Source organism: Phocoena sinus, chromosome 1, assembly GCF_008692025.1.
Source record: "Phocoena sinus isolate mPhoSin1 chromosome 1, mPhoSin1.pri, whole genome shotgun sequence".
NCBI classification, from domain to species: domain Eukaryota; kingdom Metazoa; phylum Chordata; class Mammalia; order Artiodactyla; family Phocoenidae; genus Phocoena; species Phocoena sinus.
The window spans coordinates 61,659,359-61,731,447 of record NC_045763.1 but is presented as its reverse complement, the minus strand read 5'-3'; the positions used below and the strand labels follow the sequence as shown (position 1 = coordinate 61,731,447).

Sequence of the window (72,089 nt, the reverse complement as noted above, 5' to 3'; positions counted from 1 at the left end):
CACAAACAAGCATGCCTTTCCAGTAAAGAACACTTAAAAAGAATCTAAACAACCTCTGTTCTCTTTCATTACTTCAACAAAAGAGCTCCAAGTTCCTTAAATCTTGGTTTATTTACGCTGCCATCCAAAGAACCTACGAATGCTCTTCCATTTTGCAGGCTATTAAAATTAAATATTCCTCTGTCAGATCCTCAATCTGATTTTACCTTCACAGTCAATTTTCTTCCAGACTTTAGATGTCTTGAATTCTGGTATTATATTACAAAATAAAATTCCTAGTGTAGGAGTACCATCTAACTTTGGTATGCTATATTTGTTAAATTTTCTGATTAAATAATGAATCAATAAATGAAACCATTACTGAATGAAACATTGCTGTGCCTGTTCTCTAGATTCCACTGTTCTCACTTCAACCTCTACACCTTTGCTTGTGCTAATCTTGCACCTAGCATGCACACTTTCTTCTTCTACATCAGTGGTTGTTGTGTGCACTAGAATCACCTGAGAGCTTGTCAAAACAAAGATTTCTTGTCTTCACCCTAGAGTTCCAAGGTGGGACCCAAGAACCTGCATGTCGAACAAGTTCTCCAGAGATATGAATGACACTGGTCTGGGGACCACACTTTGAGAACACTTACCTAGAGCTCAGGTAACTTCTGAGACATACCTTGTATCTCACATTTTTGGGGGTGCGGGGGTGATGTTCTCTCCTATGATTTGAATCTGTATTGTTCTCTACCACTTATAAGTCCTTTTCTTCAGTTTTTTATACTTTTAGAAACTTATCACACATGAGTCTGTTATCCAATAACTTGATGCTTTCACATCCTAACCCCAACCATGGTGAACTTCTCACTTCTCCTTGAAAAGACCATGAATCATTGTGACTTCATGTTATTTCCTTTCCCTAGCTTACCTTCAATCCTTTTCAACTTGGTAAACTCTGAGACCTAGTTCTAGTGTCCCCTCTTTTGTAAAGTCTTCTTTGAATTTCTTGGTAATTACCACTTGTACCCCAATTCTTTGCTCTCATGGATCACTGAACTTAATCAATACCATTGAAAGTATCTGTATATGTTTGTTCTGAACTCCTAAGAGACTGGAAGCAGATCATATTTATAGTGTAATCCCTAGTACCAAGCACAATACCTCACTAAAGGCATTTTTTTGAAAGAATACCAATTTTTGGTAAAAATACTGTGTGATATAAAAGCAAACACAATCAATAAAATAACAACAAAACAACCAAACAACAACAGCAAAAAGGAATGTGCTATAGATATAACTTCCCCATTGAATTGCCATGTCCAATATTGAAAAATCAGTAATTTAGGTGGACCCTCTTATTAAGGCAAAATTCCAGATTCTATTAATAATGTAGGCTGAAGACATGGGAACATCCTGAGTGCTCATCAACAGATGATTGGTTTAAGATGTGGTATATATATATATATATATATATATAATGGAATGTTACTCAGCCATAAAAATGAATGAAATATTGCCATTTGCAGCAACATGGATGGACATAGAGATTATCATACTAAGTGAAGTAAGTCAGACAGAGAAAGCAAATGTTATATGATATCACTTGTATGTGGAATCTAAAAAAATAAAACAAATGAATCTGTATACAAAACAGAAACAGACTCACAGACAGAAAACAACCTTATGGTTACCAGTGGAGAAAGAGAGGGAGAAAGGGATAAATTAGGAGCATGGGATTAACAGATACAAAGTACTATACATAAAACAGAAAAGCAACAAGGACTTACTATATAACACAGGAAGCTATATTCAATATCCTGTAATAGCCTATAATGGAAAATAATCTGAAAAAAATGTATATATATATATATATATAAAACTGGGTCACTTTGCTGTACACCTGAAACTAACACAATATTGTAAATCAGCTATATGGTCAGTAAAAAGAAAACAGTTTAGACTAAAAGCATGCCAAATAACAGAATGATATATTTATTTTTGTTTCTAAGTACTGAGCAGAAAGACTAGGTAAGAAGAAATGAGAAATATCTCCACTTAGTCTAAATTAAACTACCTAGATGAAAATTAGAGGAGGAAGTGAGGAAATATTTAGATTTGCTGGTATATTATAACTGTGTGAAAAAAAAAAAAAACCATCTCTAACATCATCCAAACTGAGAAATTTCTGAAAATTCGTTACCATGACCTCTTATTAACCATTTCCGCCTTTAATGTGCTCCCTCCCAAAGATTTGATTCTTTTCCTCAAATCTCTTGGATGCTTTATTACACATGACTTCAGGATCAAGCCATCTTGGTGGGCTCACTTTGGACATGAACTTCTCCCTTTATTTTTGGTTTAAAATATAAACCACCTGTAACCTCAATGATATTTTGTACAGGATGGTTACGTTTAGATCTGGTGATCAAAATGTACCTTAAAGAGTCAAGAAGAGAAAGTTTAGAGCTGCTAGGTTAGAGGAGGTCCATTTGAGGAAGAATCATTTTGACAGCTGACATTACAGCTTCTAATAAAATTGACCAACTGTTTCTTGTGGAAGTTTTGTTTCTGCTGTTATAGCTGCTTCTGTCAGGAAAAGAGATCTGGAGAGTGTTTTGGAAAGCATGCTTGTGATAATTCAAATGATAAAGTATCTTATATAACTATGACATTTATATCTTCACATTGATGTAGGCAAATTCTCTGGAATTTGTAATATTGCGTGTATTGCCTTTACTAACATATCAGTGGAGACCTCTAATTTTCCTTACCGTCGATTCATGAGCTTTTTTGAAGTTCAGTATCCCTAAAGCTATGCTGGTGTGGCAGGCCACTTTTGCTGATATGAAAACCAAACAGGGAGAGACTGACTTTCCCAAACATAAATACAGTTAATGTGAAGCTACAGAGTTAAAGGATGTAGAAGGTTAAAAGAAGTTCAGCTTGGCAAATTAAATTTACTCAGCAGAGGTAGCTGAATTCCTGAAGTGGAACCATTCACTTTGAGATAAGTGTTATATTTATGGTACAACATCTTCACAGTGATGTATATTACTCTTGTGTATGCTCAAAGACACATGACTGTGAAATAAAAGGAATAGAATTTAATAGGTCAATTTATTGGTTACTTCCATAAAAGTCTCAGCTGAAGTTGTTGGTTGAGATGATTTTGTCTTGTGGATAGGTTTGTGTGTGGTTTAATGTGTCCCCCTTTCCAGATAATTAAGAATTAAAGTTTCTAATTTTTATCTGTCCTTCTGATGAACTAGTGTAATAAAATTCTGTTCTTAAGTCACAGAGACAAGTATGGGTCACTTGCTAAACATAATAAGACCCTGAAAGAGAGCCAATAAAGATTTTTTTCCACCCTAATTTTCAGTCTGAAGTGAATTATATCCTGTGATAAAGTAGTATAGCTACATAATGTTGAGTAAATTTATAAATATTTATGAGCCTCAGTTTCTCCTCGGTAGTAAGTTGGTAATGCTACTTGGTCTGTAGGATGTCAGAGAATTACATGAGAATATAGGTGAAGAGATTAAAAACAAGATGGCATGCCAAAGTTTTCAATAAATTGAGCTATTATTATCATTGTAAGAACAATGGGATCTTTGAAGATTTTATTCTCAGTAACTAGATCCATTCTCTTCTTCCATGTGGTTATTGATTTCAGTGCTTAGAGCATCCTTTAACTTCTCAGTCAACTACCATGAAAGAGACTATCTCAAGACTGCTTGCAGTGTGGTCACCATCTGTGGGGATATGGCAGTAAATCAAAAAGTTAATGCTTCCCTAACTTCTGAGTTAAAAAACTACCATTACCCCTTCCAAAGTCATTATTTCCAGTGATACCTAAGCACTGAAAGTAAAAGAGTACAGTGAATTTAGCTATTAAAACTGTATGATTGTAACTGTTCTCACTCCCATTGTTTGCTCAAAGGACCAGATCATTGCCCACAGATGAACCAAGTAAAGGGTCTTGCTTCTCCAGTTATCATTCTCTTCTTTCCCAGCACCTGTTTATTTGGCACCTGCTATGTGCTGGGTCCTGGCAAATAAAAAATGAGTCTGAGATCATCTTTGCCCTGCAAAAAAAACCAAAACACATTGCATTGTTTGATAATGTATATTTGGGGAAAAACTGCAAATATGTAAATTTATATTGGCAAACATCAAGGAGAAACTGTTTTCCAAAACACAGTACTATGTGGGGAAAAAGATAATTGAAGAAGGCATGATTTTTTTCTGACAGGCTAGATGACAGGGTAGATGCAATTAAAATCCAGGAAAGTTAGTGATAACAGCCACAAGCAAAGAATTAATAAAGTGTGATGTGAACTCAGAGAAGACTGAATTTATTCCTATCTTAGATGAATCTGCACGGCTTCACAGTTTCTTCCAAACTGATGTGGGTCTTGAGAGATGAGAATAAATTTATTCACTCATCTATCAAGCATTTGTCAAACCATTCAGTTTATTTATCAAACCATTTCTAAGCATCAGGCACTATGGCAAGTATCTGAGATACAGAGAAGCTATAGCTTTGCCCTTCAGGAGCTAACAGTCTAGTCATGGAAGAGACAGATATGTAAAAAGTGATTAGACTATAACAGATTTATAATATTAAAATACAATTAATATATTATGTCATACTGATATAATATAATATAAAATAATGTAATGTAATTTCTGAAGGAATTCCTGATTCTAACTTGGGTCTTCAATCATGTGTATGTGTGTGTGTGTCTGTGTGTTTTTGTGTATGGAAGGGGAATCAGGAAAATCTTCCTAGAGAAGACATTTGAGCTAAGTCTTGAAGAAGAGAACTTCAGAAAGCTGCCCAGTGGGTTGGAGACACAGGAGCATTCCAAGTGAAGAAGGAAGGAAACTGAATATTCTCAGGAAACTGCCAAAAAGGGAGTGTCAGGAGTATAGTGTAAGGAAATGGGGAATGAGATCTGGGAGTAGGAATGAGCGTGTGAATTATGATGTAGACATGACGGAGAAGAAGCTAAAGATCGGGTAAGGGCCAGATCATAGAAACCTTTGTTCTAAGCACAGGGAGTCACTGAGATGGCTGCTGGGAGTCTGAGCCTGCCATGGAGGAGTCTGGGTCAACCCGATGCATCTAGTTCACCTCTGCCACCCCTCACCCACTCCCAGTCAGCTACGTTGAAATATATACCCTCAAATTCAGGAGCCAGGAAATCAGAACCTATTGGTATTATTTGAAAAACTTGGGAACGTGAAATAACACTTTACTTAGTTTGGAATTCTTAGCTTCATCTTTGGATACAGATGTTGCAATTTAGGTCTGAAAATCAAGAGACATAAAACAGTCTTGTATAGGTGCATACATTTTTTTAAACTGATAAGAGATTTTTTATTTTTCGAGTAATAGTTCAGGAGTGGTTTCTTCCACCTTGAATCGCTTAGAATCTTTACTTCCTTTGTTCTTGGAACATTAACATCTCCATATTTCATTTACTCATTCAGTTCACTAATCTCCCCTACTGGTAGAAGTATTGCAAGCACTTTTTTTTTTTTTCGGTACGTGGGCCTTTCACTGTTGTGGCCTCTCCCATTGCGGAGCACAGGCTCCGGACGCGCAGGCTCAGCGGCCATGGCTCACGGGCCCCGCCGCTCCGCGGCATGTGGGATCTTCCCGGACCGGGGCACGAACCCGTGTCCCCTGAATCGGCAGGCGGACGCTCAACCACTGCGCCACCAGGGAAGCCCTATTGCAAGCACTTTTAATTCTTTTTCTACTGGAGTTTTTGAAGATCAAATAAAGCCTTGGAGGCAACTGCAAGTTGAAAGTATTATTTATTTCTCCATCTAGTTAACAGTAACTTGAGCAGCAGAGATAAGAGCCTTTCCTTGTGAACTTCTGGGAATTTAGTAAAGGATTATCTTTCCACTTATTTCCCAGTCCACCACTCTGATATAAACACCACTCAGAGAAACTTGGTTTAGGGTGAAAGCAATGTCATTTTGTACAGAGTGATGTGTGTCACAAAGTAGTTGATTAACTAGGGTAGCCAAAGACAAAGTTAATTATTTGGTCAATATTTTACTAGGTTTTTCAGTTATTACCCATTTTAATTACTTTTCCCACTATTCTCCATCTGATGTTATGTAAAACATCTATATATCTACACATAATATCATATTTTATCAGAAACCTACAGCTGACCTCATTTTATAAAATCATGTTGTTTGCCATAAGAAAGAAAATCTTCAGAAAAAGCACCATGCTTTTTAAAAAACCCACATCAGGATGTGACAGCAGGATGATAGACAAGAACTACACAGCTTTTACAGTTTGGAGATAAATGGGAAAAATGCCTCTGAGAGTGGATTTCATGAAAAGTATGGGATCAAAGCACTACTGTGTCTGTTAGCCTTTACTGCTACTTTATTTCACTTTATTTCATAAATTCGGGTTAGTCATTAAAAATGTCAAAGGAGTCATATGTTTTCTACAACAGAACAGAACATTATACACAAGGCCAATTTACAAAGCTCCAGTCTGCAGCTTTACTGAGGAATGGAGTTTTAAAAAATCTGTGTTCTGGGAACTTTCTCAGTTCAAAGCAACTAGCAGGAATTTTGCTTAAATCAAATCTTAGAATTGAACTCCCCAGTTTCTAGGTTGTCACTGTGTGTGTTAAAAAAAAATACAGTATCTGTAAATTCCTAAGATAAAACAACAGGCCAATGAAGTAATATGAATTTCTGAACTTTTCTACTGAGTAGCTGTTTTTTCATGATAATTAATACAAGTTCATTCTAATATTAGCAAGCCAAGCAATACAGAAGCATATGAAGATAAATATTATAGTTTCTCCTGCTTCCCTTCCTTCCTTCCTTAAAACCACAAGTGTCTTGTATATGTTCCTCCATATCTTTTAAGACACATCTTATACATTAGGAATCAAAGTTAGGTACTTTTAACATGGCCAACATGATCTACAATTTGGAATTTCTATATAATGCAGTGGTTTTCAATCATTTTTACAGCAAACAGTTCTTTTTTTCCAAATTAAATCTTTCGTGAAAATTAGGGTACTTCCATGCTTAAAGGTTGATCTCAGCTTAAATGTCACTTCCCCTGGGAAGTCATTTTTATCCCATAAACTAGTTTCATAACAAATTCTTGAGGGATTTTTTGGGGGGTTTAATGCTGTAGGTTCCTTGAGGCAGAGTGAGTTAACTATCATTCTATTATTAGCAGTCTTGTGACATAATAGGGACTATTTGTAGTCCGTATTATGTAATATATATACAGATAAAGGTACAGATATAGATGAATGAGTTTCTTTACTATCAACAGAAAATATTCTTAAGCACTGTAACAGCAGAACCTTATATAGTGCCTGGGAGATATAAAGTTGCCCAGTATTTGTGGAATGAAGAATAATATTTCTCTAAACATTTCAAGTGGCTATAGCATTCTCTGGTACACAATTTGAAAATAATTAGCTTAGTGGATAGGGCTCCCACAAAGTAGTAAGATATCTGCTTTACAAGTTTGAGTTTTGCATAGCCTCTCTGTGTTTCAGCAGCAATTTCTATTTCACTTGACTTATCTGGAGGCACTTGGCATCATCGGCCACTTGGCTTTCCCATTCTTTCCTGGTTCTCCTCTACACCCTAGAAAATTTCTCCTCAGTGTCCTTTGTGGGGGACGATCTCTAGGAATCCAGTATAGCTCTCTTCACCTTTTTATTTGACATGCTCTTTTTTATATGATCTTACCTACTTTTGTGGTCTTAGTTGCTGGTGTGTTGGTAGCTTCTGGATCCTTATTTCCAAAGCTCACCATCCACCTGAGTTCCAGAAAGGATTTCTAACTGTTGCCAGAGAACCCCATTTTTATGTTATTTAGATGTTTCAAACTCTCAGGTATATAATGTTATATTTTCTGTCATAATCATGTGGGGTTTTTTTTCTCTTTTCTCTATCTTGGTTTATGACATTGGTTGTTGAATCTAGGAAAATGACTCATTTTAAATGATTGTCATATCCTTTACGTATCACCAATTCTTGTTAGTTCTACCTGTTAAATAGCTCTCAAATCAGCCTCATAAAATTTGTTTCCAAAGCCACTGTGTTGAGTCAGAACCTCAAGATCTCTCACATGAATTGTCCATCCTCTGCAATGCTGATAAAATATCTTTTTTAAAACAATCAGGGGTCTTCCCTGGAGGTCCAGTGGTTGGGACTCTGTGCTTCCAATGCAGGGAGTGAGGGTTTGATCCCTGTGGGGGGAACTATGATCCCACATGCTGCATGGCATGGCCAAAAAATTATTAAATAAATACACATTAAAAATAAATAAATAAATACAATCCACCCATTAAAAAGAAGCTTTAAAAAAATCAGGAATATGAACATTTAACTCCTCTACTTGAAAAATATCAGTGACTTCCATTGCCTAATTTTGTAGTCTCTGTGTAACCCCAGGGGGTACAGTTAGGTTCAGGAAGAAAATATTGGGACTTCTCTTTATATTCATTCATTCATATATATATTGATGGATATTTGGATTCTTTCCAAGTTTAGCTAATATGGACAAGCCCACTATGGATAATATTGTATATTCTCTGGGTGCACATGTAAAACTTTCAGGGATATACTTGGCAGTGGAATTGTTGTATTATAGAATAGGCAAATGTCTAAAACCTAATATATTAGCAGTTATACAGGCATATACTTTATTTTTAAATGTATTAAAGATATATTAAGAGTGAGTGTCCAAAACATTTTTTTTTTCTGAATAAGAGTATGTGATCAAAAAATGCACTGGTTTATAGAATAAAAACTCTCGCACCTAGCTCCAAATTCCCTCTTTCATTTCCATTTTTCCAAAATAAGCCTGTTAAGCTCTTGCTGCTACAAGCTTCCATTGCACGTATCACTATAATAGTATTTATCAGGTTGAGTAGTTGTTGTTTATTTCTTGTCCATCTCCTCACCTAGACTTAGTGGTCAAGGGCAGACTTCTAGTCAGAATTCTAGTCTCACTCATTTTTGTATCTCTGGTACCTGGCAGTGGTAGCATATGGTAAGCACAAATTTAAATATTTATTGAATGAATGAACTAAGGCAAATGGTAGGAATACCATTTTATATAGCTGAGAAATGAAGTATCACAGGAAAATCCTGTATACTCTGGGAAAAAAGCATTATATAAATTTAAGCACTAGTGCTTTATGATAGAATTTGATCTATGGTGTTCTGTAGCCTGAATATCAAAATGTGTGTTTTAGTTTAGAATTAACCAAGAAAGCCAACACTCTATTTGCTCTTTATCTTATGTTCTCTATATCAATATTCCTAGAAGAAGAAGGTTATGTTAGAACAGAAAGATAACTGGGCTAGGAATCAGACCAATATTTGTCTCGGTTCTGTTATTTGTGATTTTACACAAATCGCTCAATTTCTTTGACAATCCGTATAATAATTTAAAAGAGCTATTGCTTATTAGCATGTGTCAGGCAGAGTTATATGCACTTTCCATGAATCATCTCAATAATAAGCATAAATGTTACCCCATTTTACAGAAGGAGTAAATGAGGATCAGAGAGCTTATACAACTTCCTCCAGGTCCTAAGACACAAGTTACAAGTCACTTATCTAGTTTCTTTCCCAGGGTTTTAAAAGAATCAAATGAGGTAATCTATGTGAGAACATTTTATAGTTTTTAACACTTTTTCCATTCAACATATATTTATTTACTACTTAGCATGTACATTGTTCTGTACACACACACACACACACACACGCACACACACAAAGAATATGAATTATATAGTCAGCAGTTGGAGGGTCTTGAAATCTTGTACAGGAGATACAAAAATCTATAAATGACAGTAACACAGTAGTGACTACTTTTTCCCTGGGATGAAGATCAGAGAAAACCTCACAAAAGAGATACCATTGAAGTCTAATATGTTAAAAGATGATTGAGATTTCTAGGTAGATGCTGTGTTAAAGGACATACAAAGAAGGAAAGAGCAAGACCAAAGACAAAGTAGGTAAAACACATGCTATCTGGCAAATAATAAGTTAGTCATCGTGGAAGAAATACAGAATGTGGGGCAGCACGTAGCAGGAGATAAAGCCAGAAAGAAGGGTAAGTTAGAGCCGGAATATAAAGGACTTGGGGTTTGACTTATTATATTGAGCTAATGGGTATCACAGAAACATTTAACTAGGCAAGTACTATGATGTTGACAATAAGAATATCAATAATAACTTTTATAACAATAATAATAGATAATATTGGGCTTCCCTGGTGGCGCAGTGGTTGAGAGTCCGCCTGCCGATGCAGGGGACACGGGTTCGTGCCCCGGTCCGGGAAGATCCCACATGCCGCGGAGCGGCTGGGCACGTGAGCCATGGCCGCTGAGCCTGCGCATCCGGAGCCTGTGCTCCGCAACGGGAGAGGCCACAACAGTGTGAGGCCCGCGTACCGGAAAAAAAAAAAAAAAAAAAAAAATAGATAATATTTACTGAACACTTAATATGTGCCAATAACTACATTAATACATGACTGATTAACTTAATCTTCACAGTTACCCCATGAGATATGCATTGTTTTTCACTCCATACACTATGCTCTTAGCCTCATTCCCATACTGCCAAATAGTGGTGACTCCAGAATGCCAGCACAGTAAGAAATGAGGTGAGACAATCCTACCCATAGGGATGAGAGGCTAGGAGATCAGCTGGGTTTTTTTTTTTTTTTTTCTTTGTTTTGTTTTCTGAATTTGTATTTACATAGCAAACACATTATTACTTCTTAATTTATTTGGGATGGCTTGAGAGGACTCTGGTAGAGATAAGGAGGTTACAGCCTTCCTTTCCAAAGCTTTCTCAAGGTGTCAGCACTGGAGAGCAATTTGGAAGAAGAGGGTAGATTTACAGGGCATCGTTACCAATTGTTAGTACCTGCAGCAGCTCAACAAAGCTGATGGAGGACACCAAAGACAATGAAGTAGTAACAATAACATGGTTGGCCCTAACACAGCAAACTTTTAAGCATGGACAAGCTTATTTATCTGTGTGCCCTCATGTCGTGAAATCACTGCTGACTACAGCTTTGCAGGAGAACAGAAACAGGATGAAATTAGTCATGCCTTTCTCACATGCACAAGGAGTCAGCAGGTAGTTTTAACTCCTGATATTTTACTGCTATGCCAAAGCAAACTACACGTTATGGGCAAATCAGCCCTTGTTTTAGGTAGAAAAATATTCTGCCAGTGAGAAACTATGCATTACATATGCACTACAGGGATGCTGGGTGTGAGTTTGTTCCGTTGGAATTTCTAGCCTTACAGCCCCCCTTCTTTCTTCACATTGGGGTACAAGCTGTACTGGGCCCTCTAGTTAATGAATGTGCTTTTTGAAAGGCATGGGTTGTTCATCAGAGACCCAGAAACTACCTCAAGGAAAACCCTTCTATGTCCAAAGATTTACTTGGCTGGGGAAGAACCTAGACATTTGGACAATAACTTGAACTTCAAAACTAGGCTGATTCTATTACTTGGTCTGCACAGATACTGGTTGTTAGTAAGATACTAGTTGGAATAAATGATGACCCAGATTTGTTAGCAAGGAAATGATGCTCTGTGGGTGGGCAGCACACTGAGTGCCTGTGTAGACACATACTCATGACACCTCCTCCTTTGTACATTCAGAGATGCTTCCATGTTTTTCTGGGTATATTCCTATCTGCTACAAGACCTGAAGCTCCCTGAGGGCAAAGACTTTCTATTTTGTTAATTGCTGGTACTTAGAATAGTACTTAGGACATAATATGTTCCTAGTAAGTCTCTTTCGCTCATTATTCAAAGAAATATTGAGCATTTATCATGTTTATTTACAATTTAAATGAAAAAGTGAATGAGTGTATGAATAAAAAAATAAATGGAGGACTTTAATAATCATAGCAATGTATGTAACTAAATTTTACCAGCTTCGTGAAGAGTCTTATCTATAGCCAGTTTATTCATAAGAGTCAGCTTATACAGAATATGTGTAGCATCAACAATATACAAAAGTTGTCAGGATTCTTGATTTTTCCTTTAGTGCTTCTTGTCCTTCGACATCTGGCCACATTTGACGGTCAGTAATAAAATACGACCAAGAGCTGCCAAAGTCAGTATTCCCGCTTCAAAAGGGAGAACAGAAGCTAACATTTACTTTGTTACTAGGATGTGCTACATTCTTTCACAAGTTATTTCATTTAATTCTTTTTTTTTTTTTTTTTTTTTTGCCATATGCGGGCCTCTCACTGTTGTGGCCTCTCCCATTGTGGAGCACAGGCTCCGGACGCACAGGCTCAGCGGCCATGGCTCACGGGCCCAGCCGCTCCGTGGCATGTGGGATCTTCTCAGACCGGGGCACGAACCAGTGTCCCCTGCATCGGCAGGCGGACTCTCAACCACTGCGCCACCAGCGAAGCCCTATTTCATTTAATTCTTAAAATAACTACCTGAAATGGTGCTATTATCCCTATTTCATATCTATGAAGAAACTAAATTCATGCTTCTATTTAGACACAGAAGCAGCATTTTTTCTCTTTTCCTATATAATTATTATTTCATATATGTGTCTTCCCCTCTCGACTAGGGTTGTTGAAAAATGTTTTTTTTAACCAAGAACAATCCTTGGCTTTGTATCTATATCTAAAATTCCCATATTACTTATACTTTGGGCTATGGACATCGATATTATATGTCCACGTGCAAACATAATCTGGGGGAGAAACAAAGTAAACCATAATTAATCATTAACACCTTGGTTCAATTTTGTTTCTATGAGATTTCTTTTAGCATGTAGACCCTAAGAAAGTGAAAGCCTGGTCAAAATTATTTTGAAGCCCTGCCCAGTCACAGCGAGACTTTGAAATGCAGTCTGAGCAGCTAAATTACAGAAAGGGTAGGAATCTGCCAGTCCCCCATTTTCTTAAGCCCACTGAGAAGACTGTCACTCAAAACATGAAATTAACCAAAAGGCTGGAAAGACATGGATGATGAGCTTGGTGTGGAGTAGAAAAATGGATCCTCAACCTCTAAAATTTCTCCAGAGACTCTTAATCTGTTTCCTGAACATTCACTTTGTATTGTCACTCATATTCTTTTGAAAAACTCACAGTAGTTTCTACAGACAACAAAGAAATTGAAACAGTTGTCAAGATTAATCAGGCTCCCAACTCTTAGCCCCAGAATTTGCCACAATCGATAGAGCCTCTGTAGAGGGCAAGGAAGTCGCTGTGAGCCAGTCCTGCCCCAGTAAGACCTATGGCTCCTTCCTCTTTCGTGAAGACACTTATCACCTTAGGCTGGTGGGACATAAAACTTGGTAAGATGTTTAATGATGGCTCTGTGCCTGTGATCAATGGGAGTTCACCCTAATCCTCTATGACTCTTTTTCTTGGACACTATAGATGGAACTTTCCCTGGCTTCTAATTATTTTCCTCTCTACTGTACAGAGTATAAAATAGTATTTCCAATAAAAGCAGGTTCAGTAGGCAATAGCCATAGTCAATGTTCGTCTTCTTTTGTACCCCAGATATAGTAAAACTCGAAATGAAAAATAAATAAATAAAGGCATTTTTCAATAGAAGCAGAAATTTAAAATGCCTATTTAACAGCCTGAATTTTAGTCCCCGTGAATGATATGCTGGCCGAATGGTTTGCTGCCTTAATTAAAATGATATCTAGCCATTTAAATACGTACAATCAGACATACCAGAGAGGTGTTTGAAATCTAAATGCATTCTACCTGGGTAAATATGCTCTGGAAGATATGTTTTCCACTCTCTTTGTTTACTGACCAGCTGTGTTCCCAGATTTCTCAGCTCCTCTCAGGTTACTGGAAACAAAAGGTATTTCGTGATGGGTTCTGAGAATTAGAAAAAAAATCAAGGAATGGACTCTTGATCACACCAGCCAAAAGGTACTGTACACACCATCACCTAAATGTACTGACTAGTAAAATTTCCTTTAAGTAAAGGGAAGAATCATGTGGCAAAATTACTTCTTTGTCGCCATTTCAGAATTCAGGACCTCTTTGGTTTGGGTTAGTTCCCTGCAGACAAACTGCAGGGCAGAGTTGAGTCTCTGGGTCAGACTATCAGAGGAATAAATTTCTATGACTCTAGCAGGAGTCGGGGAATGGGAAGAAGGATGTAGAACCCAGGCTTTACAGATGGCCTGCTTGAACAGAATGCAGTGTCATTCCAAATGAGCCCAGGGCACTGTCTCTGGCTCTGTGCTGTTTGTGATTCTACTTCTTACTGAAAACCAGAGCTTCAGTTTGTACCTCTGAATAAGTGTCTAAGAAAATATGCCTATTTCACCAATATGGATATTTTAGGCTTAAATGTAATTGCAAATTGTTTTAATTCTTTGCTTCATTTTGCTTGGGCATTTGTATCTCATGTATGTGGTATATAGGGAGTTCTACCTACATATTAGCTATCATCATTTGCTGTGGGAACTTCAACATGAAGTATAACACAAATTGGAAGCCTATCTGTTCATGTTCAAAACCCAACCATAGAATCAGCATGCTAGTGCTGTCAGAAGCCACGGGATAGTTTATTCTAATGGTTTCCTGTTCTTGATGAGAAGAGAGAGGCCCAGGGTTTTGAAGGGACTTGCCCAAAACTATACCTAGACTTTAAGTACAACCAGCTCTGGGGTTGAGACTTCTGATGCCTAGTTCCTATGGCTCAGATACAGAGTGATCATTGCTTAATCAAAGTACTCGAGATGCTCTAGAGAAAAGGTAAATTTTTGTTTGGGAACAAAGTGAACAGCTTCCAAATTTGAATTCTGACAGAAATTGGTGAGATGAACAATTATATTAGAGGCTCTTAATAATTGCTAACACATTTGAGGACTCAACAACTGTTAAGTTTGTTCTGACTTTCAGAGATTGTTAACAAGTTGGCAGAAGATAATCAGGCTCTCCAAACTATCTAAATGGATACAATTTGACCTCATATTCTCTGTTTTTAACCAGTATACTAGATTTGTATCCTCATCACTTCCTTCTTGGTTATTTTATAGGAATAATCATCTCTTTTAAGGTTTTTGTAATTCTTAACCAGTATACTTCCTTTCCAAACTCTCCATTCATCCATTTGCTCATTAAATCATTTATTCAACATGCACATAGACATTATCACATGCCAGGACACAAAGATGTATAAGACAGTTTCTCTTCTCAGAGTTCGTAGCCCGGGAAGGGGAACATAGATTGTAACAGAAAATGGCAATTCAAAGATCTGAGATTGAAGTTGATATACACATGAAAATCACCTGCACAGTTCTGTGATTTTCTCTAGTAAGGTAGATTACAATGTGCTTTTATGTAAATGCTTCTTACACTAAGCTTGTGAGGTAGGCAGAATAAACAGAGGTCCCAAAGACGTTAAAATGTTATCAGTAAATCTCAGAGACCATATCTGTCCTGTTCTCCCTGTGACTTGTGCACAAGCTCCTGGCATACACAGGGAGCTCAATAAATACTTTTTGACTGAAAGACTGAACATAGCCAGTTAATATGAAACTGAGCTTTAAACTCAAGTGTCCAAATCTTGAGACCAGCGTTTATTCTGTTGGATCCACATTCAGTGTCAGCTGTGACCATTCCCTCTCTTTGCTCTTCAGAACAATGGTTCTCATCTACCTTGAGTCCCATCTACTTGAGATAAAGCATTCCAATTAATTAATGCTTCTGAAGCTGCTGCCCATATATTAACAAACTTAACAATGGTATCAGATGAGGCAGAAGATGACTGTTTCTCTAGGCATTGCACCTCAGTTGAGTAGCTAATTTTTATCAGAGGGTCCATCAGATCACATCAGAGAGGTGTTCATACTGCTCCCTTGCAGAATGCCAGCCTTGGGAATTATGTGGCAAGTTTATGAGAATAGTGCAGAGCCAGAGATGTGACATTTTCTAATGACAAATGACTATATTTGTTTCTGAAATGCCCATATTTTTCATCATTAAATGATGGACATTATAAAACTAGGGCTATGATGATGTCAATTATGACAATAATGAAGTGAATAATAAAAAGAAAAATGGGTACCACTTATTTAGACCCAATTACGTTCCAGCAATGTGCCAAATGATTTGTACATGTTATCTTAAACAAATCCTAACAATTCCATGACATTGATAATATCAATTCCAGTTTGCAGGTAATGGAGGTACATTGTCTTTAATTAAATCCAAATATTCAATAAGTACAATTTATTCTTAAAAGATTGTGTTTTTCTCTCTTTTACTTACAGCCACATTCATCTATTTCTCTTTCCACACACACATAATATTAGATAAAGTACATGTGTATCACCTGTAACAAAGGGCAAACCAGCAGCTGGTTAAGCAAAATATTGAACACCATGGAATACTTCCCAATTCATTCTATGAAGCTGGCATTATTCTGACACTAAAACCAGAAAAAGACATTACAAGAAAATAAACTGTAGTCCAATATCTTTAAGGAACACAGACACAAAAATTATTTTACAAGTGTTAATCAAATCCAATGACATAAAAAATCATAACACATCATGACTAAGTACAGTTGTCCTAGAAAAACCAGGTGGCTTAACATTCAAAGATCAATATAGTTCATATCAAAGGACTAAAGAAGAATAACCATATGATTATCTCAATTCATGCAGAAAAAGCATTTGAAAAAAATCTAACATTCAATCCTGATTAAATCTCTCAGCAAACCTGAGGTTAAATGTAACTTTCTTAATCTGATAAATGGCATCAATGAAATTCTGTAGCTTAATATCATACTTAGTATTTAAAAACTGAACGCTTTCCTCCCAAGATAGAGAATGAGACAAAGACGTCTGCTCTGTATTTCACATTGTACTGGAGACCCAGCCAGGGAAATAAGGCAAGAACAAGAAATAAAAGAAATATGGATCAGAAATAAAGAAATAAAACTTTCGAGTTGAATAAATCAAATTCTCTTCCCCCCCAAAAAACTTTTTTTTAAAAAATTAAAAAAAAAAGAAATAAAACTTTCTTTATTCATAGATGACTTCATTGTCTATGTAGAAAATCCTAAAGAATTTTTAATAAGCTATTGAAACTAACCAGTGAGTTTAGCAAGATTGTGGGATACAATGTTAAATTTTGAAAATAAATAACATTTCTGTACACTAGCGATGAACAATCAAAAATGGAAATTAGGGCTTCCCTGGTGGCGCAGTGGTTGAGAGTCCGCCTGCTGATGTAGGGGACACGAATTCGTGCCTTGGTCCAGGAGGATCCCACATGCTGTGGAGCGGCCAAGTCCGTGAGCCATGGCCGCTGAGCCTGCGCGTCCGGAGCCTGTGCTCCGCAACAGGAGAGGCCGCAACAGTGAGAGGCCCGCGTACCGCAAAAAAAAAAAAAAAAAAAAAAGGAAATTAAAAGACAATACAACTTACAATATCATCAAAAATATGAAATAGGGATAAAGTTGATAAAATATGCACAAATTTGTACGCTGAAAACTCTAAAACATTGTTGAGAGAAATTTTAAAAGACCTAAACAAATGGAGAGATATATTGTGTTCACAGAAGACTCAATATTGTTTAGATGGCAATCCTTTCCAAATTTACCTATATATTCAAGGCAATTCCAATCAAAATTTCAGCAGGTAGTTTCTATAAAATGATAAACTGATCATAAAATTTGTAAGAAAATGCCAAGAATAGCCAGAAAAACTTTGAAAAAGAAGCAAAATTGGAGAATTTAAACTACCTAATTTCAAAACTTATTATAAAGCTAAAGTAATCAGAGTATGATATTGACATAAGGAAAAACATAGATCAGTGGAACAGAATAAGAATTCAGAAATGGTCCTACACATATATAATCAGTTGATTGATTTTTACAAAGGTGCCAAAGTAATTCAATGGTGAAAATAATCTTTTCAACAATGATGCTGGAACAATTAAATACCCATATGCAAAACAAAATAAAACAAAAATAAATGAAAACTCTCCACTCTTACCTCATACCGTTTATAAAAATTAACTCAAAATGGGTCATAGACTTAAATATTTAAGAGTTAAAACTATAAAACTCTAGGAGAAAACATAGCATAACATCTTGGTCACTCTGGGTTTGGCAAAGGTTTTTTAAAAATAGCACCCAAAAAGTTCATGCTATTAAATTTTAAAAATTGCACCTTACCAAAATTAATATCTTTCACTTTTCCAAAGACTCTGATAAATAAAAAGGTAAGTCACAGCATGTGAGAAAAGATATGTGAACATATAACTGACAAAGTGTTTGGGTCTATAATATACAAAAAACTCTTACAACTCAGTAAGAAGACTAACATTCTAATAAACAATGGCAAAAATTTTGAAAAAACACTTCACCTAAGAAGTTCTATGAATGGAAAATAAGCACCTGAAAAGATGTACAACCTTATTAGTCATTAGGGAAATGAAAATTAACTACACACCCACTAGAACAGCTGAAATGAAGACTGATCATACTATCTGTTGCTGAGGATGTGAAGCAACTAGAACTCTCTCTTTCACTATTGATGGAAATGGAAATTAGGACAACCACTTTGGAAAACAGTTTGGCAGTGTCTTAAAATGTTAAACATAACACATACCATATGACCAGCTATTCTATTTCTAGTTATTTACCCAAGAGAAATAAAAGCATGTCTTGACCCAAGACTTGTACACAAATATTCATAGCAGCTTTGTTTGTAATAGCTCAAAGCTAAACTGGAAACAATTCACAAGTCCATAATGGATAAGCAAAGCAAATTGTGGCATATACATCCAATAGAATACTACTAGTAAAAAGAAACAAACTATTGATATATGGAAAAGCATAAATAAGTCTCAAAATAATTACAAATGAAACAGCCAGGCAAAAAATGCATACTTCATAATAATATTTGTACAAAATTCTAGAAAATGCAATCTACAGTGACAAAAAGAAGATTGCTGGTTGATTGGGCTTGGTGGTAGTCATGGAGGGATATGTTACAAAGGGGCACAAAAAAACTTTTGTGATGGAAGTGTGTGTTCTGTTTTCTGATTGTATGGTTTCATGTGTGTATACATATGCCCCTAGTTATCAAATTGTATACATAAATATGTGCAATTTGTTTTATGTTGATTATACCTCAATGTAACTATAAACATAAAGACAAAAAGAAGATAAAATAGAAGGCTTCTTCTCTCTCATGTTTCAGAGTGAGTGTAACTATGACACGGCTGATATGGTAGTTTTGTGGTATCTGGTACTCAGCCTCCTACAGTCTTTGTGCTCTGAAATTCTCTACATGCAACTTTCATCTTGTGGTTTAAAATAGCTGTTCCAGGGCTTCCCTGGTGGCACAGTGGTTGAGAGTATGCCTGCCAATGCAGTGGACACAGGTTCATACACCGGTCTGGGAAGATCCCACGTGCCGCGGAGCGGCTAAGCCCGTGAGCCATGGCCGCTGAGCCTGCGCGTCTGGAGCCTGTGCTCCAAAACGGAAGAGGCCACAACAGTGAGAGGCCCGTGTACCGCAAAAAAAAAAAAAAAAAAAAAAAAAAAGCCGTTCCAGCTCATTCCATTATATTCATATGATAGCCAGTGGAAAAGAGTGGAAAGTAGTGGAAGACAAATCCTTTCTTTTAAGGGCATAAACTGGACTTTGAACACATCACTTATGCCAACATCCCATTGAACTGTGCTACATGACCACAACTTACCAAGGGAGGCCAGGAGATCTAGTCTTTAAACTGAGCTATCATGTACCTAGCTAAAACTCAGTTACCATTACTAAGAGGTAAGAGAAATCTCTACTCACCCACCCCTGCAAATATAAACATCTTATATGAAATTTCACTTGAACCAAAGCAATAAATAGGCTATTGATTATGTTACAGTTTTTAAAGTTCACAGATCAGAAATATTCTCTTTTTCTAAGGTGGAAAGAGCTAGGTACTACATTGAGGAAGAAAAGAATGGTCTCCTGGATTCTATAATCAGAGTTCAAAGCTGTGTTGGATGTTGAGAAGATGTGACAATTGCCTATGATTTTGCAGCATCTTGTAATTATGTTATCTTCTCAAAAACACCCAAAGTCATTAAAACTTTGAATTCTTTGATCTATGGCCAGCCAGGTCCACCAATATTTCTTTGAGTCTGCATAATGTGTTTAGATCTCAATGAAACATTAGAGAAATATTTGATGTTATTATCATCTATTTTTTAAGAAATGATTTTTTCCCAACATGATTGTGAATATTTAAGATTATGAAAGTACTAAGAAATGTTATAGCTCTGCTACAAAAAGCAGGGGTCTCTTTTTCTTCCTGAAGATTCATTAGTAGAAGATGAAGGCTATCTGCTGAAAGTGAGTAATAATAGCTATAAACGTTATTCATCTGGAGCCCTTTTATTCATTGTGGAATCAAAAACAAACAAATTTTTATTTCCACTTAAGCTACAATACTATTTACCCTCTGAATTTCAGAGAATTTTATTTAATCTAACCTCATTTTAAACTTTGGATAAAATGGTCTTAAAAACTCCATGATAACGGGATTCTATCTCCCTCTTTTCCCTCTTATTTACAGTGCAGTCTGTTTCTGCCATTCTATATTTTTTGTCTTCCCCCAGTTTATTTTTTCTTCTCCTTTCATAGAACTCACACTTTCAAAGTATTTTGAATTCAAAGCTTAATACTAACCATTTTAAAGGAAAGAAGATTAGAATGAAGAGAAGAAAGATGTATCTATAAGTGTCACATGGGTACTACCAGATTTCCAGAACTTAGGGAAAAAACATTCTTTGAAGATAACCCTCTCCCTTGGTCCTGTGAGAGTATTTGATGTTATCAAAACATGTGCTCTAATTTTTAATTTGGAAAACAAGAATCATCACTGTAATTATGGGGAGGGAAATTTATAGATGAATATGACTGAGCATAAATGCCAGAAAACAGATGTTAAAAAGGGAGTATATTGAGTTAGGAAAAGTTAGATACAAGTGTCTCTAATCTAGCTTGTTTGATTGTCTCGCTATAGTTCTACCAGTCTGATATTTTGTTCAGGTTAAGCACGTTTGAGTTTCAATCTAGAATGATAAAGTTTACACCTTTGACATCCTTGTTTTCGTGGCTTTTGTGATAGCGAATTAGGATCCTACTGCCAGTACACTGTTCATGACATTTTTTAAAACCAGTGCTTGTTTGATTTGTTTCTTCTATTTTGTAAATGTCACCCCTTTGTGGGCATTCTCAGCAGAAAGGAAGATTGAAATATTTTTTTAAACAAAAAATTAGGTCTCCTGGTTTTTAGATCATTGTTTTTCCCTGGACAAAACAAACATTCTGAGTTTTTAAGGTATTTGTTTAAAGTCAGTAAGCCTCTTGGGTATAACTGGTTAGACAGGAGGACATGTATTGGGGATGAGCTGACAGATCCCACAGCTGTGACCCTGTCAACCAGCATGTGGCTTTATGTAGAACACAAGTGTCATTTAGGGTTTGGCAGCAGAAAAGGCAAATGAGTTCATTTTGAGCATGGGGATATTCTTTTGGACTAAAACTGCAGACCAGCAGTTTTCTAGAGAAGTGCTTTCCTTTCACTGTTTTCAGTTCCTTGCAATTTCAATAAAGTTGTGATCATGTTGAAATTGTTATTTATTAACACTTATTGATAACAATAATAGGTAACAATTATTGAGTGCCTGCTAAAGTGCCAGGCAATATACTAATTTCTTTGCATGAAATATCTCAAATGATCCTCACATTCATTCTATGAAGCTTGTACTACTGTAATGTGTGTTTACAGATGGGGACATTGAGCCCACAGTTGCTAAGTGGTGAAGTGCACACAGCAGTTCAGTCTTCTGATTCTTAATGGATACATTTCCTCATCAAACTCCCTGCAATAAGAGAGAATGAAGAAAACTAATGCTCCTTATAGGCACCCATCATTAACTTGAGATATATTCCTTTTCCTTCCTTGTAATACCCTATATGACACACATTCAAGGATATTTTTTAAAAGCTACAATAAAAACATCCTTGTCAAGTAGCTCTTGATAGACCTGAATATTTTACTTCACTTGTGGGTTAATGTTTCTACAGATCATCTGATCTCAATCTCTTCCTAGCTTCATTTCCTGCCAACTCCATACGTCAAACTGTGTGCAGTTACCCCACATCCTGTGAGCTCTCATACTTCTGGACCTTCAAATATGCTTCTGCCAGGAGTGACCTTCTTCTGTGTTTAACCATCCATGAGACTCTTTCGTGGGGTCTTCTGAGACTCCTCCAGGCAGGATGACTTGCTCCTTCCTCTGATCCCAAGTCAATTCATATAAATCTTGATTATACAATATTTTCAGTATAGCTTTTTGAAAGAATAATATATACTTACGTTAAATAATTAAAACAGTAAAAAATGGTTTACAATGTAAAGTATGTCTCCCTCTCATGCTTGACATACAGGCAGGCCTCTCTTAAGGCAGCAATTATTCCCATGATAGCTACACACAGAAACACATATGCACACATAGCTCTGGGTTGTAAAAGATTGGAAGCCTGTCTAAGAAACATAGTGTTCTGAATCTTGCTTTCTTCTCTTGACAATATCTTAGACTTCTTTCTATATTAGTATATAAGCTTTATTATTTTTAATAGCTCTAAATATTTTAATATGGCATACCGTACTTTACTTACCCATCTTTTTATGATGGACATTTGTACTGTTTCTAGCTCTTACAAACAATGCTGCAATAAGTACCCTTGCTTGTATGTTTATAAAGAAACCAAATGTATACAAGAATGGGACTTGAAGTCAGATTTCCAGGGTTTGAACCCTGGATCTGTACTAGTAGCTCTCTTAATTAAGTTATTTAACCTCTGTATGCTCCAATTTCCACTTATATAAATAGGGATTTAATAGTAATTTCATAGGATTTTTCTGAGGATTAAGTGAGTTACTACATGGAAAGAGCTTTAATGTCCAATATACAGTAAGCACTTGATGATGTTTACTGCTATTAATACAAAGGTCATACGTCTTTGGGCACTTGTGTGAGTATGTCTTTAGGATAAATTCCTGGGAGTGGAATTCTTGGGTACAGACATTTATAATTTTTATAGCTACCCATCTTAATTGGGTTCCTTTAGAAGCAGACCCTAAGACAAGGATCTAAATACAAATATAGTTTATTTTGATGCTGAAGGAAAATCTAAGAAGAGTGGGGAAGTGAAACAGGAAGAAAATGTAGCTAATAAAGGGTGTACTATCAAGCCAATCACCACTTTGGGTACTTGGAGCTCAGTCCTGCTGAGGAAACTCAGAACCAGTATTGACACAAGCCTCAGAATTATCTTGAGGGAGCTGGCTTCTTGGCACACTAAATCTTGTCCTGTCAGGTCAGTCATTGTCCGAAGGCCATTGCATGATCCATGGAGCAGTGGCTTCCAAAAGCAGAGTGATGGGAAAGCTCTGCCGTGATTCTGGCAATAATGGGTTCATCTGGAGAGAATTTTTTTTTTTTTTTTTTTTTTTTACAGTACGCGGGCCTCTCACTGCTGTGGCCTCTCCCATTGTGGAGCACAGGCTCCGAACGCGCAGGCTCAGCGGCCATGGCTCACGGGCCCAGCCGCTCCGCGGCATGTGGGATCTTCCCGGACCGGGGCACAAACCCGTGTCCCCTACATCGGCAGGCGGACTCTCAACCACTGCGCCACCAGGGAAGCCCTGGAGATAATCTTGAAAGAGTAACAAAATTGACTAAAAATTATTCTGATTTTTATCATCATGTTATGCTGGGAATGCTCTATAACCTTAATTATAAATTACTCCTCCCCTCAGGGGCACTCCCCACCTTGATTCCCTGTAGTCCACTGCCTGTAAGATATTAATTCCCCAACAATTTTGGCCTATTTCACAGGCAGGTAAAGTGGGTTTTATTGGCCAGAGAAGGAAAGAAATGCAGGCGCTGGCAGTTGGAAGCCTGACCAGCATGAACTGAAGGGGAAGGGATAGATGATAAGGTCAGAATACCAATAACATCCACCACAGGTGAACCTGTCCCACACTGACCATCTACACAAATTCATTACCATCTGTACTGCTTGAAGTTTTGCCCACAGTAGTGATAATTTTTCCTCACTACTGTCTTTCATGACCACCCCTGAGTAGAACTGTGTTGTATAAGAGTCTATTTTCAGCTCACATGATATACTGAGCCAACGCCACTATGAATCAGACCTGGGTTTTATTGTCCTCTGACAACTGGTTATAGGATCTCTCTGTGAAGTCATAGGTGTGACCTGAGGGAGAGAAATTCATTTAACAAGTTAAGAAATATGGGGGCTGGACTGCCAGCTCATGTGATTTAGTTGTTTCTGCCGGACATGCTCACATCTGATCGTAAATGTACTCTTGTATGATGGGTTACTGCTGTGCCTGCCCAACCTAATGAGTTGGAGAGTCTGACAATAACCGGCTCCAGTCAATCACTTGATATCCCATAATGAGGCCCAGTTTCTACTAGGTCCAGTAGCAAACGAAGAGCTGTTTTCTGAATGTTAAACAGTTCTTTTGAAGACTTCTGGCTTTCATATTGTATCCTGATTGATAGATGAGTCTCTCACTTTTTTTCCTCAGCATACCTATGACACTAACAGCAGCCAGCCAACTCCACTGTCCTTACAATTCCCGTTATCCCCTTATCTCTTATACTCTAGAAATATTGCACAAGCCGGTGTATACCCTTCATCCCATATCCCAACCTATTTCAGCAGGTGATGATGGAATTTGGAAATCAGGCCTGCAAATGCTGAAACTTAGGGGCATGGGGATACAGGCAGGGAGCCAACAGCTTCTGCTACGATATTACTAAATTATCTTCCAGAGAAGGCATTCATTTTACATTTCCACTAACAAAATGCAAGATGGCTGTTTTTATGCATCCTTACCATCTCAATATATTATCAAATAGCAAAGCCTAATCTGATAAGCTTTTAAAAATAGTACTTCATTCTTTTATGTGCATTTCTTTATTATGAAGTTACATCTATTTTCACACATATGAAAACCACTGATATGTCTTTCACTATGAAAAAATCCACTGACAATCCCTTTTTACATGCTTTGCCATTTTGTCTATCTGGTTGTTGGCCTTTTTTTCTAATGATTTGTCAAAATTCTCTCTATACTAAGGAAATTAGCCTTTTGTCAAATGTCCAATAAATTCTTTCCCACTCATATTTGTCTTCTTTTGTTGTTTATAATATTTGTTGTTTTCCTGAAAATCTTTTTATATAGCTATGTGTTTTAATCTTTTCTTTAATGCTTCTTGCTTATAAAGATATCCCTATTACTAAAATTATAAAAACAACTCTCCTCTGGTTTTCTCTACTTATTTTAATTGTTGTATTTTAATTATTTATGTTCTGATCTCTCTTGCTGGTCTTTAACAACCTGAAAAGCACATTTCCAGTACATAGAAAACATTAAATTAATGATGATTCCCTCTCTTCCTTCCCCTCTTCTTCCTTTCTATCTTATATATTTTTTCTAACCTCAATAACTATCAAGGTACCTGGTATATAGTAAGTGCTCAATCAGTTCTTTTTTACTGAAATATAGTTGACATACATTATGTTAGTTTCATGTGTACTACGTAATTATTTGACATTTGCATATATTACGAAATGACCACCATGATAAGTCTAGTAACCATCTGTCCCCCTACAAAGTTATTACAATATAAGTAATCACATTTCTTATGCTGTGTATTACATCCCCATGACTTATTTATTATAGAACTGGAGGCTTGTACCTCTTAATCCTCTTCACTATTTCACCCACATCCCATCCCTTTCCTTCTGGCAACCACCATTTTGTTCTCTGTATCTATGACTCTGTTTTCATTTTGTTTTGTTTGTTTTGTTTTCTAGATTCCATATATAAGTGAGATCATATAGTACTTGTCTTCCTCTATCTGAATTCTTTCACTTAGCATAACACTCTCTAGGCCAATCTATATTGTCACAAATGGAAAAATTATTGATACTTTTTTTTTAACATTTTTATTGGAGTATAATTGTTTTAAAATGGTGTGTTAGTTTCTGCTTTATAACAAAGGGAATCGGCTATATGCATACATATATACCAATATCCCCTCCCTCTTGTGTCTCGCTCCCACCCTCCCTATCCCACCCCTCTAGGTGGACACAAAGCACCGAGCTGATCTCCCTGTGTTATGCGGCTGCTTCCCACTAGCTATCTATTTTACATTTGGTAGTGTATATATGTCCATGACACTCCCTCACTTCATCCCAGCTTACACTCCCCCCTCCTCATGTCCTCAAGTCCATTCTCTACGTCTGCGTTTTTATACCTCTCCTGCCCCTAGGTTCTTTAGAAACTTATTATTTTTTTAAGATTCCATATATATGTGTTAGCATATGATATTTGTTTTTCTCTTTCTCACTTACTTCACTCTATATGACAGACTCTAGGTCCATCCACCTCAATACAAATAACTCAATTTCGTTTCTTTTTATGGCTGAGTAATATTCCATTGTATATATATGCCACATCTTCTTTATCCATTCATCTGTCAATGGACATTTAGGTTGCTTCCATGTCCTGGCTATTGTAAAAAAAGCTGCAATGAACATTGTGGTACATGACTCTTTTTGAATTATGGTTTTCTCAGGGTATATGCCCAGTACTGGCATTGCTGGGTTGTATGGTAGCTCTATTTTTAGTTTTATAAGGAACCTCCATACTGTTCTCCATAGTGGCTGTATCAATTTACATTCCCACCAACAGTGTATGAGGGTTGCATTTTCTCCACAACTTCTCCAGCATTTATTGTTTGTAGATTTTTTGATGATGGCCATTCTGACTGGTGTGAGATGATATCACATTGTAGTTTTTTTTAAAATAAATTTATTCATCTATTTATTGGCTGTGTTTGGTCCTTGCTGTGCGCAGGCTTTCTCTAGTTGCAGCGAGCAGGGGTTACTCTTCATTGTGGTGCGTGGGCTTCTCATTGTGATGGCCTCTCCTGTTGCAGAGCATGGGCTCTATGCATGCAGGCTTCAGTAGTTGTGGCATGTGAGCTCAGTAGTTGTGGCTCATGGGCTCTAGAGCACAGGTTCAGTAGTTGTGGTGCACTGGCTTAGTTGCTCTGCACATGTGGGATCTTCCCAGAGCACGGCTTGAACCTGTGTCCCCTACATTGGCAGGCAGGTTCTTAACTACTGTGCCACCAGGGAAGCCCTGCATTGTAGTTTTGAGTTGCATTCCTCTAATGATTAATGATGTTGAGCATTCTTTCATGTTTTTGTTGGCAATCTATATATCTTCTTTGGAGAGATGTCTGTTTAGGTCTTCTGCCCATTTTTGGATTGCATTGTTTGTTTTTTTGGTATTGAGTTGCATGAGCTGCTTATAAATTTTGGAGATTAATCCTTTGTCAGTTGCCTCATTTGCAAATATTTTCTCCTATTCTGAGGGTTGTCTTTTTGTCTTGTTTATGGTTTCCTCTGCTGTACAAAGGCTTTTAAGTTTCATTAGGTCCCATTTGTTTATTTTTGTTTTTTTTCCATTTCTCTAGGAGGTGGTTCAAAAAGGATCTTGCGATTTATGTCATAGACTGCTCTGCCTGTGTTTTCCTCTAAGAGTTTTATAGTGTCTTGCCTTACATTTAGGTCTTTAATCCACTTTTAGCTTATTTTTGTGTATGGTGTTAGGGAGTGTTCTAATTTCATTCTTTTACATGTAGCTGTCCAGTTTTCCTAGCACCACTTATTGAAAAGGCTGTCTTTTCTCCACTGTTTATTCTTGCCTCCTTTATCAAAGATAATGTGACCATAGGTGCGTGGGTTTATCTCTGGGCTTTCTATCCTGTTCCATTGATCTATATTACTGTTTTTGTGCCAGTACCATATTGTCTTGATTACTGTAGCTTTGGAGTATAGTCTGAAGTCTGGGAGCCTCATTCCTCCAGCTCCGTTTTTCTTTCTCAAGTTTGCTTTGACTATTCAGGGTCTTTTGTGTTTCCATACAAATTGTGAAATATTTTGTTCTAGTTCTATGAAAAATGCCAGTGGTAGCATGATAGGGATTGCATTGAATCTGTAGATTGCTTTGGGTAGTATAGTCATTTTAACAATGTTGATTCTTCCAATCCAAGAACATGGTACATATCTCCATCTATTTGTATCATCTTTAATTTCTTTCATCAGTGTCTTATAATTTTCTGCATACAGGTCTTTTGTCTCCTTAGGTAGGTTTATTCCTAGGTATTACATTCTTTTTGTTGCAATGGCAAACGTGAGTGTGTTCTTAACTTCATTTTCAGATTTTTCTTCATTAGTGTATAGGAATGCAAGAGATTTCTGTGCATTAATTTTGTATCCTGAAACTTTACCAAATTCATTGATTAGCTCTAGTAGTTTTGTGGTAGCATCTTTAGGATTCTCTATGTATAGTATCATGTCTTCTGCAAACAGTGACAGCTTTACTTCTTCTTTTCCTATTTGTATTCCTTTTATTTCTTTTTCTTCTCTGATTGCTGTGGCAAAAACTTCCTAAAACTATGTTGAATAATAGTGATGGGAGTGGGCAACCTTGTCTTGTTCCTGATCTTAGTGGAAATGCTTTCAGTTTTTCACCATCGGGATGATGTTGGCTGTGCGTTTGTCATATATGGTCTTTATTATGTTGAGGTAAGTTCCCTCTATGCCTACTTTCTGGAGGGTTTTATCATAAATGGGTGTTGAATTTGGTCAAAAGATTTCTCTGCATCTATTGAGATGATCATATGCTTTTTCTCCTTCAATTTGTTAATTATGGTGTACCACATTGATTGATTTGCATATATTGAAGAATCCTTGCATTCCTGGGATAAACCCCACTTGATCCTGGTGTATGATTCTTTTAATGTGCCGTTGGATTCTGTTTGCTAGTATTTTGTTGAGGATTCTTGCATCTTTGTTTATCAGTGATATTGCTCTGTAGTTTTTTTTTTTTTGACATCTTTGTCTGGTTTTGGTATCAGGGTGATGGTGGCCTCGTACAATGAGTTTAGGAGTGTTCCTCCTTCTGCTCTATTTTGGAAGAGTTTGAGAAGGATAGGTGCTAGCTCTTCTCTAAAGGTTTGATAGAATTCGCCTGTGAAGCCATCTGGTCCTGGACTTCTGTTTGTTAGAATATTTTTAATCACAGTCTCAATGTCAGTGCTTGTGATTGGTCTGTTTATATTTTCTATTTCTTCCTGGTTCAGTCTCAGAAGGTTGTGCTTTTCTAAGAATTTGTCCATTTCTTCCAGGTTGTCTATTTCATTGGCATATGGTTGCTTGTAGTAATCTCTCATGATCCTTTGTATTTCTGCAGTGTCAATTGTTACTTCCCCTTTTTCATATCTAATTCTACTGACTTGAGTTTTCTTCCTTTTTTTCTTGATGAGTCTGACTAATGGTTTATCAATTTTGTTTATCTTATCAAAGAACCAGCTTTTAGTTTTACTTATCTTTGCTATCGTTTTCTTCATTTCTTTTTCATTAATTTCTGATCAGATATTTATGATTTCTTTCCTTCTGCTAACTTTGGGGTTTTTCTTGTTCTTCTTTCTCTAATTGTTTTAGGTGTAGGGTTAGGTTGTTTATTTGAGATGTTTCGTGTTTCTTAAGGTAGCATTGTATTGCTATAAACTTCCCTCTTAGAACTGCTTTTGCTGCATCCCATAGGTTTTGGGCCATCGTGTTTTCATTGTCATTTGTTTCTAGGTATTTTTTGATTTCCTCTTTGATTTCTTCACAGATCTCTTGGTTATTAGGTAGTGTATTGTTCAGCCTCCATGTGTTTTTATTTTTTACAGATTTTTTTCCTGTAGTTGACATCTAGTCTCATAGTGTTGTAGTCGGATAAGATACTTGATACGTTTTCAATTTTCTTAAATTTACCAAGGCTTGATTTGTGACCCAAGATATGATCTATCCTGGAGAATGTTCCCTGAGCACTTGAGAAGAAAGTGTATTCTGTTGTTTTTAGATGGAATGTCCTATAAACATCAATTAAGTCCATCTTGCTTAATGTGTCATTTAAAGCTTGTGTTTCCGTATTTATTTTCATTTTGGATGATCTGTTCATTGGTGGATGTGGGGTGTTAAAGTCCTCTACTATGATTGTGTTACTATCAATTTCCCCCTTTATGGCTGTTAGCATTTGTCTTATGTATTGCAGTGCTCCTATGTTGGGTGCATAAATATTTACAATTGTAATATTTTCTTTTTGGATTGATCCCTTGATCATTATGTAGTGTCCTTCTTTGTCTCTTGTGATAGCCTTTGTTTTAAAGTCTATTTTGTCTGATATGAGAATTGCTACTCCAGCTTTCTTTTCATTTCCATTTGCATGAAATATCTTTTTCCATCCCCTCACTTTCAGTCTGTGTATGTCCCTAGGTCTGAAGTGTGTCTCTTGTAGACAACATATATACGGGTCTTGTTTTTGTATCCATTCAACCAGTCTATGTATTTTGGTTGGAGCATTTATTCCATTTACATTTAAGGTAGTTATCAATATGTATGTCCCTATTACCATTCTCTTAATTGTTTTGTGTTTGTAATTGTAGGTCTTTTCCTTCTCTTGTGTTTCCTGCCTAGAGAAGTTCCTTTAGCATTTGTTGTAAAGGTGATTTTGTTGTGCTGAATTCTCTTAACTTTTGCTTGTCTGTAAAGGTTTTAATTTCTCCGTGAAATCTGAATGAGATCCTGGCTGGCTAGAGTACTCTTGGTTGTAGGTTTTTCCCTTTCACTACTTAAAATATGTCCTCCCAGTCCCTTCTGGCTTGCAGAGTTTCTGCTGAAACATCAGCTGGTAACCTTATGGGGATTCCCTTGTCTGTTATTTGTTGTTTTTCCCTTGCTGCTTTTAATATTTTTTCTTTGTATTTAATTTTCGTTAGTTTGATTAATATGTGTCTTGGCATGTTTTTCCTTGGCTTTATCCTGTATGGGACTCTCTGTGCTTCCTGGACTTGATTCACTATTTCCTTTCCCATATTAGGGAAGTTTTCAACTATAATCTCTTCAAATATTTTCTCAGTCCCTTTCTTTTTCTCCTTTTCTTCTGGAACCCCTATAATTCGAATATTGGTGCATTTATTATTGTCCCAAAAGTATCTGAGACTGTCCTCAATTCTTTTCATTCTTTATTCCTTATTCTGCTCTGCAGTAGCTATTTCCACTATTTTATCTTCGAGGTCACTTATCTGTTCTTCTGCCTAGGTTATTCTGCTATTGATCCCTTCTAGAGAATTTTTAATTTCATTTATTGTGTTGTTCATGATTGTTTGTTTACTCTTTAGTTCTTCTAGCTCCTTGTTAAACGCTTCTTGTATTTTCTCCATTCTATTTCCAAGATTTTGGATCATCTTTACTATCATTATTCTGGATTCTTTTTCAGGTAGACTGCCTATTTCCTCTTTATTTGTTAGGTCTGGTAGGTTTTTTCCTTGCTCCTTCTTCTGCTGTGTGTTTCTTTGTCTTCTCATTTTGCTTAACTTACTGTGTTTTGGGTCTCCTTTTGCAGGCTGCAGGTTCGTATTTCCCAATGTGTTTGGTGTCTGCCCCCGGTTGCTATGGTTGTTTCAGTGGGTTGTGTAGGCTTCCTGGTGGAGGGGACTAGTGCCTGTGTTCTGGTGGATGAGGCTGGATCTTGTCTTTCTGGTGGGCAGATCCACGTCTGGTTGTGTGTTTTGGGGTGTCTGGACCTTATTATGATTTTAGGCCGCCTCTCTTCTAATGGGTGAGGTTGTATTCCTGTCTTGCTAGTTGTTTGGCATAGGGTGTCCAGCACTCTAACTTGCTGGTTGTTGAGTGGAGCTGGGTCTTGGCCTTGAGATGGAGATCTCTAGGAGATTTTCACCATTTGATATTATGTGGAGCTGGGAGGTCTCTGGTAGACAAATGTCCTGAACTTGGGTCTCCCATTCAGAGGCACAGCCCTGATGCCTGGCTGGAGCACCAAGAGCCTGTCATCCAGACAGCTCAGAATAAAAGGGAGAAAAAAAGAAAGAAAAAGATAAAATAAAATAAAATAAGTTATTAAAATAAAAAACAAAAAATAATTATTAAAAAATATTTTTTTAAGTAGTTTTAAAAAAAGAAAGAAGGAAAGAAGAGAACAGCCAAACCAAGAAACATATCCACCAATGATAACAAATGCTGGAAACTATAGTTTTAAAAAAAAAGGGAAAAAACGGACAGACAGAACCCTAGGACAAATGCTAAAAGCAAAGCTATACAGAGAAAATCACACACAGAAGCATACTCATACATACTCACAAAAGGAGAAAAAGGGGGGGGGGGGGAAATATATATATATATACATAGTTTCTCCCGAAGTCCACCTCCTCAATTTGGGATGATTCATTGTCTATCCAGGTACCCACAGATGCAGGGTACATCAAGTTGACTGGAGATTTAATCCACTGCTCCTGAGGCTGCTGGGAGAGATTTCCCTTTCTCTTCTTTATTCACGCAGCTCCTTGGATTCAGCTTTGGATTTGGCCCTGCCTCTGTGTGTAGGTCACCTGAGGGCGTCTTTTCTTCGCTCAGATAGGACGGAGTTAAATAAGCAGCTGATTCGGGGGCTCTGGCTCCCTCAGGCCGGGGGGAGGGAGGGGTACGGAATGCGGGGCGAGCCTGCAGCTGCAGAGGCCAGCGTGAAGTTGCACCAGCCTGAAGCGCGCCGTTTGTTCTCCTGGGGAAGTTGGCCCTGGATCACAGGACCCTGGCAGTGGCGGGCTGCACAGACTCCCAGGAGGGAAGGTGTGGATAGTGACCTGTGTTTGCACACAGGCTTCTTGGTGGCTGCAGTAGCAGCAGCCTTAGCGTGTCATGTCCGTCTCTGGGGTCCGCGCTTTTAGCCGCGGCTGGCGCCCGTCTCTGGAGCTCCTTTAAGCAGCGCTCTTAATCCCCTCTCCTCGCGCACCAGGAAACAAAGAGGTAGGAAAAAGTCTCTTGTCTCTTCGGCAGCTCCAGACTTTTTCCTGGTCTCCCTCCCAACTAGCTGTTGTGCATTAGCCCCCTTCAGGCTGTGTTCATGCAGCCAATCCCAGTCCTCTCCCTGGGATATGACCTCTGAAGCCCGAGCCTCAGCTCCCGGCCCCCGCCCGCCCCGGCGGGTGAACAGACAAGCCTCTCGGGCTGGTGAGTGCCGGTCGGCACCAATCCTCTGTGTGGGAATCTCTCCGCTTTTCCCTCCGCATCCCGGTTGCTGTGCTCTGCTCCGTGGGTCCGAAGCTTCCCCCCTCCGCCTCCCGCAGTCTCCGCCCGCGAAGGGGCTTCCTAGTGTGGAAACGTTTCCTCCTTCACAGCTCCCTCCTACTAGTGCAGGTCCCGTCCCTATTCTTTTGTCTCTGTTTTTTCTTTTGCCCTACCCAGGTACGTGGGGAGTTTCTTGCCTTTTGGGAGGTCTGAGGTCTTCTGACAGTATTCAGTATGTGTTCTGTAGGAGTTGTTCCACGTGTAGATGTATTTCTGATGTATTTGTGGGGAGGAAGGTGATCTCCTCATCTTACTCGTCTGCCATCTTGAAGCTCCTCTTGATACTTTTTTTATGACTAAAGTATTTCATTATACATATACACCACATCTTCTTTATCCATTCATCTATCATTGAATGCTTGGGTTGCTTCCATATCTTTGCTATTGTAAATAATGCTGCAATGAACATTGAGTGCATATATCTTTCCAAATTAATGTTTTTGATTTTTTCAGGTGAATACAATACATAGAAGTGAAATTGCTAGGTTACATGGTACTCCTATTGTTAATTTTTTGAGGAACCTCCACACTGTTTTCCATAGTGACTGCACCAATTGACAATCCCACCAACAATGTTTGAAAGTTCTCTATTCTCCACATCCTCGCCATCACTTTTTATTTGTTATCTTTTTGATGATAGCCATTCTGACAGGTGTGAGGTGGTATTTCATTGTGGTTTTGATTTGCATTTCCCTGATAACTAGTGATGTTGAGCATTTTTTTATGTGTCTGTTGGCCGTCTATATGCCTTCTTTGAAAAAGTCTCTATTATGGTCCTCTGCACATTTTTTAAATCAAGTTGTTTGGTTTTTTGATATTGATTTGTATGAGTTCTTTTTTTTTTTTTTAACATCTTTTCTGGGGTATAATTGCTTTACAATGGTGTGTTAGTTTCCGCTTTATAACAAAATGAATCAGTTATACATATACATATGTTCCCATATCTCTTCCCTCTTTCATCTCCCTCCCTCCCACCCTCCCTATCCCATCCCTCCAGGTAGTCACAAAGCACCGAGCCGATATCCCTGTGCCATGCGGCTGCTTCCCACTAGCTATCTGTATGAATTCTTTAGTATAGTTGGGATGTTAACCCCAATATCATTTGCAAATATCTTCTCCCATTCATTAGGAAGCCTTTTTATTTTGTTGATAGCTTCCTTTTCTATGTAAATACTTTTTAGTTTTATATAGTCCCATTTTTTTATTTTTGTTTTTGTTCTCCTTGCCTGAGGAGACAGATCAAAAAAAAATATTGATAGACCAAAGTCAAAGAGCACACTGCCTGTGTTTTCTTCTAGGAGTTTAATGGTTTCAGGTCTTATATTCAAGACTTTAATCCATTTTGAGTTTATTTTTGTGCATATGAGAAAGTAGTCCATTTTGATTCTTTTGCACGTAGTTGTCCAGTATTTCAACACCATTTATTGAAGAGAATGTTTTTTTTCCTCATTGTATATTCTTGCTTCCTTTGTCATAGGTTAATTAACCATAAAGGTGTGGGTTTATTTATGGGCTCTCTATTCTGTTCCATAGATCCATGGGTCTGTTTTTGTGCCAGTACCATACTGTTTTGATTACTATACTTTGTAGTATAGTTTGAAATCAGGGAGCATGATACCTACAGTTTTATTCTACTTTCTCAAGATTGGTTGGGCTATTCAGGATCTTTTGTACTTCCACACAAATTTTAGAATTATTTGTTCTACTTCTGTGAAAGACGTCATGGTATTTTGATAGGGATTGCATTGAATCTGTAGATTGTCTTGGGGAGTATGGTCATTTTAACAATGTTAATTCTTCCAATCCATGAGCATGATATATCTTTCCATTTGTTTGTATCATCTTAAATTTCTTTTCTTTTTCTGAATTTTGCTTTATTTATTTTTTATACAGCAGGTTCTTATTAGTTATGTATTTTATATATATTAGTGTACATATGTAAATCCTAATCTCCCAAATCATCCCAGCACCACCCCCGTCCCCACCACTTTCCCCCCTTGGTGTCCATACATTTGTTCTCTACATCTGTGTCTCTATTTCAGCCTTGCAAACCAGTTGATCGGTACCATTTTTCTAGATTCCGCATATATGCATTAATATACGATATTTGTTTTTCTCTTTCTGACTTATTTCACTCTGTATGACAGTCTCTAGGTCCATCCACATCTCTACAAATGACCCAATTTTATTTATATGCTGAGTAATATTCCACTGCATATATGTACCACATCCTCTTCATTCATCTGTCAATGGGCATTTAGGTTGCTTCCATGTCCTGGCTATTGTAAATACAGCTGCAATGAACATTGCAGTACATGACTCTTTTTGAAGTATGATTTTCTCAGGGTATATGTCCAATAGTGGGATTGCTGAGTCATATGGTAGTTCTAGTTTTGGTTTCTTAAGGAACCTGCATACTGTTCTCCATAGTGGCTGTATCAATTTACATTCCCACAAACAGTGCAAGAGGGTTCCCTTTCCTCCACACCCTCTCCAGCATTTGTTCTTTGTAGATTTTCTGATGATGCCCATTCTAACCAGTGTGAGGTGATACCTCCTTGTAGTTTGATTAGCATTTCTCCAATGATTAGTGATGTTGAGCAGCTTTTCATGTGCTTCTTGGCCATCTTTGGAGAGATGTCCATTTAAGTCTTCTGCCCATTTTTTGATTGGGTTGTATGTTTTTTTTAATATTGGACTGCATGAGCTGTTTATATATTTTGGAGATTAATCCTTTGTCCGTTGATTCATTTGCAAATATTTTCTCCCATTCTGAGGGTTGTCTTTTTGTTTTGTTTATAGTTTCCTTTGCTGTGCAAAAGCTTTTACGTTTCATTAGTTCCCATTTATTTATTTTTGTTTTTATTTCCATTTCTCTAGGAGGTGGGACTAAAAGGATCTTGCTGTGATTTATGTCAAAGAGTGTGCTTCCTATGTTTTCCTCTAAGATTTTTATAGTGTCCGGTCTTACATTTAGGTCCTTAATCCATTTTGAGTTTATTTTTGTGTATGGTGTTAGGGAGTGTTCTCATTTTATTCTTTTACATGTAGCTGTCCCATTTTCCCAGCATCACTATTGAAGAGACTGCCTTTTCCCATTGTATATCCTTGCCTCCTTTGTCATAGATTAGTTGACCATAGGTGTGTGGGTTTATCTCTGGGCTTTCTATCCTGTTCCATTGATCTATATTTCTGTTTTTGTGCCAATACCATATTGTCTTGATTACTGTAACTTTGTAGTATAGTTTCAAGTCAGGGAGTGTGATTCCTCCAGCTCTTTTTTTCCCTCCAGATTGCTTTAGCTATTCAGTGTCTTTTGTGTCTGCATACAAATTTTAAGATTTTTTTGTTCTAGGTCTGTAAAAAAATGCCATTGGTAATTTGCCAGGGAGTGCATTGAATCTGTAGGTTGTTTTTGGTAGTATAGTCATTTTCACAATATTGATTCTTCCAACCCAAGAACATGGTATATCTCTCCATCTGTTTGTGTCATCTTTGATTTCTTTTGTCAGTGTCTTATAGCTTTCTGAGTACAGGTCTTTTACCTCCTTAGGTAGGTTTATTCCTAGGTTTTTTATTCTTTTTGTTGCAATGGTGAATGAGATTGTTTCCTTAATTTCTCTTTCTGGTCTTTCATTGTTAGTGTCTAGGAATGCATGAGATTTCTGTGCATTAATTTTGTGTCCTGCAAATTTACCAAATTCATTGATTCTCTCTAGTAGTTTTCTGGTGGCATCTTTAGGATTCTCTACGTATAGTTTTATGTCATCTGCAAGCAGTGACAGTTTTACTTCTTCTTTTCCAATTTATTTTCCTTTTATTTCTTTTGCTTCTCTGATTGCTGGGGCTAGGGCTTCCAAAACTATGTTGAATAATAATGGCGAGAGTGGACATCCTTTTCTTGTTCCTGATCTTAGAGGAAATGCTTTCAGTTTTTCGCTATGAGAATTATGTTTGCTGTGGTTTTGTTGTATATGCCCTTTATTATGGTGAGGTAGGTTCGCTCTATGTCCACTTTTGGGAGAGTTTTTATCATAAATGGGTGTTGAAGTTTGTGAAAAACTGTTTCTGCATCTATTGAGATGATCATATGGTTTTTATTCTTCAGTTTGTTAATATGGTGTATCACACTGATTGATTTTCATATATTGAAGAATCCTTGTGTCCTTGGGATAAATCCCACTTGATCATGGTGTTATGATCCTTTTAATGTGCTGTTGGATTCTGTTTGCTAGTATTTTGTTGAGGATTTTTGCATCTATGTTCATCAGTAATATTGGTCTATAATTTTCTTTTTTTAAGTATCTTTGTCTGGTTTTGGTATCAGGGTGATGGTGGCCTCGTAAAATGAGTTTGGGAGTGTTGCTTCCTCTGCAATTTTTTAGAAGATTTTCAGAAGTTTGGGTGTTAGCTCTTCTCTAAATGTTTGATAGAATTCGCCTGTGAAGCCATCTGGTCCTGGACTTTGTTTGTTGAAAGATTCTTAATCACAGTTTCAATTTCATTACTTGTAATTGGTCTGTTAACTTTTTTTTTTTTTTTTTTTTTTTTGCGGTACGCGGGCCTCTCACTGCTGTGGCCTCTCCCGTTGCGGAGCACAGGCTCCAGACGCGCAGGCTCAGTGGACATGGCTCAGGAGCCTAGCTGCTCCACGGCATGAGGGAACTTCCCGGACCGGGGCACGAACCCATGTCCCTTGCATCGGCAGGCAGACTCTCAACCACTGCACCACCAGGGAAGCCTTGTTAACATTTTCTACTTCTTCCTGGTTCAGTCTTGGAAGGTTATTCCTTTCTAAGAATTCGTACACTTCTTCCAGGTTGTCCATTTTATTGGCACAGAGTTTCTTGTAGTCTCTTACGATGCTTTGTATTTCTGTGGTGTCTGTTGTAACTTCTCCTTTTCCATTTCTAATTTTACTGATTTGAGTCCTCTCCCTCTTTTTCCTGATGAGTCTGGCTATTGGTTTTTCAATTTTGTTTATCTTCTCAAAGAACCAGCTTTTAGTTTTATTGATCTTTGCTATTGTTTCCTTCATTTCTTTTTCATTTGTTTCTGACCTGATCTTTATTATTCTTTCCTTCTGCTAACTTTGGGCTTTTTTTGTTCCTCTTTCTCTAAACGCTTTATGTGTAAGGTTAGACTGTTGATATTTTTCTTGTTTCTTGAGGCAGGCTTGTATAGCTATAAACTTCCTTCTTAGAACTGCTTTTGCTGCATTCCATAGGTTTTCAATCATCGTGTTTTCATTGTATTTTGTCTCTAGGTATATTTTGATTTCCTCTTTGATTTCTTCAGTGATTTCTTGGTTATTTAGTAACATATTGTTTAGCCCCCATGTGTTTGTGTCTTTTGCGGGTTTTTTTGCTGTAGTTGATTTCTAATTTCATAGTGCTGTGGTCAGAAAAGATAGTTGATATGATTTCAGTTTTCTTAAATTCTAGAGGCTTGATCTGTGACCTAAGATGTGATATATCCTGGAGAATGTTCTGTGTGCCCTTGAGAAGAAAGTGTAATCTGCTGTTTTCAGATGGAATGTCCTATAAATATCAATTAAATCTATCTGGTCTATTGTGTCATTTAAAGCTTGTGTTTCCTTATTAATTTTCTGTCTAGATGATCTGTTCATTGCTGTAAGTGAGGTGCTAAAGCCTCCCACTATTATTGTGTTACTGTAGATTTCCTCTTTTATAGCTCTTAGTATTTGCCTTATGTACTGAGGTGCTCCTATGTTGAGTGCATATATATTTATAATTGTTATATCTTTTTCTTGGATTAATCCCTTGATCATTATGTAGTGTGTTGCTCTGGTAGGCATAGCTCAGTAAAACTTTAATCTGCTTGTCTGCTGATGGATTGGGCTGGTTCCCTCCCTGTTAGTTGTTTGGCCTGAGACGACCCAGCACTGGAGCCTACCCAGCTCTGTGGTGTGGCTACTGGTGGACTCTTGGAGGGTTCATGCCAAGTAGTACTTCCCAGAACTTCTGCTGCCAGTGTCCTTGTCCCTGCGGTGAGCCAGAGACACACCCTGCCTCTGCAGGAGACCCTCCAACAGTAGCAGGTAGGTCTGGTTCAGTCTCCTATGGGGTCACTGCTCCTTCTCCTGGGTCCCAATGCACACACTACTTTGTGTGTGCCCTCCAAGTGTGGAGTCTCTTTTCCCCCCGTCTTGTTGAAGTCCTGCAATCAAATCCCACTAGGCTTCAAAGTCTGATTCTCTAGGAATTCCTCCTCATGTTGCTGGACCCCCAGGTTGGCAAGCCTGACGTGGGGCTCAGAACCTTCACGCCAGTGAGTGAACTTCTGTGGTTGAAGTGTTCTCCAGTTTGTGAGTCACCCACCCAGTGGTTATTGGATTTGATTTTATTGTGATTGCACCCTTCTTACCATCTCATTGCAGCTTCTCCTTTGTCTTTGGTAGTGGGCTATCTTTTTTGGTGACTTCCAGTGTCTTCCTGTTGATGATTGTTCAGCAGTTAGTTATGATTCCGGTGCTCTCGCAAGAAGGAGTGAGTGCACACATTCTTCTACTCCATCATCTTGAACCAATCTGATCTTCAATTTCTTTCATCAATGTCTAATAGTTTTCTGTACAAGTCTCTTACCTCCTTGGTTAAATTTATTCCTAGGTATTTTATTCTTTTTGATATGATTATAAATGGGCTTGTTTTTCTTAATTTCTCTTTCTAATAGCTTATTACCAGTGTATAGAAGCACAACAGATTTTTGTGCGTTAATTTGGTATCCTGCAACTTTAGTGAATTCATTTATTAGTTCTAATAGTTTTTTGGTGGCATATTTAGGATTTTCTACATATAGTATCATGTCATCTGTAAATAGTGACAGTTTAACTTCTTCCTTTCCAATTTGGCTTCCTTTTGTTTCTTTTCCCTTTCTGATTGTTGTGGCTAGGTCTTCCAATACTATATTGAGTAAAAGTGGCAAGAGTGGGCATCCTTGTCTTGTTCCTGATCCTAGAGGAAATGCTGGCAGCTTTTCACCATTGAGTGTGATGTTGAATGTGAGTTTGTCATAAATGTATTTTACTATGTTGAGGTATGTTTCCTCTATACACACTTTGTTGAAAAGTTTTCCTTTATCAAAATCGGATGTTGAATTTTGTCAGTTTTTTCTGCATCTATTGAGATGATCATATGATTTTTATTCTTCAATTTGTTCTTGTGGTATATTGAGTTGTCAATCAATTCTTGCTTACTCCGAGAGTGAACAAATGACATAGACGTTTTTATATTTTAATAAATTTTATTTTTTAGAACAGTTTTAGATTTACCGAAAAATTGTGAAGAGAGTACACTTTCCGTAGACCTCATATTCATTTCCCCCTGTTATTAATATCTTCAGTTAGTATGTACTTGGGCCTTGATCACCCAATTACAATGTGGGGATTGGGGCGGGGGGGGTTCCATACCAACAAGCAATTCTCCAAAACCTTCTAGTTGTCCTACAATTTAACTCAATTCTGACACTACCTACCCAGAGATAATATCTGATTCCACAGGTAAAACACTCACTCCCACAAGATCACCCTCCACTTCAGACACCCATTACAAGCCCAGGTTGTTATCTGTGCTTTTGACCGACCAGCTATGAATTAGAGGTTCCTATGACCCCATCTTTGGGTTTGATTAATTTGCTAGAGTGACTTATAGAACTCAGGAAACCCATTTACTCACCAGATTACCAGTTTATTACAAAGGATATTAAAGAGTATGAATCAACAGCCAGATGAAGAGATACATAGGGTGAGGTCTCAACAAAGGAGCTTCTGTCTTCATGGAGATTGGGGCCCAGCATGTGGAAGCATTCTGGTTTCCCAGCCTGGAAGCTCTCTGAGCCCTCTCCTTTTGGGTTTTTATGAAGGCATCATTACATAGACATGGTTGATTAAATCATTGACCATTGGTGATTGGTTCAGACTCCAGACCCTCTCCCCTCCTCAGAAGTCAGGGAGTGTGACTGAAAGCTCCACTCCACAATTCTGGTTGGTTTCCCTGACACACAGCCCCCACTCTTAGGTACTTTCCAAAAGTCACCTCATTAACATCAACCCAGCTGTGGTTGAAAGGGGTTTGTTATAAATAACAAGATACCCATTTCAGCTTTCTGGTTCTGAAGTATTTTCAGGAACTGAGGATAAGAGAACAATTTTATAACAAAAGATGCTCCCACTGCTCTTATCTCTCAGTAGGTTCCAAGGGTTTGGGGAGCTGTGAGCCAAGAAATGTGGATGAAGATCAAATATATATGAAAAATATACTTTGGTCAACAGAATGACCAAATATATATATATATATATATATATATCTTATAAATCACAATACTGCAGTATGGTTCATTTGTTGCAATTAATGAACCAATATTGATATATTATATTAATTGAAGTTCATACTTTATTCAGATTTCCTTAGTTTTGTTTGGTTTTGTTTTGTTTTTTGCGGTATGCGGGCCTCTCACTGTTGTGGCCTCTCCCGTTGGGGAGCACAGGCTCTGGACGCGCAGGCTTAGCGGCCATGGCTCACGGGCCCAGCTGCTCCATGGCATATGGGATCTTCCCGGACCGGGGCACGAACCCGTGTCCCCTGCATCGGCAGGCGGACTCCCAACTACTGCGCCACCAGGGAAGCCCAGATTTCCTTAGTTTTTAATCTAATGCCTTTTTTTTTGTTCTAGGGTCCCATCCAGGATACCACTTTATATTTAGCTATCATGCATCCTTTTAAGCTCCTTTTGACTGTGACGGTTTCTCAGATGTTCCTGGTCAGGAATTTTGTAGAATGTCCCTGTATTGGGGATTGTCTGATATTTTTCTCATGCTTTGACTGGGATTATGGGTTTCTGGGAGAAGAATCACAGATGTAAAATACCATTTTCATTGCATCATATCAAGAGCACATATTATCAACATGATTTATCACTGTTGATGTTGGCCTAGATCAGCTGGCTTGCATTTGTCAAACTTCTCCACTGTAAAGTTAATCTTTGTGGTGGCTAATTATATGTATCAAGTTGACTGGGCTAAGAGATGCCCAGATAGCTGGTAAACATTATTTGTGGTGTGTCTATGTGGGTGTTTGTGGAAGAGATCATCATTTGAATCAGTAGACTGAGTAAAGATCCACCCTCACCAATGTGGGTGGGTAGCATCCAATCTGTTGAAAGACCAAATAGAACAAAAAGGCAGAGGAAGTGTGAATTTACTCTCTCTCTTCTTGAGCTGGGACATTCATCTTCTTTTTACCTCGGGCATCATACCTTCTGGTTATCAAGCCTTTGGACTTCAAGATTTACACCAGCAGCCCCTTGGTTCTCAGGCTTCTGGCCTTAGACTGGGAATTATACCATTAGCTCTCCTGGTTCTTAGGCCTCCAGCCTTGGATTGATTATTCCACTGCCTTTCCTAGTTCTCCAGCTTGCATTGCAGATGGCAGATCATGGGACTTCCCAACCTCCATAGCCACATAAGCCAATTCATATAATAAATCTCTTTCTCTCTCCATGTACATGTGTATGAAATACATAAATTATTTGGAATTCTTCTGCTGAGAGATTTGTCTGTTCTTCCCCATTTATTTATTTATTCAATCACTTATTTTATATCAGTATGGACTCACAGATATATATTTTATACTTTGGATTATAATCTAAAATGACTTTATTTTGTTGCTCAAAATGTTTCTTCCTTGGCCAGTGGGAGTTCTTTCAGTTGGCTTCTGTGTTCCTTTGACCTATCCCCATGATTGTGTGTTTTGTTTTGTTTTTTACACTTTACTTTTTAACACTCCAAGATTTTCTAGGCTTATCTTGTATATTTTCTGCCCTAGTCCTAGAATTAGCTATTTCTCTGCAGAGGCCTTTTTCCCTTTATTGGAGAACAGTATTAGAAACCAAGATCTGGGCTCCCAATACGCCTGTTACTACTGGGCTTTGACTTGGTAAACCAACACAATATAGCTTATTTAATAAACAAGTTCCTAAAGTAATTCACAATATGTTGACTTGTGCTTGAATTATGAGTTTAGAACAACAGAAATAACCTCTGACAATCAATATTTCGTGAATGATTTTTTCCCAAATTCAAGTATTCTCTTTTAGCTACAATTACAAATTTAAAGCATATTCCTAAGGTTGTTACAGCATGTCCAATTATGTGCATGGTGTAGAACTTTATAAGTGTGTGCAGAAACAGACTGTGCATTTCTAAGAGAAAAGAAGCACCTTTCTGAGATTCAGCTGCTCTAGTTCTTTCAGACTAGAGAATAAGGATAAAAATGTCAGTATGGACCCTGAAATGCCTTGCAGTGTGGAGAAGCTTTTCCATAACTAAAATAACAACAAAAGCTGTGACTATCACCCCATCTTGTTACCAATTTTTGAACAACCCTACTATTGGTGAGCAGAGTGACATTTGGTTATTGCAGGTGACCTAACATTCAATGACCATAAATTTCCTTGACAGTAAAAGTGCTGTCTTGTGACTCTAATCTAATCTGATTTGCTAAGCACAGGAAACACTTGGCACTTTCCTAGGGCATTGATTAATGAGGAAACACTTGGTTTCACAATTAATGTGAACTATCATAACCCCTGGGAAACTATTTGTTTTATAAGAAACCCATTCTGTATGCTGTTTGCATTTATTGATTTGCAAACATAACACTAATTTTTGGAAATACATGTCATGTGCTCAATGCAACTCCCTCCTTCTGTCCTTTCTTTGTTTTCCATTGACTTTATTGATGTAAAAGGGAAGGGGGAAATCAAAGCTGAACAGACTGTACATATTAAAGGCATTTGTACATACATTTAATTCAATTCTTACAACAGCATTAAGAGCTAAGTATTATTGTACCTATTTTAAAGTTGAAGAAACAGAGACTTAGAGAGGTTAAGTAACTTGCTCAAGGTCACACAATTTATAAAGTAGCAACTTATAAAGTAATCCTATAAAATTTAAGCCCAGAACAATCTGGCCCTAGAGCTCACCTTTTCCCACTCCAGCAGGAGTTCTCAAAACTGGCAGCATGTATAAGAATAATTTAAGATGATTTTTAAATATAATGATGCTTGAGGCCTACTTTAAGAGATTCTGATTTAATAATTCTGTGGCAGAATCTAGACATCAGCAAGTCTTAAAAGTTTCCCAGGAGATACTACTGTGCAATCTGGTCTGAACCAGAGCACTATTCCGCTTTCACTTTCATAACTATAGCTAACATTCATGCAGTGTCCTTACAGTTTTCAAAGTTTTTTTTTAAATGCATAATTCATTTAATCATTAAACCAAACCAGTTAGGGATTATCATGTCCATTTTATAGAATAGGAAGCAAAGAGGCAAAAAAAATTTTAAATCTTACTCAATATTATTATCAGTAGCTGAAATCCAATAAAATTTGAAGAGGACCACTCTAATGTTTTTATTATTTTTTAGAATCTCTTAATCTTGCTCCCTTTTGGATCCTTTCTTTTCTTTCCCTCCTGCTACCGTCTGCTCCCCAGCCCAGGATTGCAAGAGCTCCTTGGATGCCATTGGAAGCTCTCAGCTCTGTGTGGATAGGAGGGAGTGGTGGCTGTGAGGATGGTGATTCATTACTGAAGCAACATAGGTTAGTAGTGAAAACAGAGTTAGGGGTAGAAGTTTGACACCTTGAGAAAGTGGTTTTATTTCTTTGAAGCTCACACTCAACAATAAAATAGGGAAAATAATAGTACCACCTCACAGTTTCATCATGAAAATAAGAATAGATAATGTATATAATAGGGATTTGTAAATTGAAAGGCATTATTCTTATTCTAGTAATTACTATTTCATTTGTAATGATTAGTTTTGAAGTGTTGTATTAGTGTCCCAGGGCTAGTATAACAAATTATCACAATCTTGGTGACTTAAAACTACAGAAAATTATTCACTCTCAGTTCTGGAGATAAGAAGTCTGAAATTAAGGTGTCAGCAGGGCCAACCCTCCTCTGAAAGCTCTAGGAAAGAATCCTCTTCCAGCTACTAGTGGCTATTGGTGTTGCTTGGCTAATTGTAGCCACATTAATCCAGTCTCTGCCTGTGTCTTTCCATCCCCTTCTCCTCTGTGTCTTTCTCAAATATATCTCTCCCTTTCTCTTATAAAGATATTTGTCATTGGATTTAGGACCCACACTGATAATACAGGATGATCTTCTCATCCCAAAATTCTTAACAATGACATCTGCAAATAACCTTTTCCCAAATAAGGTAACATTCATAGGTTTCAGGAGTTATGCCATGGACTCTTTTTTTGGCGGGGGCGGGGGAACCTTTCAAACCACTGTAGATATTATAAGTACTTCTCTTTCTTTAAACTCAATATTCCACTCTCTAACTCATTAACTGCCACTTACCAATAAATATAAGTTCCAAATTCTTTTTATGGTCCACAAGTCAGCCCTGCTTCATTCCCCAAATAACTACACAGAACTTTCTGCCGTTTCCCAAATATCCTCACACTTTGCTACTCCTGTGCCTTTTACATGTGCCATTTCTGTTGTGTACCTTCCCTCTCTTTCTGGACCTCATCACTATTTTTCATCCTCTTTCGTGAAGTCTTTACTGATCATCAAAGATGACTGCTCCTTCTTCTCTTTCCAAAGCTTCTAGATTCTTGGCTTCCTACCTTTGGTTCTAGCACATACTGCAGGCTGACCTTTACTGTTGTAGTTGAGCGCTTACTGGCTTTCCCACTAGACTGAGCTTCGGTTTTATTATGTCCTCAGGATACAGATGGTGACTCATTCATCTTTGTACTGCCCTCTGCATGAGGCCCAGAACCAGGGACCTGGTAGGTTCTCAACAGAGCTCAGTGACCACAGGGAATGATTGACAGCACTTCCCCCAGGTTCCTCCAGTCCACTCCATGTGGAGCAACTGCAATAAGGACACTGGAGTCTCATTCTCTTTTCAGTGGTGCAAATTCTACTGACACATTTGTCTTATTCTCTTTATATGGACATTTAAAAATTATTATTATTATTTAGAAAAGTTGACTTATGGGTCCCTTTAATTCTTTTTCTCACTTGGTAGTTTATTTTGTGGTAATTAATTTCTTTCCATTCTGGGTTTTCTTCTATGAAAGTATTTTTATTTGATGGAAAGTCTATAGCTTTACTATTAGTGATAGCTGATATTTCTTATATCATTTTACTTTAGTAAACACTGCACGAGGGAGAGGAAAGCACATATAGAGACTGTGTGAGTCTCCCTTCTCTCCTCAGATCTTAACTCTGTGCGTTGATTTAGGTTCTGTCTTTTTGATGTTCAACGTATGTGTTTTTCTGTTTATTTTCCCTCATCCCTTTAGTGGTTAAATCCCTTTTCAGTCTTATATTCAAAATCCAAAATTAAGCTTGGGAAAAAGTAAACAGAAGATTGGATGTTGTCCCATTTCCTGAATATTGCCAATGCTGTATGTTGTGGGTACACCCTTGCCTTCAGGATTTCTTAAAATATTTTTTTTAAGTGAACACTACTCAGCTCCTCCTAGATGGAATAGCCATACTCACATGAGTACTGGACTGTAAATTCTCTGAAGATTAAACTGTCTGTTGCCCATATCTGTAATCTAGATGCCAGCACAGTGCCTGGCACATAGTAAGTAGTCAAAAAGAGTTTGATAAATCAATGAATGCAAGTGCTTGTCTTGGGAGCTGGCAGGACATCAGTAGACAATGGGTGCTTCTGATTTCTCCTTCCTACTATAATACCTACCCAATTTTGTGATGGTATTTAATTGAAATAATCTGTCCTTTTTTCAACAAAACATCTAGAGCAGCCCAAGCAAACTCTTGGATGAAACCAATGCACTTCACAATTCTTGTTCTGCATGACATGCCTCCATATGATAGCAATGCTGATGATTATGCATTTTCTTAAGCTCTTCCAGTCCTGCTTTGGGAATTTAAAGTCCGCTTAGGTCTATGGAGATTTGAGTAACAAAACAGAAGGCTACCTACCACACTGTAAAAGCAGTCTTCTCCAAAAGTCAACATCTGTCAGTGTCCCAAGTTTCAGCTCTATCACTTAAGCCTCTAAACTCAGGGTGAGATTTCCAGGGATTGCCCAAGAGATTATAGGGTCTTTTCCCTCTGTTTTGTTTGTAAATGGAGAGAAACAGGGGCTTGGGCATCAGTCTCATCACACATGTCAGTGCTTCTCCCAAGAGGAGTCCATTCGAGTTTCACTAGACTATTAATTCCTGGCATATACCCTTATCGTGTGTCTAAGCTCTCTTACCTGTTTCCTCCCACTTGTCTAACATATATACTTGCAATAAATAGTCAGATATCAAGATAATCAAGTCCAGACCATCACTACTTTGTCACTTGGGCTTGGAGAAGTTTATCCAAGATAAATTGCTTCATGCATTATGTTCATCTCCTAGTACAAGCTGGACCCTTGTACAAGCAGTGGTCCAAGTACAAGCAGTGGTCCAAGTGGTCCAAGTACACAAGGCTGTACTTGGAGTACAAGTACAAGTACTTGTACTCCAAGTACAAGCAGTGGTCCCTACACAAGGCTGTGCTTTCATCTCTCACTCCTCTACTGCCTTAAATTGGAAATACAGAGCTGAAAGGCAATTCCCATGTTAATGTATGCATCAAACCGAATGCATCACATTTCATGTCTCACTTCAGACATGAAACAAATAGGATCTTAAAAGAAAAATGCTTAACACGTTGCATTCACATTCTTTCTCCCCCTCAGTTCATAACTTATCTACAATTACAATATAAAATTGTCAACAAAAAAGATATGAGTATATTCAAGCAGTCTCTGGTGGTTCAATCTATATTTCCCATCACTCAGAACTGTTGGCCAGTTAGAGTCATTGGTTCCTGCACAGTAAATGAGGCTGACACGCAGAATGAGACTACAAAGCAGCCATCATTTATGGTCCAGCCATGTTGTATATACAGCAGAGAACATGGCCTTTCCCCCTCCACTCTAGCAACTTGTTCACCCACAGAGAAGGAAATGTTTACTGTCCGTAATAGGAGCCTGGGTTTTGGCAGTGATCCAGCAGAAAAATAGGGACAGAGGTCTGTAAGATAAAAGAAAAAAATTAAAGTTAATCTGAAACAGGCTTTGTATCTAGAAAAAAACATGCTAAAGGAAATTAAGGAGAAAATCGATAGCTTTAGGGGTTCTTTTGCAACACAAGGCTGCACCTCCGTGGGTAAGGCTGCAGCCACTGAGACACAGGTGAGGTGTCCTCACAGTCCTTCCTACTCAAAGATCACTTCAGATGCACTCAAAATGCCTGCCATCACAGTCACAGCATCTAGAAATTCTGCTGAATGCTGAGGAGTCTAGTATCGAATCACTGAAGGACATGGTACAATTATACCCCCGAAACAACTGGTGGGAACTTTATGTATTTCCTCTCCTAGCTTATTTTTTCAACTTGTCTTCTCTTTTCTAGTCTTTTCATCTTCATCCCTTAGTTCAAGTTTTTAGCATATTTTTTTACAGGAGTTATTGCAATAACCCTGTAAAATGCTTTCTGTTTCTGCTGCAGTCCAACTTATCCTTCACACTAGTACTAGTATAAACCCGGATTTGGCCCTGCTAGTTTCCTGACTAAAGTTCTTGAAGATCTCCCCATTGCCTGCAGCATAAAATCCAGGCCAGAGCATAAAAACCCTTCATAATCTGGCCTGTGCTTATCTCTTCCCACCCCTCAACCTCTCAGATTTTGCAGTGGCTCTGAGCACAATTGCTCCAGGCCTCTGTGTCTTTTCCCATGTGATTATTCTTTAGCTTGGGACACTCTTCTCCTGAGACTCAGCCTGGGTGCCATTTCCTTTAGGAAGCTTTCTCCTACATTTGGAGTAATATGTACCGTGTGTTGCCATGGCATCTGGTTCCCTCCCTTTATCACAACTAATCACATTGCATCCCAACTGTAAACATAATTGTCTGTATCCACCACTAAACAGTAAACATGTGAAGGCAAGGACTATATCCCCAGCATCTGGAAGCACATGCTAGGTATAGGGCAGGTGTTTAACAAATATTCTTTGAATGATTCCACATGCTCTTACTAGGCCAAATTCTTCCTTGGGAATTTTCACATATTTCATGTCTTTAATTTTTCCAGTAACAAATTTAACCCTGTTCTTTTACACAGGATTTGTCCAATTCTTGGAGCATTCTTCAAGTGTAAGGCTGAGGTATAGGTGAACATTATTACATCAGACAATTCAAGGAGAGAGAGTAAGCTGAGATGGGAAGTGGGAGATAGTTAAGAGACAGATAAAAAGGGAGATCTTAAGACTTTACTACTCTGATGTCATAACGACATAGTTCCCTCCTTATTTGACATCCTAGAGGAAAAAAAGAAACATGACATGGTACTATTGTATAGTGTTAACCCTATAATATGTTTACTATTCTACATGTTTTCATGCATTAACTCATTCCATCCTCAAAAACTCTCAAGGAGATCACTACCATCACTATCCTCACTTGACAGATGAGGAAACAGAGGCACAGAGAAATAATTTGTCTAAGGCACCTAGCTAGTAAATGGCACAGTGATCATTATAAACCTAGGCAGTCTGAAACCAAGACACTATGTTCATAACCACTATACTATGTTCTTTTTACATGATGCAGTTCATATGTAGAAGGACAAATATTGGAGCAAGCTATAGCAGTTGCACAGACTCTGATGGCAGATTAGTAGTCAGGGAAGGCTTCACCGAGGAGGTGAGGAATGACCAAGTCTTAGAAGAGCAGGAATTGACCAAGGGGGCAGGAAGTGTAAAAGTATTTTATAAAGAGAGAATGGCATCTGTAAAAGTGAGGAGGATGTGAAGAAGACTCTACCTTCTTGGTATGGAACCATATTTATGGCTATATATCAAGTGAAAGGGAGAGGAGAGAAATAGGAAGACCAAGTTGGGCAGCAGTGTGGGTTGCCTGAATCTACACTCAGTGGGGTTGGCCTAGCTTGCCCAGCAGGAATATGGGGAGAGTCTGCTTTGATAAGACCAGAGTAACCTTGACATGAGTAAGCCTCACCACAAACCTCATCTGGGCACTTCCCAGAGCTTGGGATGCTTGGGAGACACTAAATATAAACTATTAGGGTAAGAAATGTTCATAGACAGCATTTTCCCACTGTGCCCTTTTTATATCAATGAAGACAATGGGGGTCCAAATAGACTAAATGACATAACCAAGGTTGTACAGCTCCTTAGCAGCAGGGTTAAGACTAGAAGCTAAGAGACACAGTATCTTTATTTGAAGAGCTGCTGATCTTGCAGGGAGATAAAGATCAAGTACAGAAACATACTGATATCAAAAAACAGACAAACGAACAGAAGTTATACAACTTAAAATCTAACTGTTGAAGGGTTGACTGAGTAAAAATGGGAACAAGGGAGTCTGGACATCTCCTGGATCACGTTAGTTTTTAAGCAGGTTTTGGTGAGGTGATGGACTTTGGCTGGAGACAAAGAGGGACTGGGAGAGATGAGTTTCTGAATGGAGGAATGTCTTACATACTGTGGTGTGTATATACCCTTTGGGTGGGTTTTATGGGCAGGCAGCTTAATATGGAGGAAAGAGCAGAGCCATGAGAGTCATACAGAAGATCAAGCAGGTAGATTCATCAGCTATGGGAACATGGACAAGTTCCATTATTTGAGTCCAAGTGTTCTCATCTATAAAATGAGGGTAGAAGTTCTTGACACATAGTAGTTATTATAATTTATAGAGTCATTTTGTGACAATGGGTCCCTGGGTCTCCTCTTTTTTTTTTTTTAAATATTCATTGAATAAATTCATGAATGAATAAATGAGTGGGTGAGATTTGTTTCAAGTCCATCTAAGGAATGGAAATGTAGCGCTCACCAGTGGATTCAAGCATGGTCTGCTAAAAGATAACTCACTGTCCCTAATCTCCTCTTGTGTACCTTGCTTAGGAGGAGAAAGGAAAAGAGAAAGAGTTCCCAAGATCCATGAGGGATACAAACTGTCTGATGAACCAAACAGAACAAGGAAGAAGTGTTCCACAGACTTTGGGCACCGATACTTAGCCTTCTGAGAAACACCAGATCCGTGGATGGAAGAGCATTTGATCCTTATATTCTATACCAGGAGCACCTAGAGTTTTACTTCTACTCCAACTACAGGGAAAGAAATCCAGAATCCATGTGTAGAATTTCAAGCCATGCAGTGAGATATTTTCTCTGGTTTAGCTCTGAAACATCTAAATATTGCTCCTGTTATCTGGAAGGCTCCAATCCTAGGTAACCTGATGACTAACCAGAAAACTTGGAAAAGAGATTTCACAGTATAAGATATCATAAAAATCTCAGGGTAGGACAGGACATAATTTCATCCAGTTTAAGGGTTCTAAGACTTGGGGCTTTTAAAACCTAGCAAAATTTCATAAAGCAAAACAAAATAGAAACAAAAATAGGGAATTGACCTAGGGTGGCTGTATTAGTTTGCTAGGGCTACTGTAACAAATTACCACAAACTAGGAGGTTTAAACAACAGAAATTTATTGTCTCAGAGTTCTGTAAGCTAAAAGTCTGAGATCAAGATGTCAGCACATTTGGTTCCTTACGAGGTCTGTGAGACAGAATCTGTTCCATGTCTCTCTCTCAGCTTCTGGTGGTTTGATGGCAATCTTTGGCATTCATTGGCTTATAGGTGACATTCTCTTAGTGTCTTCACCTCATCTTCCCTTTGTATGCATCTGTCTCTGTGTCCAAATTTCCTCCTTTTATAAGGACGCAGTCATTTGGATGACACCGCCCCCCCCCCATGCCTTCAATTTAACTCAGTCATCTGCAAAGCCTCTATTTCCAAATAAGATCCCATTCACAGGTGCTGGGGATTAGGACTTCAACATCTTTTGCAGGGACTAAATTCAACCTACAACAATGGCCAACTAATAATTTACTTAACTAAGGACATTCGGAAAAAAACCCTGCAGTCTACTATCTTCATTACTTCAAAAAGAAGAAAATTTAACACCAAAAATTTTAGGAATGTTATCATCTCACTGCAAAGGGCAGCCTTTCCCAGAAAGAGCAGCTGCAACCTTACATCAGCCAACAAGAGTGCATGGACTGCGTAGCTCCTACTTCCTAATCGTTCTCTGGGTTAATGGGGACTTCGACACAGGTCAGCAGAGATCTGTGGAAGGGTTTCTTTGGCGCATTTGGTCTATTACAACTGCTTGACCACTGCTGAAACTGCCCTGCAACCACCTTAGCCTGAGTTTTGAAACTGTAGTTCTCACATGCAAATGACACAGACTATCAAAATGTACACTGCTCACACTTCTGCACCTGAGATTATATGAGACCTGGTTCCTTTCCTGTTCTCTGTATTTTCTTCCACAAGTATGCTATGGTCTGTTTCTCTGAAACAGAAATTTGTCTTTGTGAAATCTCACTGCCCCTGCAGAGCATTCTAAAACATCTCTGTAGCGTCTGGAATCCATATTTCTTTCAGCTTTGAGTCTCCCTGCCTGGTTTACAAAGTGATGTTGATTTAATCAACCCTTTCATTGGATTTTGGGTGAATGATCTTGAAGTTTTATAGGAGGAGCAGTAACCTTTATTCAAAGGCAATGATTGATCAAAAGCAACCACTTGAATTCTGGGACCGCCCTTCTCTTATGTGGGAGCAGTGACAAGCTTGCTTGAACCTTCAGAATACTAACCACATTAACCTTGGATTGTTAGAGCTGCTATTCATGACTAGCAATTGACCTGCTCAGAAAGCCCTATACATACACAGAGGGTAGACTGTGGACCCTCAAGTAGTTTTCAGAAAAAAGGAAAGGATGGGTAAAGATCATGGCTTATATGTTTTGATCATTTCTCCTATTTGTTATTTCTTTTTCAGGATTCTATCCCCTCACTCTTAGTGCTGTACAAATACTCAAATTTGAAGTGTGAAGAGAAAACCTTTAAAGAGAGGAAAAATAAGGAAATGTTAAAAGTCATGATGTAGGTGAAAAGACTGGACTAGGTGTTTTGACCCCTGTCTCTGCCACTTTATAGCTGCATAATCTAGGGCACAATATTTACTCTCCTTGAGTCTCAGTTTCATCATTTATAAAATGGAATTAATAACATCTACTTCTTAAGGCTGTTGTAAAGATTAATGTATCTCTGTTGGGAAGGGGACTGGGATACAGGGAGGGCTTTCAAGAAGCCAAGAGTAAGTTTAATGTACTTTTGCCTAAAGGTGAGGCTTGACTGACCCAAATGTCACAGAAATTGTGATTCATGATAGCACTCCAAAAAATCTAATACTTTTTTATGAATAGAGCAATTATGGAAGAGATCTTTTGAAAGAAATGATGAGCTTGCCTTCAACAAGAGTAGAAAATAATCAAATATTCTTCATATCAAACAACCAGACGGATACTGTAATGAGTCTAGCTATTCAAGGTCACATAAGAAACTGGGAATTAAAAGTAGTTTTCTGACAGACTTCCAGGATCAAAATGCCATTTGGTATTTAACAGAGTTAAGCTGATGATTATTGCAAAACTACATAAGAAATAAAATTTATCAGGCCCTTCAAAAGGTTACTTTCCATTCTAACCAGAAGCAAAATGCGCTTCTTGGCATTTGTAGTTTCTTTTTGAATAGGGCAAAAGATGTGCATTGGTTTTACTGTTACAAGTGAATTAAAATTTTTTGTTTGAAGAATAAAATTGTTGGGTTGAAGAAACTGTTAAATAGGATTTGGAGAATGTAGAAGATATAATTAAAATATCAGGGAAGCTACCAACAAATGAACTTCTCTGTTGCTTTTATTCCTAGCACCAAATGCACTTTTGACTAGAACATTTGGAGAATTTCACCTTGGCAGCAGTTTTCAAAGGAATTTTCCCTGACTTATTTGAAAAAGTTGTATAATAAAATCTTTTCCATTCACAGAAAAGTCCTGACTCTTCAGGGAAGAGTTCTTAGTCATGTAAAAGCATTTCACGTTCCTTCATGAACACTGACATATGAGCTCAGAGAACTGGGTTCTAATTAAAATAATGGTTTCTCTCTATGATCTTGTCACCTAACTGGGTAAGTCAGATGTTGGCGAAAGTCCTGGTGAGGTAACCTCATCAGGAAATCACAATATCACAGGGAAAGATGTACACTTAACAGAGCAATCAAGACACTACACTACGATTCCCAGCACATTCCCAGACCCTACACCACAATTCCCAGATGTTACTGTCCTGATATCTTTCTCCACACCACTGTCCCACAGCTGAAACAAGAGGCAGTGGCTGAGGGAGAACGCATCATCAGCCTGTTCTAGATTTAAACCACAGCGCTGCCACTTATTCAGCTGCATGACTTTAGAAAGGTCTGCCCTGCTCTGAGCCTCAGCCTCCTCCATACTGTGGGGAAACCAGTATCTACCTCACAAGGATTATTCTAAAATTAAGTTTGGTGACAAGTGTAAGGTGCCTGGCACATAAAAGAGTACCTACGCTCAAACTACGTGAAGAAGACGATGATGTGAGAAGCTGTGGATTTGGAGCTAATAAACTAGATCCAATTAGAGCTGTTTTGTTTTTAGTTTAATTCAAGGTTGTAGCCATCAAGCATAAAAACAAACAAACAAACAGTGGACCTTGTTTGTGCTTTCCAGGAGCCAATCTCCTAACCACAGAAAGCACATAGATGAAATATTATTTAATATATACTGTGGGTATGGTATTAAGTTATCTGAATGTTCTTGCTTCAATGCATGTTGTAATTAGTGGTGGAGGAAGACAGAAGGCAGGGTTACGTTTATCCTTGGAGGGCCTGGTGTAATTTCTATGAGTACATGCACATGATAGACGTACTTTCTCTTGTAGTAGTTTTTCTCTGTGTACTTCTCATTTGAGATGAATGGTACTCGGTGCCAGCCTCGTTAAATAGATGTCAGCAGATAACAGCCACCATTTGCTAAGCTCTCACTCTGTGCCAGGCACTATGAATACACTATCTTGTTTAAACCTCAGAACAAACCTGTGAGGTAGGGTTATTATCAGCATTTTACAGATGAGGAAACACAGGCTTAGAGCAGTTCACTGATATGCCTCAACACTACAACTAATAAGTGACAGAAATGAGATTGAAATGCAGATCTGTCTGCTTCCAGTCTTTTTTCTCCTGAAATTCCGTGTTCTACTATCTCACCTCTATGTACTTCACACTAGAGGCCATAGAGTAAGTGTTCCAAAATATTTATTCGTGATTGATTATAAAGAAATAAGTTGCTAGCCTAAAGGAAGCCCTTTCAAAATTGACTCAGGCCTATTTTGGATTTCCTTTTCCCAGTTAGCTGGGATTTCATAGCGAAAATTTTGTTGATTTGCTGCATTCCCACTTTTAAATGCAGCTTCAAATTTCTTTGTCTAAGACTCACAGAACATGGCCCTTTTACCCGATTCTCCATACTATATAAAGCATTTGCTAAGCTTGTTAGGACCTTCTGGGATCTCCCCTAATGATCTGACATTGGCATAATTTTGCAATCTTCCCTTCCTTAGGTTATGAGTAAGGTTGCAAGAAAGACCACGCTATTTTTATGATTTTTGTTGTTAGAGAAAAAGAATGTTATGCAAGTCTGCAAGCTCTAAAAGCCAAATATCCCTGGTGGCACAGTGGTTAAGAGTCCACCTGCCAATGCAGGTGACACGGGTTTGAGCCCTGGTCCAGGAAGATCCTACATGCCACGGAGCAACTAAGCCCATGCACCCCAACTACTGAGCCTGCTCTCTAGAGCCCGCGAGAGCCACAACTACTGAAACCCGTGCGCCTAGAGCCCGTGCTCTGCAGCAAGAGAAGCCATTGCAATGAGAAGCCCGCGCACCACAACGAAGAGTAGCCACCGCTTGCTGCAACTAGAGAAAGCCTGCACACAGCAACGAAGACCCATCGCAGCCAAAAAATAAATAAGTAAATAAATTTATTTTTAAAAAAAGAAACCAAGCCAAATAGATCAAGAACACAGTTCCAGCCCTAAAGGGCATCTGATCTAAAACCACAAATGGATGTAACATGGCACTGACTTGCTTTCCTCAAGCGGTTGCAGACATCATTTGACATCACCATATTTTAAAACTGGAGGGGCTTTTTTCTTTCTTTTTTTTTTCAATGTATTTTATTTTATATTTCATTTTATGGCTGTACTGCTTGGCATGCAGTATCTTAGTTCCCCGACCAGGAATCGAACCTGGGACCCCTGTACTGGAAGCATGGAGTCCTAACCACTGGACTGCCAGGGAAGATTCACTTTTATCAGTTAGAATAAGCGAGAGAGAAAAAAGAATCTCTACAAAGGGTAGCAAGGAGGGAGGGAAGGAGCAGTGTTTGAAGTGTTAAGCCTTTAAAATTTATTGAAATATTTCTGGCTGTTTTATCAATATTTAACTGTCAGTCTGAGGTCGACATCTCCATTCATGGCTGAGTGTGTTTATATCAAATGGGAATACAGGAAATGCATACCAAAATCAAATAGAAATAATTTTGGATTATTGTTCCTTTATTCTTTCATTAAGCAATCATTGATCGAGTGCCTGTGTGATGAATGATAGTCCCTGCCTGCTAGAAACTCATGGTCTAGGGTCAGAAGTAGACAAAGATGGAGTGGGGTAAGTGGGATATGATAGTGGCATTGCCGGTTGTACGTGAATTCCAGAGTGTCACCTAATCCTACCTGGTAGGAAGTGTGTCAGGGAAGCCCCTCCCGGAGAAGATAAAGGGGAATTTTGCAAGATGAGAAGTCACTGCGGCAAAGAAGCAGGTTCCAGAGAGAATAGCTTGCAGATGTGTTTGAAGAAAGTAAGAGGGCTTTAAGTTTGAACTTTGCCTTAAGAAGAATGATTGAGAGATTATTACTCGGAACATGATAAAACCATTTTCTCTTGTAGCAACATGGAGATTAGGTCAGGGAAGGCTATGTGTGAGAAGGAGAGCCGGCAGTTAAAGTAAGAAAAAAATATTTGTCAGGGAGGATGGATATTTAAGTGATGCAATTGGTAAAATGGCATAAATGGCTGGGAAATGATTAGATGGACCTGACAGCTAAGTAGATGATAGTGCCATTTACCAAGATACCATGTATAAGAGAGAGTTTGCAAGGGATGGCACTCAAGATGGATTGTAGCATGAATTAATAGGCCAATATTTGTGTTACAGTGTTATGTCTACTTCTTTCATCCTTAAGTATATTGTAGAGGTTAGAAGCATGATTTGGGGGATCTTTTCAGATCTCAAATCTACCACTTACTGGCTTCTGATCCTAAGAAGACCACTTACATTCTATAAGCCTCAGTGTTCTCATTGGTAAAATGATGATAAGAATACTTATGTCACAGGGATGTCATAAGAAACGGTTAAAAGAGAAAATTCACACAGAGTGCCTTCAAGTGAGTGTTGAAGAATAATAATGCCAGTTATTATTACTACTCTTGCTATTTATTGTCCATGAATGTTCACTGAATGCAGGGTCTACATTTGTTTCCTTTGACTTTGTGCCCCCCAAGTGCCTTCTCTAGTGGTCTGTATGTAATTGTCCATCAGGAAATAATTGCTGAATTGAAATGGTGGAACATGGAAGCACCAAATGAAGTTTCTGAAAGAGATGGAGAAGGATTCATGCGTGTTTAATGCACAACAAATTCAGGTAAATGTCACACAGTAAAGGTCAAGAGTGACATTTGGGGATGAAGGACAGGAAAAGAGCAATGGTATTAATGAAGTGAAATGGAAGGTGGCTCCTAACAGTAAAGAAAGCAAACTGATCCAAGGGAAGGGGCCTCAGAAGGAGTCCTCCCAGACTAACTCAAGAGGAGTTAGTGACTTGATGTTTTTCTTTCTCAGCTCAAGGATCTACCAAGACATCACATCAGAAATCATCTAACATATTACTTCTAGAAGAAAACCACAAGGCATAAACCTTATAAAAAGAATCATATGCCAGCCTAGAATAGAAACCTATTCTGAACACTGATATATTGTTCAGTTGGCATCATGACTCTTGTTTTATTTTTCTTTTAGTAATTTAATCTTTTCTGAATGTGAGCCATTTTAAACTTTATATATAAATTAAAAAATTAAAATAATTGCTTTTGCATCTTCAAACTAAACTTATCCAGAAGAGAAATAAAATAATTATATTTATTATTAACAGAACATAAATAAAGTATAAACCAACAAGGTGGAGCACAACCTTAAGTGGAAATTCTCTTGGTGCACTGGATTTAGATTTGGGGGGTTAAGGTGCATGTTGCAGAGGGGCGATTTAGCATAGATCTAGCTATAATAGGTCAGCAGTATGTAAATCTAAGACAAGGTGGCCTGAAAAGGGGGGAAAACTTCTTTAACACCAGATGAATTCAGCAGCTTTCAAACACTTTATCTTCTAACAAACCTCCCAAACTCTTGCAGTGCATGACCACCCACTCTAACCCAGGGCAGCTGCAAATTGTCACACTGTTCATAGCACAAGGTTGCCAGGCAGAAGAGAGGGAAGGGATCCCTAAGAAAGAAGGATCTTTGCCTCCTTTGCACAAATGCATGGGTAAATAACAGCCTGGCTATATCTCATGCTCCACATTGTCTTTCCATAAAAAAAAAAAAAAAAAATCCCCCAATACACAAATCAAGGCCTCGTTTCTCACTACAGAATGGCACACTCTATGATGAATTTTAAAAGCCTCTCAGATGCGTTTAAAAGCCTGGTCGGATGACTGGAAAATGAGGATCGATGTAGGTACATTTGGTGTTCCTGAGCCTCCCTGTCCCTCTCTGTGGTTCTCTATAGCATATATTATTTATCCTTTACAGAGTGGGTTTTCAGAGTCTTTAGATCTGCCTGAGACTATAAAAGTCTATCTCCTTGGTGCCTTTCATGCCCGTCAGCTGTCTCCCGCAATATGACCATCCCTGCTGCTTTTCCTGCTTGGTCGGTGGGCTTGTTGGGACTGTTCTCTGTCTCCCAGAAACTCAGCTTGGAGAAAGGCCAGGGTACTGCTTGCCAGCGTACATGGTACAGCTCTGCTGATTTTCAAAGCGTCAACACCCGCAGCTTTGCATGCTTTGATTACCACCAGAAAGAAAGAGAGACGGAGACAGTGTTGTTGCTTCATTGCTTTCCAACCAGAATTAAATCCCATGAAACTGTCTGTTCCCACCCTTATTTTGAGTTCCTCAGAGAGTTCTAAATAGAATCTTATATCCAAACATAATGGAAGAAAGAAAATATTTCTTTGCTCTTGTTTACATAATCGTCTATAGTTCGTGTTTGAATATGAGTTTTGGCGTATTATGAAACCCAGCAAAGAAACCACCCAACTAGGAAATAGTAGCTGATGTAAATCAGGCAACTCATATGTAAAACAGATTTTTAAAATATGCTTTATTTTCTCTAATGCACCGTAGAGAAGATACCAAGGATTTGGAAATTTTAAAACAGAGAGAAATTATTTAGAGGCTTCATTGAAAAATAAGTATCAAGTTTCAACAAACAAAATCTCATATAGAGAACCTCGAACTGAACCGAAAGGAAGCCAACTTGTTACTTCCACAGCATAAGAAATATCAAGAGGTATGGATTTAGAAATGTAAGACTCACCTTCCCCCTCATCTACCCCACCACCAAAGGGGGAAAAAAAAAAAGATGCTGCTTAACAATGACAAAATATATATTTGGGTTAAAAGAATTATAATAATTATGATACACAGAATGATCAGCAAAAGGGCTTGGAGATCAAAGCCAACCACAACCTGGAGCTTTAGCAATTAAACATCTATACCAAGTCATGTGTGACAAACCAGGAAGGAATATATTTACTAAATTCTCCACTTTTAGATTGCAGTGCTCTGTAGAATTCTAACAGAAATGAAGAAAGATCTGAAGGTTATTAGAGTTTATATAAATGCCCTTTCCCCATTTCAGGTGGTCTTGAGCTCTCACCATTAGCATTTTAGAGGGACTCTTAACACCATGTTGCAAGCCTTCTCTTCGTGTCCATGGAGAAAATAGTAAGCTACTTTTCCAAGACTTTCAGATTCCTCATTATCTGTCCCAAACTATCTTCCTAGTTTCATCTTCAGGACCCTCATTCTCACACCCTTATGCTCCAGCTTTCCCCCTTGTTAACGTATTCTTCCTCTTCCACCTCAGTAGCAAGAAGTATTTAAGAAATTGGATTCTGGGGTTAGACAAACCAGGATCCAAGGGTCAGCTCTGCCATATGCTCAGAGTATGACTGTGGAAGTCATTTCAGTCATTAATGAATTCATAAATTCAGCAATATTTATTGAGCCTCTAGTGTGTGCCAGGCTTTGTGCTCCACACTGGGGAAAGAGTAAAAAAATAGTGCACAATCCCTGTCCTCATGAGGTCTTTATTCTAGTTGGGAGAGACAGAAAATGTGTGATACATGTCATGATGAAAAACAAAGCTGGGTCCGGATGGGTGTGGAGAAGAGAGAGGCTTGTGTTGTCCACAGGCTGGTCAAGGAAGGCTTTTCTGATAAGATGACCTTTGAACAGAAACCTGAATGAAGGAGGAAGTGAGGCTTGCGGATATCTGAAAGACAGTGTTCCAGGCAGAGGGATGAGCAAGGAGCATTCTTACTGTATTTGAGGAGCAGCAAAGAGGGGGAAAGATGGCTGTCGGGTGGTGGATCCAGGAGACAGTGGTAGGAAATGATGTCACAGAGGAGTGAGGGCAAAAAAACGTAGGATCTTGAAAGCCGTGATAAAAAACCTTGTGTTTTAATGCATGTGAGGTGGGAAGTTGTTGGAAAGTTTGTTCAGAGCACTGACATTATCTGATTCATGTTTTTAAAAGATCACAAAATGACTGGGTATAAAGCAATGGCAGAAGCAGACAGACCAGTTAAAAGACTTCTGCAAGAGTTTGAGAGAGAGAGATGAGAAGGGCTTTGATTGGAATAGTAGTGGAGGAAGTGATGCTCTATGGTAGGATGACTCCAGTATCCTCTTCAGGGATTACTCGTCACTGTCATCATATCGCCCATCAAATGAAGTTGCTGTGACGATTATATGAGGTTCATTAGTGTAAAGTGCTTAGGGCAGTTCTTGGCACATAGGAAACGGTTAACAAAAAGACAGTGTTATTTTTACTATCAGGCTCAGCAGAAATGTCACCTCTTTGAAGGCTCCCTCACTACTTACTTCCACCCACCCTCATTGCCAGTACAATCCTTCTCTTGGTTTGCCCTGCATATTGTATACACCATTGCAAGAGTATTTATCATAGCATGTACCCTTGTATTTATGCTTTTCTTTCTCACTAGAATGTGGGCTTGAGGAAGAGGGTGACTATGCCTTATTCTTGGGCCCTCAGAGTCTAACACACCAAAGTTTCTAAATACAAGATTGTTGAATAGGTGAGTTTAAATCCTACCTGCTCCGTGAAGTTTTCTCAACTTACCCTCACCTGTACCTCCACTTATTACTTGGACCAGTCATATCACTTAACATGTATCACTTAACCTATATTATTTTGTACACAAAATTATTAAATATTTTACATTTATACCTTGATTCCAACTAAATCATAAAGTCTTATCGAACAGAAATTGTATCTTTTATTCTTTGTATGTCTCGGGGTACTATGTACATTCATGGATCAATTATTATTGTGTTAAAAGAAAAGCTTAGTAAGTAAAGACACAGATTGACTTAAGAATGATTTGATAGAAAGGGTATTACATATTTTTGATGTACTGAGTGAGTGATGTTGTTAGAATATAACTATTATTGGTTCAGAGAAACCAGAGTTTACCCCAGAAGCACAAGCTAGAGAAATTTTAGAATGCTTTCAGAGTCACAGGGAAAATAGAGGGACATTTCAGCACTCAAGACTTTTCATAAAAGCTTAGCTTTTTCCTGGTTGTTAAAGATACCAATAGAAAGAGTCTGACTCTAGAATCAGATAGATTTGGGCTCTGGTATTTTCAGAAGGAAAATGATGTTGAAACAGACAAAATAATGAAAGATACACAGAATTCAATGGAATGCCATTGTAATATCTAGAAGAGTTGTGTAAGAATATAACAAGAACGGTAAGAATACAACAAATAAGAGGGGATCTTCCTCAAGTTCCTACCTACAGGAACTTAGAAACTTGATGGAGTTTCTGTAGGTAGTAAGACATATAAGTACCTCAGCTGGCAAATTCTGTGCAAAATTCTATCAAGGGATGTAGCAGCTTGAGGGGGTCGGGCGCCGAATCTCTGTGACTGGACAGAAGAATCAGGTATGTAGAGCTTGAACTTGAAGGACACAGGTGGTAAGACCATCCCAGTTGGAGGGTGTATTAGTTTTTTAATCACTGCAAACTTAGCAACTTAAAACAGCACAAATTTATTACCTCATCGTTCCTGGGCAGGGAATCTCGGTATGGTAGCTGGATCCTCTGCTCAGGATCACGAGGATCATCACGATGATCTGAAACCGAAATCACGATGTCATCCAGGGCTGTGATCTCATCTGAGGCTTGAGCATACTGAGGCTTGGCCTCTTCCAAGGACAGCAGGAGGGTACCCTCACTGCTTCTTGTCTCCTTTGAGGCTCACCTGGAAAGGTCAGGCCCACTCAGGAAATTTTTTTCCCATTTGATAAACTCAAATTCATTACATCTGGAAATTAATTACATCTGGGAAATTCCTTTTGCCATATAACATAACAATCACAGAAGTGATAGCCCATCATATTCACATGTTCTACCCATACTCAAGGAGAGAGGATTATATAGGTCGTGTACACCAGGGGGCTGAAATTCTTTTTTTTTTTTTTTTTTTTTGCGGTATGCGGGCCTCTCTCTGTTGTGGCCTCTCCGTTGCGGAGCCCAGGCTCCAGACGCGCAGGCTCAGCGGCCATGGCTCACGGGCGCAGCCGCTCTGCGGCATGTGGGATCTTCCCGGACCGGGGCACGAACCCGTGTCCCCTGCATCGGCAGGCGGACTCTCAACCACTGCGCCACCAGGGAAGCCCGGGGGGCTGAAATCTTGGAACCCATCTCAGAAGGCTGTCTACCTACCACAGAGAACAGTGACTGAGGGAAATGGAACTCAGTATGTCCCAACGACATTGCTGATAAGGGTCCAGTCATGTCGAGTTAGTAATTCTGTTTTTTTAAGAAACCCCAGCAAACTAGAAGGCAACCCCAAGAATTACTTAGGAAAGTAACATCAAAATTATTGGGGATGATAGAATTGTGTCCTTATCTTTTAATAATGGCATAGTTTAGTATTATGTATAAAAATACCAAAATATAAAAATCAGTGGTAAAATATCTGAATTTAAGAATCTGTGCTTATTCTGAATTTTAATTATTTATACTATTTACAAAAATTAGGCCTATTAGAGGAACAAGTCAACCTTGCAATTTCAAATAAAATAAGTAATTGAGTCATTGCTTTAGACCTGAAATTTCAGGTTGAAATCTTACTTGGAACATTTAAGAGAATTTAAAGTTCACCAGATCTATAAATTTAATTTATTAGATTTATAAGAATTACTTAAGTTCTTGGGAAGTTTGTTAAGTCATGTGATTAATGTACTTTAAAAAAAAGGAAATAAAGATATATTACTTTAATAAATGAGGCTAAATATTCAAGAAATTTAATTAGGTTATGAAATCTTCCTTCAAAATAATTATAAAATTTGTTAGATTTATGAATGGATTCATAAAATTTATAAACATACAAGCTTAAGAAAGACAAGGGTTTCAAATGAATTGAATACCAATTTTGCACCAAAATAACCTTGAATAGTTCTTTTCTAGGCATAAAAATTGCCCTCAAGAACATAAAAATACTCATGTGTAACAAGTTTCAACCCTGCTATTTTGTATGACCTTTGTCAAGTCACCTAACTTCTCTTAGCTTCACTTTCTCATTTGCAACATGGGGTCAGAATATTAACTTGCAGGGCGGTCCTAAAGAGTGAAAGAGATATTTTGCACAAAGTGCTTGACACATTTAGGATCTCAATAATGAGAACTTAAAGAAAAGAAAAAAAAAAAATCCAGTTCTTTTCCTAAACATAAGGGCAGAGGCTTTGTTTATCGTCCATCCAGGCCACCTTCACTTTGAAGTTCAATCCTCCAAAACCCTCTTAGATAACAATTTGTTTCGTTTCCAGGCACAAATTATGCTTAAAAGATTAATTTTAATGCCAGAGGCAGTATAGTTGCTTAACCACAGGGGAGGCTGACCACACCCATTAGATCCTCCCCAGAAAGCGGCTGCAGGAAAGCAGCAGCAAACCAGTGTCCCATTTCAGTCCTTAACACTCGAGGCACAGAGGACACAGAGTAAGCATCAGGCTTTATGCAGCCAGCGTTTCTGTGCCAGTATCTGGGGCCAAATACCGGAATGGGATTTAAAACACTAGGGGAAGGGAGAATTTAGTATTCCCTCTAGGCTAATAGTCGCCTGGTGAAATGTCACTGTATTTGTGTCAGAGGGAGCAGAGGAATGCATTCCTGTCTGGGCTGAGTGCACACAGAAAACCCAGAGGAGAGCAGACCCAATCATTCCACAAGACTTAAGAGTGTATTGTGGTTAATATAGATCAATCCACTTTTCCCGAGTGCTTATATTTGGAAAATGGAAATGTGGTTTCCAAGAAAAAAAGTGTAAAATGAACTATTCTGAGCGCTTATACAAATCTTTAAATGTGTCTAACTTTTTGAAAAACTGCAATGAATTTTGATGGTAATTCTGGAGGGGAGCAAACTCAAATATAGAAAAGTATGTGTGAAAGACAGAGAGAGACGGAGACAGAGATGGAAAGGAGGAATGGAGAAATAGAGAGTCTCAGAGAAAGAAAACAGAGGGACAGATTCCCAGAGAAGCTGTTAGATAAGACCCAGACACAGAGAAAACAAACAAGAAGACATGATATTGAAACACAGAGAGGCCTAACACTGAAAACTGAAGGGACAATAAGGCAAGACTCGGAAGAAAAGATATTTTGTCAACAAAAAATTAATTAGTCGTAGATTGAAAAAATGGAAAATTTTGTTCAAGCCAAGTTGAAGATTATAACCCAGGAACAGACTCTCAGAAAACTCCGAGAACTGTTCCACCCATTAGATGTCAAAGCAGGGTCATACAATGTTTTGAAACAGAGGACTATACGTTAACTGACATATTATTGACAGTTGACACAATCCAGGTCTCCACGTACAACACGAGTAGTGAGTGCGTCATGGGTCATTGTGGCCCCTTACAAGATTATGCAGGAAGGTTATCTCCTCAGGAGTTATCTTGTGATGCTAGGAGAATACTGCTCTTTATGGTTGAGCAGGTATTTCTGCCTATGGGGAGGTTTGGTCGATGCATGATGGAGATACACAATGCACAGTAGAGGGGAGAGAGGAGGCCAAAGGGCAGAGAAAATTTTTTTATGTTCAAATTTTCTTTGACTTGCCTTAGAATACGAATTTTTATTTCATCAATATATAATTTTCAAGGATCCAAGGAAGCAGCCAGAGGACCAGGGGAGAAAAAAGAGAGAGGAAGATACCACAGGGCAACATTCAATTAGGTCAATATTTATTGTATGCCCACAGGGAACATGGCAACCTCCTGGAACTAAAGTGGAAATGAATTTAATTCTCCCCTGTTCTGAAGGGTGGGCAAGTTCAAGTCTGTGGAGCCACCTGGGGCTGAGGAGAGAGTACGTGCAGATCCATACTGTGCTCTGCTTCCAGCTGGCTGGCCTGCAATTCTCTGCCTCCAGGGCGGTCCTGCAACCTGCTCTTCCCTCAACTCCATGTGCTTTGTGTCCCCCTAGAGGGGTGGGATAAGGAGGGTGGGAGGGAGACACAAGAGGGAGGGGATATGGGGATATACGTAGGCATAGAGCTGATTCACTTTGTTATACAGCAGAAACTAACACAACACTGTAAAGCAATTATACTCCAATAAAGATGTTTAAAAAATAAATAAATAACCCCCCCCAAAAAAATCTAAAGAGAGACAAAGATGAAAGCGTTATATACTTTTTGTTGTTGTTGTTGTCCTTGTAATATCAGGTCTAAAACAAGTGTTACTTAGTAGTGACACCATATTTCTCAAACATAAAAATTTGCAATCTAGATATTTAAAAATAAAAAAATCTTTAAAAATTTTTAAAAGACTGAATCAGAGACCACTTTCATTAGGCTCCCCTCCAAACACACAAAATGTTCTGACATATAATGTGCAGTATTTTTAAAACAAATCTCTCTTTATTTCAAAAAATTCAGCCAAGAAATATTTCTTAGGAATGTCAGAGTACACAGACACATATCTGATCAAAATGTCTCTGAAAGACCTGCAGAAAGGGAAATGTAGTTTGTTATATGACTCATGGTGTCCGTAAGACAAAAAGAAACCAGAGGTTTAGAAGAAATACAACTATTCCTACCAGGGGGATCTATAAAATAGACTGGCAAGGGAAGGATGCAATCATCAAAACTCACTATACCTCACCAGGGAATCCACACACGTTCAACCACCTCATCTGATAAATCCAAAAGAAAGAATATGCATGGCAAAATAATTTATGGGAATACTAGCTTACCTTTATTCTTCTTATACTTTCCTACCTTACAGCCAGACCTCTGTGATTGTTGCAGAGTGGAAAATAGAAGATGCTTAAAATAAATGGTTCTTTGTGTCATGTAAAAGTGAGAACTATTAAAGTTGAAGAAACTATGCTACTGGAGGATAAGAGTAGAGAGAGTAACTTTGAGGAACTCAGGAAGAGGGAGCTATGTCTCCCAGACCAAAAAATGGGTCAAAGTCAGGACCCATGCGTTGTTCCAATAGCAAAAGTAGGATTCTAAGGAGGTGGCACATGATGGTGGGAATGTCCTCTTGATGTGCCAGGAGAGTGGCACCCTGGGCACCAGAGTTCCAAACTTTACCAAAGATCCTGCACCTTGAATGTGAGATGGAGCATGAGAGTGGCCTCGTCAGAAGGATCAGATCACAGAGTCTGGAGCACTGGGAATCTCAATGGTACCCAGTGGACCAACAGCCAATGACTGCTTGTCACATGATGTGATGCTACCTACCACTAACTCTAGGACCTCAGCACAATGCCATGGTGCGATGAGTCCCAATAGTGACTGCAATTGAATTTTCTACCACCCTGACAAAATAGGCTTAGAGAACAATTTTAATTGATGTTATAAAAATAAATAAATGAGATACTTTATATGTACCTGTGTTCATGGTCTGAATGTCATAACTGCCACACAAACTTTGAAATCACATAGAACTAGGACTGAACAATCCTTGGGCACCTTACTTAATTTCTCCAAGTCTCTATTCTCACCATCTGCAGAAAGGAGATAAAAGTAGAACTTAATTCATAAGGTACTATAAGTAGTGAAGATGTAAAGTTCAGTGCCTGGAACATAGTGTTCAATAATGGTTGTTACTTATATTCAGTTTGAAAAATGAATCTATGAGAAGTGAGACACAAAGCTTTCAGCCATTCACAAACACAACCATTGCAAAGACAGAAACATCACCAGTTATGCACACTGTTTGCCAGATAAAAATAAATTATTTATAGTTCTTCAAGAGATATACCACTATCCCTTGCAGGAAGGATGTGAGAATATGGCCAAGAAAAACACAAACCATCTCCCACAATATGGGGCCACTCAGATCAACATGTCTAATAAACCTCAAACCCAAGGGGAAGAACAATAGAGAAGCAATTCAAAGTACTTAACACAGCGATGGCTTTTAACAAGTCAACTGCCACCCTTATCCTCCTTTTTCCCCTCCCTTCCTTCAACACAACCACATCTGGGCTAAAGATATTTATAATTCTCTGGTGACTAACTGTAACAAAACTTTAACAAACAGGCTGGTAAACTTGATAAAAGTACCTTAATATGACAGATACACTGCTCAAATGGAATGTGGGAGGGGAGAGCATACTTTAATTTTTGGTAAGCTAAAATAGCACCTTAAAAATGGATGACTCCACACAGGCATTTAACAGTAGAGCTAATTTCAGGTCAGGTACGCCACCTGCCTATCAGGTAAGCGGGTTCGCATTCGCATTAGATTTCTTTTTTTTTTAAGTAATTAATTAATTAATTTATTTTTGGCTGTGTTGGGTCTTTGTTGCATTGTGCGGGCTTCTCATTGTCGTGGCTTCTCTTGTTGCGGAGCACGGGCTCTAGGCGCACAGGCTTCAGTGGTTGTGGCATGTGGGCTCAGTAGTTGTGGCTTGCGGGTTCTAGAGATCAGGCTCAGTAGTTGTGACGCACGGACTTTGTTGCTCCGCGGCATGTGGGATCTTCCCAGGCCAGGGCTCAAACCTGTGTCCCTTGCATTGGCAGGCAGATTGTTAACCACTGCGCCACCAGGGAAGCCCCTCACATTAGATTTCTCATTAGAAATCTTAGCATGATTTTAGGGTCTCTTGGTTCTTGCTTTCCTCTATCTTGCCAAATCATTTGGAACTAATCACCGGTCTCAGGTCTGTTGCTCAGTGGCCCATGATGGAAAAAATCATGATTTAACAATTCAGCAAACATTTCTTGAGCCTTTGCTATAAACCTGGTAGCAATGACACAGAGATGGACCAGAGTCCCTGCTGCAGCCCCATCTCAAAACCACGGCACAGCCTTTGCCAGTTTCTAACAAGGCCACTTAGTCCTGCCCACCACCTGAGCCACTTCCTGTGGCTCCAGCCACCTCCAAGTATGGCTTGGTATTTTTGCCTTCCTGTGTGACTACAAGGCAGCTATGACTCAAGGTTTCTGCACTCGTGAGGATCAGCCTTCTCCAGAAAAGAGAAACTCAAGCGTGAGTCTCCTCCAGTGATTCTATTTTGTAGAATAAGGCTTTCACTTTAGCTCCGATTTCAGTTCTTGTTCTAAAAGTCCTCATGTTTCTCTAGACTGTTCTTAGGAGGAGTCTGCCTAACTGACAGTTCTGTTTCCCTGGGGATGGAAATTATTATCCAGAACACAACCTTGGGGGCTGTGATCCTGTGACCTACAGACAGACTTCCCTATGGACACCCTTTGGGATTTCTGAAGTCCACTTATCCATTACCTTGTGCCCAACTCCAGGGAACTGAGCTGCAAAAAGTTAAGCCATCCAAACCCCAAGGATAGATACTTAGGCAGCTAGTATTCATTGCGTAAGGGAATAAAACATTCATTCATTCATGCATTGAGTATTTAATAAGTGCACGTTTGGGTCAGACACTATGTCAGATGCTGGAGCTATGGAGACAGGAGGAAGTAAACCCTATTATCGGGGGGACATAGTCTCAAAGGGAAAACAAAGAGAAAGCAAACAATTATAAAGATGCAAAGGCCTAGTATATCCACGGTACAAGAACCTTATATGTTTTGCGTAGGAGTTTGACCTTTCTCTTACAGGCCCCAAATGGCAAATGGAATTCATCTTGAGGGCTTGCTGGCTCTTGCCTGTCATGGTATTCAGTAAAGTCTATTACAGACAAGGAGGAGAGGACTGTGACACAAATGCTGCCTATTTACAGTATAAGCATAGACGAGCCACTGAGGAGTTTTGTTAATTTGGAGAATAATGTGTCTAAAAGTTTCTTTCTGGGACTTCCCTGGTGGTCCAGTAGTTAAGACTCCGACATTCCACTGCAGGGGTCATGGGTTTGATCCCTGGTCAGGGAACTAAGATCCCACATGCAGCCTAAAAATAAATAACTATGTAAATAAAATTTAAAAAATAAAAAAAAGTTTCTTTCTTGCCACCCCAGTTGGGAAACCTTCTTTAGGACCTAGCCTGGCCTCATGAGCATATCTTGTGACCATGAAAGTTCCTTTATCTTTCCAGCCATTTTTTATTACAAGCAAACAGCCTGTAGGTTCTGAATTGTGATACCTGCCCTTGAGGAGAAAGTATAAACTGGAAGAGAGGAAAAAGAGAACAAATAAATATGAATAGTATAATAAATGCCAGTAAAGTTACAGTCTTCAAATATAGAGAAGGAAGAACAGCAAAATCTACCTGATGGTAGGAAAACTTTTCATGGAGGAGATTATAAAAGATCCTTACCTGACAAGTGGGAGTCTGAGAGGTGGGGAAGTCTACTTACAGATGAAGAAACAGCCTGAGCTAATAGCATGTGATGTGTGAGTCAACAGTCTATTCAGTGAACAGCAAAACGGCTTGGTACTGCCAGGGTGGTGGAGGACCACGGCCAGTGGCAGACATACAACAACAAGGGCAGTTTGGGCAATAGTGCAGGGCCTTCTATAATGTGCTAAGAAGAGTTGACTGGAATAGAGCTGTTTCTTAGACACACCTGAGGAGGTAAGGAGAATACATTGCAAGTTAGAGAAACTAGATAGAAACCTAGTGAGGCATTCAGCACAAAGAAATCGAGGCAGAAATAAGGGCTAAAAAGAGCATCGACCCTCTGTCCTCCTGCCTGGGTGAAATACAGAAGTCCAGGTTTGAGTCCTGGTGCCTTCACAAACAGCCCCGATCCTTTGTCTCAGGCTGTGGAAACACCTCCAGCACCTCCAGTCTGATCGAGCTGCCAGTGCCCTCTAGCGGTAGCCCATTTGATGGCCAGATGACAAAAACCATCCAATTCCTCACCCAAGTACCTGCCATGTACTGGCTTCTGTGATAGCTGCTGGAGCCACAGATCCTTAAGACATTGATTTTTCACTCAGGCTCACAGTTCAGGATGTGAGACACAGAGATGAACACATCCGAATAATAGTGTGTGGTCAGTGCAAAAAAGTGTGCAATCAGGAATATGCTTAAGACAGTTTGTATAGAAGAGGGATAATTAACTTTGGGGTATGGGGACTTTGATGGTAGCTTGATGTTTGGCCTGGCAGTAAAAAAGGCCTTCTGGAAAATGTGCCTGGGCTATGAAGGAAGATTAGGACTTCACAAGGCAATTAGTAGGAGATGAGCTTTCCAGGAACAGAGATCAACATGGGTTAATTTGGAGAATGGAAGTAACTTCCTATTATAGAAGGATTAAGTGGGAATCAGGTAGATTTTGTAGTGACCCTTTCTGAGGCAGTCTAAATGGTACCAAGTGTTTCCCAAAGTGTTCCAGTCAACCGACAGTTATTGTGCGCATCTTCTGTAGACAATGTGATATGGAATTAAATAATGTTCTATCCTCAAGATGCTTTAGTGTTAAGACATGTTCAGACAGAGATGTGAAGGAATACTTTCTATTAAATGCAAGTTATACACAAGTAGCATTTGGCAGCAAAGGAAAAGAAGCATTTACTTTGAAAGGGGCAGTCAGGAAAGCCTTTCCAAAGTAGGAAAGACTTGAACATTGACTAACAAATGAGTAGGAATTTGCCGTACTGCGGTCGGGGGAGGGTGTGTATCCATTGTTTCTATGATTTGTGATGTAAAGCTGGTTGAATGTCTTCCTGCCTCTCTGGTCACATTTTACTTTCTTCCTCTGGCTCCTTTTCTTCTTCCCACTCCTGCTGTGATCAGTCCCCCAAGGTTCTATGCTCAGCCCTCAGATCTTTGCTTTATTCCCTCTCAGTGACTTCATTCATATCCATGGCCTCCACTTGCAAACCTCAAACATTTTGCTTTGCAGAGACACCATATTACCGAGTACATTACTTTTCACCCAGAAAGTCAACCTGTCCCTAATG

General features: G+C 38.5%; 1 long non-coding RNA gene across 1 annotated transcript; it reads right to left on the bottom strand.

Annotated features, from left to right (window-relative positions):
• Positions 1-48,309: 48,309 nt before the first annotated feature.
• Positions 48,310-70,532, bottom strand: LOC116749413. The gene is made up of 3 exons (XR_004348607.1): positions 70,498-70,532; positions 62,802-62,878; positions 48,310-48,456 (listed from the first exon to the last, which is right to left on the bottom strand). It is a non-coding gene; the product is annotated as an uncharacterized LOC116749413 (long non-coding RNA).
• Positions 70,533-72,089: the final 1,557 nt, after the last annotated feature.